At 33.8% G+C, this 72,089-nt stretch overlaps 2 non-coding genes across 2 annotated transcripts; both read left to right on the top strand.

Annotated features, from left to right (window-relative positions):
- Nucleotides 1-24,177: 24,177 nt before the first annotated feature.
- LOC139865376 (small nucleolar RNA R71) lies at nucleotides 24,178-24,283 on the top strand. The gene has a single exon (XR_011764900.1). It is a non-coding gene; the product is annotated as a small nucleolar RNA R71 (small nucleolar RNA).
- A 33,023-nt stretch (nucleotides 24,284-57,306) lies between these two features.
- LOC139865292 (small nucleolar RNA R71) lies at nucleotides 57,307-57,413 on the top strand. Its single transcript, XR_011764817.1, has one exon. It is a non-coding gene; the product is annotated as a small nucleolar RNA R71 (small nucleolar RNA).
- The last annotated feature ends 14,676 nt before the right edge of the window (nucleotides 57,414-72,089 follow it).

Below are 72,089 nucleotides of genomic sequence, written 5' to 3'. Positions count from 1 at the left end.
GAATCAGTAGTTGGGGTGAGAAACAAGGTTTTTAGATTATTACGGGGCTGTTGGACATTACGAAACCCTCGTCCTTTTGATGACATTACAACATGCTGCCTAGCCAATGGTCATAACGGTTATTTTCCACAAGATCAAGGATGGGAAGTCGTCTTAGTAAAACCAGAATGCATGACTTGTTTCTGGACTTATGAATTACGTGTCTTTATTTCCTTTGCTGAACAACTTACGTATTAACTAGATTTATCTTCAACAACTTCCGTATTAACTAGATTTATCTTCAAAACTGTCCTGTATCATAAAGTACTATATTTCATGTTATATGTAATATAGCGAAGTTGTAAGTTTGAAGAATATTTGTATGTGATATATTATTATAATCAGTTTTTCATATGGAATTGTAGTAGTTGAATTGTATATTAGCTACTAAGTATGAACTTAACGGGTAGGTAGTACCCGAATTTAAACTTATAAAACGCTAATATGAAGAAAAAGCTTTTATAAATGAGTTCATATTATGCTACGAGATACTATTGACTACTCTTAATATTCTGTATGATTAACTTGTTTCATTTGACTATTTTGAAGGAAATGGCACCGACTACTCGACACACCTTGAATATGAGCGAAGAGGAATTTCGTGCCTTTCTTGCTTCAAACATAGCCGCAGTACAGGCCGCGCTACATACCAACAATAACTCTGAATCTAGCAATACAGCTAACGGCGCAAGAAATCGTGTAGGATGCTCCTACAAGGAATTCACTGCCTGCAAACCTTTAGAATTTGATGGGACCGAAGGACTAATCGGATTGAAACGGTGGACCAAGAAAGTTGAATCGGTGTTTGCCATAAGTAAGTGTGCTGAAGGAGACAAAGTGAAGTACGCTACGCATACCTTCACAGGTATTGCGTTAACATGGTGGAATACCTATCTAGAGCAAGTGGGACAAGATGCTGCTTACGCACTACCGTGGTCAGCATTCAAGCACTTGATGAACGAGAAGTACCGTCCCAGAACCGAGGTCAATAAGCTCAAGTCAGAACTTAGAGGGTTATAAACACAGGGATTCGATATTACTTCGTATGACAGACGATTCACAGAATTGTGCCTATTGTGTCCGAGAGTGTTCGAAGATGAGGAAGAGAAGATCGACGCGTTTGTGAAAGGGTTACCGGAGAGAATCCAAGAAGATATAAGTTCACACGAGCCTGCCTCCATACAAAAGGCATGTAGAATGGCTCACAAACTAGTGAACCAGATTGAGGGAAGAATTAAAGAACAGGCGGCCAAAGAGGCCAATGTGAAGCTAGTCAAAAGAAAGTGGGAGGAAAAAGGTGATAAGAGTCACCAAAATAACAACAACTATCCCAACAATCGCAACATCAATTGCAACTACAACAAACGGTACAACAACAACAACAACAACTACAACAATCATCCCAACAACAAAAACAACCGCAACAATAACAACAATCAGAAGCAGCTATGCCAATGGTGTGAAAAGTATCACTCGGGGTTCTGCACCAAATTTTGCAACAAGTGTAAAAGAAATGGTCATAGCGCGGTGAAGTGTGAGGTCTATGGACCAGGGGTTAACAGAACAAAAGAAACAAATGGTGTCGGAACGAGTAATGGCAGAGCAAGTAGTGTCGGAGCAAGTTTTGCCAATGTAGTTTGTTATAAATGTGGAAAACCGGGCCACATTATTAGAAATTACCCGAACCAGGAGAACACGAATGGACAAGGCCGCGGAAGAGTTTTCAATATTAATGCGGCAGAGGCACAGGAAGACCCAGAGCTTGTTACAGGTACGTTTCTTATTGACAATAAATCTGCTTACGTTTTATTTGATTCGGGTGTAGATAGAAGCTATATGAGTAGAGATTTTTGTGCTAAATTAAGTTATCCATTAACGCCGTTGGATAGTAAATTTTTACTTGAATTAGCAAACGGTAAATTAATTTCAGCAGATTATATATGCCAGAATCGGGAATTAAACTGGGTAGCAAAATATTTAAGATTGATTTGATACCAGTAGAGTTAGGGAGTTTTGATGTAATAGTTGGCATGGACTAGCTGAAGGAGATGAAAGCAGAGATCGTATGTTACAAAAATGCAATTCGCATTGTACGAGAAGAAGGAGAACCCTTAATGGTGTACGGAGAAAAGGGCAACACGAAGCTACATCTTATTAGTAATTTGAAGGCACAAAAACTAATAAGAAAAGGTTGCTATGCTGTTCTAGCACACGTCGAGAAAGTACAAACTGAAGAAAAGAGCATCAATGATGTTCCCGTCGCAAAAAAATTTCCCGATGTATTTCCGAAAGAATTATCGGGACTACCTCCACATCGATCTATTGAATTTCAAATAGATCTTGTACCAGGAGCTGCACCAATAGTTCGTGCTCCTTACAGACTCGCACACAGCGAGATGAAAGAACTGCAAAGCCAACTACAAAAACTATTAGAATGTGGTTTCATTCGACCAAGCACATCACCATGCGGAGCTCCTGTTTTGTTTATCAAGAAGAAGGATGGTACATTTAGGTTGTGCATTGACTACGGAGAGTTGAATAAACTTACCATCAAAAACCGTTATCCACTGCCGATAATTGACGACTTATTTGATCAACTACAAGGCTCGTCGGTTTATTCGAAAATTGACTTACGTTCTAGATATCATCAAATGCGAGTAAAGGAGGATGATATTCCAAAAACTGCTTTTAGGACGCGTTATGGTCATTACGAGTTTATGGTTAAGCCGTTTGGATTGACTAACGCACCAGCTGTGTTCATGGACCTTATGAACCAAGTATGTGGGCCATATCTTGACAAGTTTGTCATTGTTTTCATCGATGACATACTTATTTACTCAAAGAATGATCAAGAGCACGAAGAACATTTGAGAAAAGTGCTAGAAGTATTGAGGAAAGAAAAACTGTACGCTATGTTTTCAAAGTGTGCATTTTGGTTGGAAGAAGTTCAATTCCTCGATCACATAGTGAACAAAGAAGGTATCTAGGTGGACCCGGCAAAGATCGAAACTGTTAAAAAGTGGGAAACCCCAAAAACTCCGAAGCATATACGTCAATTTTTAGGATTGGCTGGTTACTACAGAAGATTCATCCAAGATTTCTCCAAAATAGCAAAACCCTTGACTGCATTAACGCATAAAGGGAAGAAATTTGAATGGAAGGATGAACAAGAGAAGGCGTTTCAGTTATTGAAGAAAAAACTAACTACGGCACCTATATTGTCATTGCCTGAAGGGAATGATGATTTTTTGATTTATTGTGATGCATCAAAGCAAGGTCTTGGTTGTGTATTAATGCAACGAACGAAGGTGATTGCTTATGCGTCTAGACAATTGAAAATTCACGAGCAAAATTATACAACTCACGATTTGGAATTGGGTGCTGTTGTTTTTGCATTAAAGACTTGGAGGCATTATTTATATGGAGTCAAAAGTATTATATATACCGACCACAAAAGTCTTCAACATATATTTAATCAGAAGCAACTGAATATGAGACAACGCAGGTGGATTGAACTGTTGAATGATTATGATTTTGAGATTCGATACCACCCGGGGAAGGCAAATGTGGTAGCCGATGCTTTGAGTAGAAAGGACAGAGAACCTAGTAAAAGCTATGAATATAATTATTCGTACTAACATTACTACTCAAATAAAGGAGGCGCAACAGGGGGTTGTAAAAGAAGGAAAGTTGAAGAATGAGATACCCAAAGGATCAGAGAAACATCTTAATATTCGGGAAGACGGAACCCGATATAGGGCTGATAGAATTTGGGTACCAAGGTTTGGAGATGTGAGAGAAATGGTACTTAAAGAAGCACATAAAACCAGATATTCAATACATCCCGGAGCGGGAAAGATGTATAAAGATCTCAAGAAACACTTTTGGTGGCCGGGTATGAAAGCCGATATTGCTAAATATGTAGGAGAATGTTTGATATGTTCTAAGGTCAAAGCTGAACATCAGAAACCATCAGGTCTACTACAAAAACCTGAAATCCCGGAATGAAAATGGGAAAACATTACCATGGATTTCATTACTAAATTGCCAAGGACTGCAAGTGGTTATGATACTATTTGGGTAATAGTTGATCGTCTCACCAAGTCAGCACACTTCCTGCCAATGAGAGAAGATGACAAAATGGAGAAGTTGGCGTGATTGTATTTGAAGGAGGTTGTCTCCAGACATGAAATACCCGTCTCTATTATCTCTGATAGGGATGGTAGAGTTGTTTCAAGGTTCTGGCAGACGTTGCAACAAGCATTGGGGACTCGTCTAGACATGAGTACTGCCTATCACCCACAAACTGATGGGCAGAGCGAAAGGACGATACCAACGCTTGAAGTCATGCTACGAGCATGTGTTATTGATTTCAAAAATAGTTGGGATCGACACCTACCGTTAGCAAAATTTTCCTACAACAACAGTTATCATTCTAGTATTGAGATGGCGCCATTTGAGGCACTTTATGGTAGAAAGTGCAGGTCTCCGATTTGTTGGAATGAAGTGGGGGATAGACAGATTACGGGTTCAGAGATAATACAAGAAACTACCGAGAAAATCATCCAAATTCAACAACGATTGAAAACCGCCCAGATTCGACAAAAGAGCTACGCGGACAGTAAAAGAAAAGATATAGAGTTTGAAATTGGAGAAATGGTCATGCTTAAGGTTTCACCTTGGAAAGGCGTTGTTCGATTTGGTAAACGGGGGAAACTAAATCCAAGGTACATTGGACCATTCAAGATTATAGATTGTGTCGGACCAGTAGTTTACCAACTGGAGCTACCTCAACAACTCGCAGCTGTACATAACACTTTCCACGTCTCGAATTTGAAGAAATGTTTTGCTAAAGAAGATCTCACTATTCCATTGGACGAAATCCAAATCAATGAAAAACTTCAATTCATTGAAGAACCCGTTGAAATAATGGATCGTGAGGTTAAGAGACTTAAGCAAAACAAGATACCGATTGTTAAGGTTCGATGGAATGCTCGTAGAGGACCCGAGTTCACCTGGGAGCGTGAAGATCATATGAAGAAGAAATACCCGCATCTATTTCCAGAATATTCGTCAATACCTTCAACAGCTTAAAATTTCGGGACGAAATTTATTTAACGGGTAGGTACTGTAGTGACCCGAACTTTTCCATGTTTATATATATTAATTGAGATTGATATTTACATGACTAAATGTTTCCAACGTGTTAAGCAATCAAACTTGTTAAGACTTTATTAAATGAAATAAGTTTCATATAGATAATTGATCACCTAAGTTGACCGGCGATTCACGAACGTTACAAAATTGTAAAAACTACATGTTGTGGTAAATATAGACATATATATATGGTTAACATGAGATTATGATGAGTAAGTATCTCACTATGTATATTAACAATGTGTGATATACATAAGAAATGAGATTACTAAGTTAAGAAACTCGAAATGATATATATAACGATTAACGTTATGATAACGTCTACTAAATATATATGTATCATATTAAGATATTGATACACTATATTTAACATGATAAAATGATATTTAAATATATCATTAAGTGTATTAACAATGAACTGCATATGTAAAAACAAGACTACTAACTCAAGAATTACGAAACGAGACTTATATGTAACGATTATCGTTGTAACGATATTTTAATGTATATATCATATTAAGAGATATTCATACATCATAATATCATGATAATATAATAATTTAACATCTCATTTGATATAATAAACATTGGGTTAACAACATTAATTGAGATCGTTAACTTAAAGGTTTCAAAACAACACTTACATGTAACGACTAACGAAGACTTAACGACTCCATTAGAATGTATATACATGTTGTGTTTTGATATGTATTTTTACACTTTTGAAAGACTTCAAGACACATATCAAAGTACTTCTACTTAACAAAAATTCTTACAATTACATCCTCGTTCAGTTTCATCAATAATTCTACTCGTATGCACCCGTATTCGTACTCGTACAATACACAGCTTTTAGATGTATGTACTATTGGTATAAACACTCCAATGATCAGCTCTTAGCAGCCTATGTGAGTCACCTAACACATGTGGGAACCATCATTTGGCAACTAGCATGAAATATCTCATAAAATTACAAAAATATTAGTAATCATTCATGACTTATTTACATGAAAACAAAATTACATATCCTTTATATCTAATCCATATAACAATGACCAAAAACACCTACAAACACTTTCATTCTTCAATTTTCTTCATCTAATTGATCTCTCTCAAGTTCCATCTTCAAGTTCTAAGTGTTTTTCATAAATTCCATAAGTACAGTTTCATAAAAATCAAGAATACTTCCAAGTTTGCAAGTCTACTTCCAAGCTTTCTAATCCATTCCAAGTAATCATCTAAGATCAAGGAACCTTTGTTATTTATAGTAGGTTATCTTTCTAATTCAAGTTAATATTCATATTCAAACTTTGATTCAATTTCTAAAACTATAACAATCTTATTTCGAGTAAAAATCTTACTTGAACTATTTTCGTGTCATGATTCTGCTTCAAGAACTTTCAAGCCATCCAAGGATCCTTTGAAGCTAGATCCATTTTTCTCATTTCCAGTAGTTTTATCCAGAAAACTTGAGGTAGTAATGATGTTCATAACATCATTCGATTCATACATATAAAGCTATCTTATTCGAAGGTTTAAACTTGTAATCACTAGAACATAGTTTAGTTAATTCTAAACTTGTTCGCAAACAAAAGTTAATCCTTCTAACTTGACTTTTAAAATCAACTAAACACATGTTCTATATCTATATGATATGCTAACTTAATGATTTAAAACCTGGAAACACGATGAACACCATAAAATCGGATATACGCCGTCGTAGTGAAACCGGGGGCTGTTTTGGTTTGGATAATTAAAAACTATGATAAACTTTGATTTAAAAGTTGTTCTTCTGGGAAAATTATTTTTCATATGAACATGAAACTATATCAAAAAAATCTTGGTTAAACTCAAAGTGAAAGTATGTTTTTCAAAATGGTCATCAAGATGTCGTTCTTTCGACGGAAATGACTACCTCTTTAGAAATTGACATGTAACTTAAATTTCTGACTATAAACCTATAACTTTTCTGTTTGGATTCTTAAATTAGATTTCAATATAAAACCATAGCAATTTGATTCACTCAAAATGGATTTAAAATGAAGAAGTTATGGGTAAAACAAGATTGGATATTTTTGATCTTTTTAGCTACGGGAAAAGTTTAACAAATCTATACAAATCATATCCTACCTAACTTATATTGTTTTATACATGTATTCTAATATATTATGTAATCTTGGGATACCATAGACACGTATGCAAATGTTTTGACATATCATATCGACCCGTGTATATATATATATTATTTGGAACAACCATAGACACTCTATATGCAGTAATGTTGGAGTTAGCTATACAGGGTTAAGGTTGATTCCAAAAATATATATACTTTGAGTTGTGATTTAGCCTGAGACATGTATACACTGGGTCGTGGATTGATTCAAGATAATATATATCGATTTATTTCTGTACATCTAACTGTGGACAACTAGTTGTAGGTTACTAACGAGGACAGCTTACTTAATACACTCAAATCTTTAAAACATAATAAAAATGGTTGTAATTATATTTTGATCATACTTTGATATATATGTACATATTTGTATATGTTCGTGAATCGATCCGTGGCCAAGTCTTATTTCCGAGGAAGGAAATATCTGTGAAAGTGAGTTATATTCCCACTTTTAAAATCTAATATTTTTGGGATGAGAATACATGCAGGTTTTATAAATGATTTACAAAATAGACACAAGTATGTGAATCTACATTCTATGGTTGAATTATCAAAATCGAATATGCCCTTTTTTATTAAGTCTGGTAATCTAAGAATTAGAGAACAGACACCCTAATTGACGTGAATCCTAAAGATAGATCTATTGGGCCTAACAAACCCCATCCAAAGTACCAGATGCTTTAGTACTTTGAAATTTATATCATATCCGAAGGGTGTCCCGGAATGATGGGGATATTCTTATATATGCATCTTTTTAATGTCGGTTACCAGGTGTGTTCACCATATGAATGATTTTTATCTCTATGTATGGGATGTGTATTTAAATATGAAATCTTGTGGTCTATTGTTACGATTTGATATATATAGGTTAAACCTATAACTCGCCAACATTTTTGTTGACGTTTAAAGCATGTTTATTCTCAGGTGAATACTAAGAGCTTCCGCTGTTGCATACTAAAATAAGGACAAGATTTGGAGTCCATGTTTGTATGATATTGTGTAAAAACTGCATTCAAGAAACACATGTCGATGTAATATATTTCTATTGTAAACCATTATGTAATGGTCGTGTGTAAACAGTATATTTTGAATTATCATTATTTGATAATCTACGTAATGTTTTTAAAACCTTTATTGATAAAATAAAGATTATGGTTGTTTTAAAAATGAATGCAGTCTTTGAAAAATGTCTCATATAGAGGTCAAAACCTCGCAACGAAATCAATTAATATGGAACGTTTATAATCAATATGAACGGGACATTTCAGTTGGTATCTGAGCCTTGGTATTAGAGAACCAGAAAATTTGCATTAGTGTGTCTTATCGAGTTTGTTAGGATGCATTAGTGAGTCTGGACTTCGACCGTGTTTTCTTTAAAAATGATTGCTTAACATTTTTGTTGGAAACTATATATTATTAACATGTAAATATTATGTGATATACTAATCTCTTAACATGTTTGATATTGTGTGATAGATGTCTACCTCTAGCACAAATCCCATTGACTACCTCTAGCACGAAGAGTCGAATATATATTGGCAAGATTCACAAGTTCCCGAAGAACCGGAAGAAGAGGAAACAGAACTGGAAGAAGAGGAACCGGAAGAAGAAGAGGAACTGGAAAATGACGACTCATATTAGAGGAACATCATATATCCCTAGAAGATTAGGAAAAAGAACCAAGTCCAAAGAAGAAGAAACCAGTGATTCAGATTAGAGGGGTGTTAGCATGTTGTGTAATAAATGTATTGTAGTGTGCTTGTACTTTTATGTTCTATGTAAAAATTGCTTGTATTGTTTGTTATTACGAATCTAATCCTTGTCTATTTTACAGTATAAAAACAAAATGGATGTTAAGGGTAGACAACCGAATATTTTAGAAGACCTACCAGAGGATATGATTGAGGAAATCTTGTCTAGAGTCGGTCAGAATTCATCAGCACATTTAGTTATGGCCAAATTAACTTGTCAATCATTTGAAAGACTTTCCTGAAATGCCTTAGTTTATAAAAGGCTTTCCTTTGATAGGTGTGGTATATCACATTGGGGAGACTTTAAGTTACGTCGTGTTTTCTTTAAAGCGTTAAATGCGGGGAACCCAAATGCAATTTTACGCTACGGGTTAAGAACCTATTTTAACTCAACATATCCCAACATAGGATTTCATGAATTAGAAAGAGCTTCTAACATGCAACATAAAGAAGCATGTTATGCTTACGGGTTAGTGATGTTCGCTTCTTACCAAAGTGAGAAAAAGAACATCAGATTGCAGCTTTTAAATAAAACTTTCCCACAAGTGACGGATTCAGTAGTTGGGGTGAGAAACAAGGTTTTTAGATTATTACGGGGCTGTTGGACATTACGAAACCCTCGTCCTTTTGACGACATTACAACATGCTGCCTAGCCAATGGTCATAACAGTTATTTTCCACAAGACCAAGGATGGGTAGTCGTCTTAGTAAAACCAGAATGCATGACTTGTTTCTGGACTTATGAATTACGTGTCTTTATTTCCTTTGCTGAACAACTTGCGTATTAACTAGATTTATCTTCAAAACTGTCCTGTATCATAATGTACTATATTTCATGTTATATGTAATATAGCAAAGTTGTAAGTTTGAAGAATATTTGTATGTGATATATTATTATAATCGGTTTTTCATATGGAATTGTAGTAGTTGAATTGTATATTAGCTACTAAGTATGAACTTAACGGGTAGGTAGTACCCGAATTTAAACTTATAAAACGCTAATATGAAGAAAAAGCTTTTATAAATGAGTTCATATTATGCTACGAGATACTATTGACTACTCTTAATATTCTGTATGATTAACTTGTTTCATTTGACTATTTTGAAGGAAATGGCACCGACTACTCGACACACCTTGAATATGAGCGAAGAGGAATTTCGTGCCTTTCTTGCTACAAACATAGCAGCAGTACAGGCCGCGCTACATACCAACAATAACTCTGAATCTAGCAATACAGCTAACGGTGCAAGAAATCGTGTAGGATGCTCCTACAAGAAATTCACTGCCAGCAAACCTTCAGAATTTGATGGGACCGAAGGACCAATCGGATTGAAACGGTGGACCGAGAAAGTTGAATCGGTGTTTACCATAAGTAAGTGTGCTGAAGGAGACAAAGTGAAGTACGCTACGCATACCTTCACAGGTATTGCGTTAACATGGTGGAATACCTATCTAGAGCAAGTGGGACAAGATGCTGCTTACGTGCTACCGTGGTCAGCATTCAAGCACTTGATGAACGAGAAGTACCGTCCCAGAACCGAGGTCAATAAGCTCAAGTCAGAACTTAGAGGGTTACAAACACAGGGATTCGATATTACTTCGTACGAAATACGATTCATAGAATTGTGCCTATTGTGTCCGAGAGCGTTCGAAGATGAGGAAGAGAAGATCGACGCGTTTGTGAAAGGGTTACCAGAGATAATCCAAGAAGATATAAGTTCACACGAGCCTGCCTCCATACAAAAGGCATGTAGAATGGCTCACAAACTAGTGAACCAAATTGAGGGAAGAATTAAAGAACAGGAGGCCGAAGAGGCCAACGTGAAGCTAGTCAAAAGAAAGTGGAAGGAAAACGGTGATAAGAGTCACCAAAACAACAACAACTATCCCAACAATCGCAACATCAATCGCAACTACAACAAATGGTACAACAACAACAACAACAACTACAACAATCATCCCAACAACAATGACAACCGCAACAACAACAACTATCAGAAGCAGCTATGCCAAAGGTGTGAAAAGTATCACTCGGGGTTCTGCACCAAATTTTGCAACAAGTGTAAAAGAAATGGTCATAGCGCGGCAAAGTGTGAGGTCTACAGACCAGGGGTTAACAGAACGAAAGGAACAAATGGTGTCGGAACGAGTAATGGAGGAGCAAGTAGTGTCGGAGCAAGTTATGCTAATGTAGTTTGTTATAAATGTGGAAAACCGGGCCACATTATTAGAAATTGCCCGAACCAGGAGAACACGAATGGACAAAGCCGCGGAAGAGTTTTCAATATTAATGCGGCAGAGGCACAGGAAGACCCGGAGCTTATTACGGGTACGTTTCTTATTAACAATAAATCTGCTTACTTTTTATTTGATTCGGGTGCGGATAGAAGCAATATGAGTAGAGATTTTTTTGCTAAATTAAGTTGTCCATTGACGCCGTAGGATAGTAAATTTTTACTCGAATTAGCAAACGGTAAATTAATTTCAGCAGATTATATATGCCGGAATCGAGAAATTAAACTGGGTAGCAAAATATTTAAGATTGATTTGATACCAGTAGAGTTAGGGAGTTTTGATGTAATAGTTGGCATGGACTGGCTGAAGGAGATGAAAGCAGAGATTGTATGTTACAAAAATGCAATTCGCATTGTACGAGAAGAATTAGAACCCTTAATGGTGTACAGAGAAAAGGGCAACACGAAGCTACATCTTATTAGTAATTTGAAGGCACAAAAACTAATAAGAAAAGGTTTCTATGCTGTTCTAGCACACGTCGAGAAAGTACAAACTGAAGAAAAGAGCATCAATGATGTTCCCGTCGCAAAAGAATTTCCTGATGTATTTTTGAAAGAATTATCGGGACTACCTCCACATCGATCTGTTGAATTCTAAATAGATCTTGTACCAGGATCCGCACCAAAAACTCGTGCCCCTTACAGACTCGCACCCAGCGAGATGAAAGAACTGTAAAGCCAACTGCAAGAACTATTAGAACGTGGTTTCGTTCGACCAAGCACATCACCATGGGGATCTCCTATTTTGTTTGTCAAGAAGAAGAATGGTACATTTAGGTTGTGTATTGACTACAGAGAGTTGAATAAACTTACCATCAAAAACCGTTATCCACTGCCGAGAATTGACGACTTATTTGATCAACTACAAGGCTTGTCGGTTTATTCGAAAATCAATTTACGTTCTGGATATCATCAAATGCGAGTAAAGGAGGATGATATTCCAAAAACTGCCGCGTTATGGTCATTACGAGTTTATGGTTATGCCGTTTGGATTGACTAACGCACCAGCTGTGTTCATGGACCTTATGAACCGAGTGTGTGGGCCATATCTTGACAAGTTTGTCATTGTTTTCATCGATGACATACTTATTTACTCAAATAATGATCAAGAGCACGAAGAACATTTGAGAAAAGTGCTAGAAGTATTGAGGAAAGAAAAACTGTACGCTAAGTTTTCAAAGTGTGCATTTTGGTTGGAAGAAGTTCAATTCCTCGGTCACATAGTGAACAAAGAAGGTATCCAGGTGGACCCGGCAAAGATCGAAACCGTTGAAAAGTGGGAAACCCCAAAAACTCTGAAGCATATACGTCAATTTTTAGGATTGGCTGGTTACTACAAAAGATTCATCCAAGATTTCTCCAAAATAGCAAAACCCTTGACTGCATTAACGTATAAAGGGAAGAAATTTGAATGGAAGGATGAACAAGAGAAGGCGTTTTAGTTATTGAAGAAAAAGCTAACTACGGTACCTATATTGTCATTGCCTGAAGGGAATGATGATTTTGGGATTTATTGTGACGCACCAAAGCAAGGTCTCGGTTGTGTATTAATGCAATGAACGAAGGTGATTGCTTATGCGTCTAGACAATTGAAGATTCATGAGCAAAATTATACAACTCACGATTTGGAATTGGGTGCTGTTGTTTTTGCATTAAAGACTTGGAGTCATTATTTATATGGAGTCAACGGTATTATATATACCGACCACAAAAGTCTCCAACATATATTTAATCAGAAGCAACTGAATATGAGACAACGCAGGTGGATTGAACTGTTGAATGATTATGATTTTGAGATTCGATACCACCCGGGGAAGGCGAATGTGGTAGCCGACACTTTGAGTAGAAAGGATAGAGAACCTATACGGGTAAAAGCTATGAATATAATTATTCGTACTAACTTTACTACTCAAATAAAGGAGGCGCAATAGGGGGTTGTAAAAGAAGGAAAGTTGAAGAATGAGATACCCAAAGGATCAGAGAAACATCTTAATATTCGTGAAGACGGAACCCGATATAGGGCTGATAGAATTTGGGTACCAAGGTTTGGAGATGTGAGAGAAATGGTACTTAAAGAAGCACATAAAACCAGATATTCAATACATCCCTGAGCGGGGAAGATGTATAAAGATCTCAAGAAACACTTTTGGTGGCCGGGTATGAAAGCCGATATTGCTAAATATGTAGGAGAATGTTTGACTTGTTCTAAGGTCAAAGCTGAACATCAGAAACCATCAGGTCTACTACAACAACCTGAAATCCCGGAATGGAAATGGGAAAACATTACCATGGATTTCATTACTAAATTTCCAAGGACTGCAAGTGGTTATGATACTATTTGGGTAATAGTTGATCGCCTCACCAAGTTAGCACACTTCCTGCCAATGAGAGAAGATGACAAAATGGAGAAGTTCGCGCGATTTTATTTGAAGGAGGTTGTCTCCAAACATGGAATACCCGTCTCTATTATCTCTGATAGGGATGGTAGATTTGTTTCAAGGTTTTGGCAGACGTTGCAACAAGCATTGGGGACTCGTCTAGACATGAGTACTTCCTATCATCCACAAACTGATGGGCAGAGCGAAAGAACGATACAAACGCTTGAAGACATGCTACGAGCATGTGTTATTGATTTCGGAAACAGTTGGGATCGACACCTACCGTTAGCAGAATTTTCCTACAACAACAGTTATCATTCTAGTATTGAGATGGCGCCGTTTGAGGCACTTTATGGTAGAAAGTGCAGGTCTCCGATTTGTTAGAATGAAGTGGGGGATAGACAGATTACGGGTCCGGAGATAATACAAGAAACTACCGAGAAAATCATTCAAATTCAACAACGATTGAAAACCGCCCAGAGTCGAAAAAAGAGCTACGCGGACAGTAAAAGAAAAGATATAGAGTTTGAAATTGGAGAAATGGTCATGCTTAAGGTTTCACCTTGGAAAGGCGTTGTTCGATTTGGTAAATGGGGGAAACTAAATTCAAGGTACATTGGACCATTCAAGATTATAGATCATGTCGGACCAGTAGCTTACCAACTGGAGCTACCTCAACAACTCGCGGTTGTACATAACACTTTCCACGTCTCGAATTTGAAGAAATGTTTTGCTAAAGAAGATCTCACTATTCCAATGGACGAAATCCAAATCAATGAAAAACTTCAATTCATTGAAGAACCCGTTGAAATAATGGATCGTGAGGTTACGAGACTTAAGCAAAACAAGATACCGATTGTTAAGGTTCGATGGAATGCTCGTAGAGGACCTGAGTTCACCTGGGAGAGTGAAGATCAGATGAAGAAGAAATACCCGCATCTATTTCCAGAAGATTCGTCAACACCTTCAACAGCTTAAAATTTCGGGAGGAAATTTATTTAACGGGAAGGTACTGTAGTGACCCGAACTTTTCCATATTTATATATATTAATTGAGACTGATATTTACATGACTAAATGTTTCCAACATGTTAAGCAATCAAACTTGTTAAGACTTGATTAAATGAAATAAGTTTCATATAGACAATTGATCACCCAAGTTGACCGGCGATTCACGAACGTTACAAAATTGTAAAAACTATATGTTGTGGTATATATAGACATATATATATGGTTGACATGAGATTATGATGAGTAAGTATCTCACTAAGTATATTAACAATGTGTGATATACATAAGAAATGAGATTACTAAGTTAAGAAACTCGAAATGATATATATAACGATTATCGTTATGATAACGTCTACTAAATATATATGTATCATATTAAGATATTGATACACTATATTTAACATGATAAAATGATATTTAAATATATCATTAAGTGTGTTAACAATGAACTACATATGTAAAAACAAGACTACTAACTCAAGAATTACGAAACGAGACTTATATGTAACGATTATCGTTATAACGATATTTTAATGTATATATCATATTAAGAGATATTCATACATCATAATATCATGATAATATAATAATTTAACATCTCATTTGATATAATAAACATTGGGTTAACAACATTAATTAAGATCGTTAACTTAAAGGTTTCAAAACAACACTTACATGTAACGACTAACGAAGACTTAACGACTCCATTAGAATGTATATACATGTTGTGTTTTGATATGTATTCTTACACTTTTGAAAGACTTCAAGGCACATATCAAAGTACTTCTACTTAACAAAAATGCTTACAATTACATCCTCGTTCAGTTTCATCAGCAATTCTACTCGTATGCACCCGTATTCGTACTCGTACAATACACAGCTTTTAGATGTATGTACTATTGGTATAAACACTCCAATGATCAGCTCTTAGCAGCCCATGTGAGTCACCTAACACATGTGGGGAACCATCATTTGGCAACTAGCATGAAATATCTCATTAAATTACAAAAATATTAGTAATCATTCATGACTTATTTACATGAAAACAAAATTACATATCCTTTATATCTAATCAATACACCAATGACCAAAAACACCTACAAACACTTTCATTCTTCAATTTTCTTCATCTAATTGATCTCTCTCAAGTTCCATCTTAAAGTTCTAAGTGTTCATCATAAATTCCATAAGTATAGTTTCATAAAAATCAAGAATACTTCCAAGTTTGCAAGTCTACTTCCAAGCTTTCTAATCCATTCCAAGTAATCATCTAAGATCAAGGAACCTTTGTTATTTATAGTAGGTTATCTTTCTAATTCAAGGTAATATTCATATTCAAACATTGATTCAATTTCTACAACTATAACAATCTTATTTCGAGTGAAAATCTTACTTGAACTGTTTTCGGGTCATGATTCTGTTTCAAGAACGTTCAAGCCATCCAAGGATCCTTTGAAGCTAGATCCATTTTTCTCATTTCCAGTAGTTTTATCCAGAAAACTTGAGGTAGTAATGATGTTCATAACATCATTCGATTCATACATATAAAGCTATCTTATTCGAAGGTTTAAACTTGTAATCACTAGAACATAGTTTAGTTAATTCTAAACTTGTTCGCAAACAAAAGTTAATCCTTATAACTTGACTTTTAAAATCAACTAAACACATGTTCTATATCTATATGATATGCTAACTTAATGATTTAAAACCTGAAAACACGATGAACACCATAAAATCGGATATACGCCGTCGTAGTGAAATCGGGGGCTGTTTTGGTTTGGATAATTAAAAAATATGATAAACTTTGATTTAAAAGTTGTTCTTCTGGGAAAATGATTTTTCATATGAACATGAAACTATATCAAAAAAATCTTGGTTAAACTCAAAGTGAAAGTATGTTTTTCAAAATGGTCATCAAGATGTCGTTCTTTCGACGGAAATGACTACCTCTTTAGTAATTTACATGTAACTTAAATTTCTGACTATAAACCTATCCTTTTTCTGTTTGGATTCTTAAATTAAAGTCCAATATGAAGCCATAGCAATTTGATTCACTCAAAACGGATTTAAAATGAAGAAGTTATGGGTAAAACAAGATTGGATATTTTTGATCTTTTTAGCTACGGGAAATGTTTAACAAATCTATACAAATCATATCCTACCTAACTTATATTGTATTATACATGTATTCTAATATATTATGTAATCTTAGAATACCATAGACACGTATGCAAATGTTTTGACATATCATATCGACCCATGTATATATATTATTTGGAACAACCATAGACACTCTATATGCAGTAATGTTGGAGTTAGCTATACAGGGTTGAGGTTGATTCCAAAAATATATATACTTTGAGTTGTGATTTAGCCTGAGACGTGTATACACTGGGTCGTGGATTGATTCAAGATAATATATATCAATTTATTTCTGTACATATAACTGTGGACAACTAGTTGTAGGTTTCTAACGAGGACATCTGACTTAATACACTCTAATCTTTAAAACATAATAAAAATGGTTGTAATTATATTTTGATCATACTTTGATATATATGTACATATTTGTATAGGTTCGTGAATCGATCCGTGGCCAAGTCTTATTTCCGAGGAAGGAAATATCTGTGAAAGTGAGTTATAGTCCCACTTTTAAAATCTAATATTTTTGGGATGAGAATACATGCAGGTTTTATAAATGATTTACAAAATAGACATAAGTAAGTGAAACTACATTCTATGGTTGAATTATCGAAATCGAATATGCCCCTTTTTATTAAGTCTGGTAATCTAAGAATTAGGAAACAGACACCCTAATTGACGCGAATCCTAAAGATAGATCTATTGGGCTTAATAAACCCCATCCAAAGTACCGGATGCTTTAGTACTTCGAAATTTATATCATATCCGAAGGGTGTCCCGGAATGATGGGGATATTCTTATATATGCATCTTGTTAATGTCGGTTACCAGGTGTTCACCATATGAATGATTTTTATCTCTATGTATGGGATGTGTACTGAAATATGAAATCTTGTGGTCTATTGTTACGATTTGATATATAGGTTAAACCTATAACTCACAAACATTTTTGTTGACATTTAAAGCATGTTTATTCTTAGGTGAATACTAAGAGCTTTCGCTGTTGAATACTAAAATAAGGACAAGATTTGGAGTCCATGTTTGTATGATATTGTGTAAAAACTGCATTCAAGAAACATATGTCGATGTAATATATTTCTATTGTAAACCATTATGTAATGGTCGTGTGTAAACAGTATATTTTAGATTATCATTATTTGATAATCTACATAATGTTTTTAAAACCTTTATTGATAAAATAAAGGTTATGGTTGTTTTAAAAATGAATGCAGTCTTTGAAAAACGTCTCATATAGAGGTCAAAACCTCGTAATGAAATCAATTAATATGGAATGTTTATAATCAATATGAACGGAACATTTCACAAGCGGGGTGCAATGCTCGAGACCGCGATATAATGCAGTGTACTAATCAACACTAATCGGGTTCCATGGCCTTACTTAGCAGAGGTACAGCTTATAACAATCGTTGTGCTTCAGCGTGCACGTACGAAGTTTATATGCTTGGTGTCGACACTAGCATGGTCTAAGAATGATAATGTACTAGGGGTCAAGTTAAATGTTTCACTACGAAAGAGTCCTCAGTCGGAATCCAAGGCTCGGTGGACTTACTACAACTGGTGTGCCTCAGTCAAACTTACGTTGTATCTGACAGACTTCTCTTACCAAGGGGTAACACAGATAGTGTACTCTGAATCGGGGTTCGCGACTTCCCAATAACAGAGCCGATAACTACGTTCTATTAGTTAAAAAAGCGATTGAGTCTAAAGCATAATCAGAAAGCATCTCGACAACATACACAAACTATAACATTATTTCGGCATTATAACTGACTACATCATAGCATACACTAAAGATAACTACTCGCTAATCATGGCGACAATATCACAAGGCATAATAATGGAAAACATTATGTAAAGACAAAGGATAGAAGTACCAGTAGATTAAACGAGTTCTGAATACAAAAGTGACAACTTCAAACTCCAGACTGCTCCTAATACAATCTTCGACGTTCTTCTCCGGTAACTAGGGTTCCTGCACGGAGTCGAAGGCCTTGAAAGTATGACTAATATTGTAGAAAGAGAGAGATAAAAGTGAATTAAAGTGTGTGTAAAAATGGATGACAAAGACCCTTTAAATAGAAGTGAAATTGGCCTGCAAACGGCTGGCAGGCCGTTTGAAGAGGCCATTTGCCTGATGGCCCATTTCTTGTGCATGTTTGCCTTGGCCGTGTGACAAGCCATTTTCCATAGTGGCAGGCCGTTTGGCAAGCCATTTGGTCTGCCCTGGTTTGCTGAATTCACTGGGTCGTAACTTGATTTCCTTGATCATAGTTTGGTTTCTTGTCTTTCACCGTTTTCGCTCTAGAATCTTCGTTTAGCTTCGATTCTCTTGATTCTTTTTGCAACATCTTCGTAATCACTTGATCTTCAACTTTAACCGACAAAGCGAGGATTTTGGTGATAAAGCTCGGCACTTTATTTTTTTTTGCCTCAATACCGGGGTGAAAACGTGACTTTTTAGCCGATATCAAATATCCCACACTTAGACTTTGCTTGTTCTTAAGCAAACTTCTTGTTTTTACCTCGAGAAATCTTTTCGAAGTTTCTTTTCTAATAGCCTAAGCGTTTTGCTTTTTATTATAAGAGCGGAAAATAAGGTGAGTTATCTATGTTAGGGTTTGAACTATCTCTGCAAGCATGCGAGGAGGTTACATGACTTAGGCTGGCTTTCACGGGTCACTCAAATCACGCAAGTGTTTAGGGTTCCCTATAGATCTAAGAAATGAATTCACTCATAGCCAGTCATGTTGCACATATCGTCATAGGCTTGATAAAGACTCAAATCCTTGCTACTAATGTGAAAACGGTAATAACCATAGCTTCTAGGTCATTTGTCAATTTTGGAATGATGGAAAGGAATTTTGGAGTGGTGGTGAAGTTGTTTTAAGGGGGTGAGAAAAGGGTAATCTAGTCTTTTTAAAGACTATTATTCGGAATTTCGGAAAGCATAAGATAGATAGGAGTGCTAATAATTTTTGAGAAGCACTTTGACTTTTTCTCCTTTGGAGTGATAGGCCGTTTGTAGTCAAGTTCTTCTTCAGCGTTTCTCTTTTTATAAGTTCTGCTCATTTTTTCAGAACTTTGAAAAAACACGTTTTTTTTTGGAGATTTCATCTCGGGAAACTTTTTGCCGGTAAACTTTTTCAAGACCTTTGCCTTGATACTTGAGAGGTTTATAACATTGGATTTTCAGAAGGAATCTCATTTTCTGGATTTTTCGAGTGATAGTAAAGATGATCTGGATGAGTTGGTGTGGTGGAGGTGTGAAAGGCTTATTTTGACAAATGGCTAGCTCTTCTGATTATACACGAATCACATTTCGTTACTTGGAAATGCAGATCTAGAGCAAGTTCTGATTCTGAGTACAGACATCGGCACTCTCAACGAAAAATAGCGAAGCATTAAAGATGAATGTTGGTCTTATTTGAGTGCCTCACCATAATCAATTTAGGTCGATAATGCCGAGTCATGCAATGCTCTGTTAGAGATTCAGTTCGTCCCAACAAGATTTCTACGTTACTTAAGCCTTAGTTTTATTTACAAACGTTTTAGGTTTTCGAAAACACTTTTTCGGAAAGGCTTTCTCTTGTTAAAAATTTGAATTTTGGCTTAAGAGCTTGGAATCTTTGTAATGGGTTATTTTAATACAACATAAAAAGATTATACCAACATCCCACACTTAGACGAACATTGTCCCCAATGTTCCTAGTGTATCCCACACTTAGGAGTTTTAGTTGAAGATTTGGGAATATTTGTCTTAGTGTATCCCACACATAGTGATAAGCTAGGATGTGGCGTAATTTAAATTTGAGCTAGTGACGGGAAGAAAGGAGTACCCCTAGCGGATGAAGATAGGTTATGTCAGTCAATCTTGGAAGTTACGTCCTTTATTGATCGGTTCGTTTGTCATCCTTTATTCTTCTACTCTACTTTGTTGCACGGGTTGCCTTCCGAGAAGCGCTTTTGTTTAAGGTCGTTGGCTCGACCCTAATGATGCCTAAAAAGTGGACATTCCCCTCTGGTAGTTGTAATCGTGGTCTTCTCGAGGGAATGTGAGTCTTGGTGGATAAATCCTGAGAAAGTGTCGAACCAAAAGTGGTAGCAGATCTGGTACTTCTTTTGAAGATCTTCTGAAAGATAGGTAACGTGCGGTTTCGGCTCGTGACAAATCTTGCAGTCCGATGAGAATATGATCCACGGCTCTGCTGATTAATCCATGAATGTCAATCATCGAGGCAGTGCTGGTGGTGATTATCTCTCTGATAAGATGCTCATTTTGGAGGTCTTCAAATAGTGTCAGAAATTGTATCTTCAATATCTCAAAATCTTCAGAACGGTGATCTCCACAGTAGGAGTCTGTAGCCTTGCACAAATTAGTCAAGAGGTGAAGCTGAAAAGAAGTGAAGAGCAGCCCTGACCCAAGAAATAATGTCACCATCTTTGAGTATATCTCCCGACATCCAGCTTTGAATGTGAAACTATGATCCGTGGATTCATGGAAGATACTTGTTATCTGCTTTGTAACATAGGTGGCAATGTTGACTCGGTCTGGTTCAAGGTGTGAGAATGGATTGTTGCGTCTCCCTTCTTGTGCTACTAGGTCTTGCAACTCTTTGATAATCAGATCAGCGTGGTGATCAATTGTTACGTAAATCACTAGCCTCTCTGGTGTGCTTTCGAAATTATCTCTTTCCAAGAGAGCGAAGAAGCTGTGAATATCTTCGATCATTTGCAAATCAGATTGATAAGTCGGGCGTCCGGTGGAAAGATCCATATGCTTTCGGATGAGAGTCAGTAGTGCTCGTTGATTTGCTGAGAACAGAAGTGCAGATCCGGCTGAGACGTTGTAAACCTTAGAGTAAATGATCTTCTGATCTCGACAAAATCTTGTCTCTAGAATAGTGCGAACCACTGAGTTGTGCTCTTGTTGCCTTTCTTCGTGGTAGATATGATCGTGAAGAGTATTGATAAAGTCTTGAATGTGCTCTTCTAAGATTCAACATTATCGTCTTCTCTCTGCAGATAGAGGTTGTATTCATCTTTGATAGCCGTGATCCATTCTGTTAAGCATAGTGTGAAATCGATTGTTGATTTATGGATGGCTTCAAGAATTTCTTCAAATTCATCGGTGTCATTGATGAATGTTATCATGTCGGCGTGAGTGGATATGACCGGAATCCGATCTGAAGAAGAGTCCGGCTCCTCCTGATCTGGTTCAGGTGGAGAATATGAGTCATCCAGAATGTCTTCATATTGCTCTTCCTCGTCATCATCGGTATAGTATTCTTTTGTGGATTTGTCTAATGAACGGGCTTCTTCAGTATTCTGGTTCTTCATTCAAACACTTGCAGGGTCAATCTCTATATCTTTAATCTTAGCCTTATTAATTTTCTTCTTGAAATGAATAATTAAACTGTGATCCTCCGTCTCTAGCCTCATTAATTCTTCGTGACGTTCCACGCTTAGAGAGGGTATCATTGCAGTTTCTTTTACGTCTCCCATTTCCTCTTCCTCCTCAGATTGTTCTTCTTCCTCTATTTCTTCGATAGGATCCTCTTCTTTCATTTCTGGGTCGTCAGCAGACTGAGATTCGACACCCATTTCGATATCATCGGCTGGTGGTGGAGACTCATCATCGGAAGTGATCCGTCTGGTGGAAATAGAAAACATCTCTGCCTGTCCAGAAAGATCGGTAGGTCGGTCGATTTTGAAGGTAACGCTCTCCCTATGTGATCGCAAGATCAAGGTTTGATTATACACATCAATGACAGTCCTAACCGTATTCATGAAAGGTCATCCTAACACTATAGGTGTGTGTAGGTCTTCCTTAATGTCCATTACAACGAAATTCGTAGGATACAAGAATTTGTCGACTTTCACAATGATGTTCTCAACTATGCCCTTAGGATATCGAATGGTGTGATCGGAAAGCTGGATTGTCATTTTGGTTGGTGACAAGTCTCCTAGCTCTAATCTCTGGTAGAAAGAATAGGGGATTAGGTTGATACTTGCTCCTAAATCTGCTAGCGCATGAATGGTTCCAGACTAGTAGATTGAACATGGAAAAATGAATGGACCTGTGTCTCCTAGCTTTTGCGGTAGAGAGTTTCTGAGTAATGCCGAGCATTCTTCACTCAGTGGAATTTTGTTAGAATCTGGTATCCTCTCCTTTGTAGATAGAAGCCTTCGGATGTATCTCTTCTGATTGGGAACTTTGGACATGGTGTCCAGGAATCTTCCATCAAGCTTATAGGAATCAAGCTTAGATGGTTCCTCATGTAGCCTGCCAGGGTAGGGCACACGAATTGGAGTTGAAGTAGACAGCTTCTGAGTATATGTCGATTTGTTTTTGAGCCTAGCTGACCTTCTCCGTGGTTCCTTCTCTGGGAGTACAGAATCCATTTGCTTAGCTTCCTCTATGTGGGGATTTTGGATAGTATTACTAGGTAATCTTCATTGTGGTCGGGTTTTAAGGCGTTGTGATAACTGTCCGAGCTACGTTTCTAGTCTTTTGAGCAGAGCCAATTGATTTCTCATTAGTATCTCTGTCTGATCTTGCCTAGATGCAGTTCTCTGATTTAGGTGTTGTTGTCCTTGAATGAAATGAGTCAACTGATCATCAGTCCCTAGGGTAGGGTTAGTTACTGTTGTAATTTGGGTGGTTGGGGAATTCTCCTCAGCTGGCGGACCAGTGAGTGGAAGTGGTTGATCGTAGGTCAATTGAAATTATTGGGGTGGATAAGGTGGGTAACGATAGCGAAAAGGTTGGTTGTTTCTTTGAAGTTGTTGATTGAATTCGGGATTTGATTGACGAGCTGGGTATTAAATGTAACAGACTGAACCGTCAGGGTTTTTGTACTCAACTTGATATTCTTCAGTGGGTTGCGGGTTGGTATAATTAACACAGACCTGAACCTGATTAACCTGCTGCGGCTGCGTCTTCAATTCTCCGAGTTATTTGGCAAGAGATTCCATCTTATCCGTGAGGGATTTGATGGCCTCTGTTTGATTATTAAGTGCGGAGAGTGGTGCAGATGATGAAGTTGCTTCACCACTGTTCCATTCATAAGATGCATCGTCATGTTCTCGAACAACTCCCATGCTTCGTCTGCGGTTTGGTTCATCAGATTTCCTTGAGCTGCTACATTGATCGTCATCCTATTAATTACCATAAGACCATTGTAGAAGGTACAGATTTGGGCTGACCGTTCTAACTGGTGATTAGGGCATTTCTTCAGCAGGGTTTTGAATCGCTCCCATGCAGTATAAAGAGATTTATCATAACTTTGTTTAAAGTTAATGATGTCATTCTTAAGCTTGGTTTGTTTAGATGGAGGGAAATATTTGGTTAAGAATTTAGTAGCCATCTCCGTCCATGACGTGATGAGATCTTTTTCCAATCCTTCAAACCATGTTTGTGCATGATGAGTGAGAGAGTAGGGAAACAAGTATATCCGGACTATATCTTGTCCGATCCTCGGTTGTTTGTAGGAGTTCAAAAGAGATATGAATTTATCAAGGTGAGAATTAGGATCATCATTTAGTAATCCATGAAATTGACAGCCATTTTGGATGAGCTGTATAATGTGATGTTTTAACTCGAATGAGTGTCCTTGAATCTCTGGGAATCTGATCGGTCCTCCTCGACCTTCAATCGAGGGTTTGGTGTTTTCTACTAAAGTAACGCGTAACGCCATTCAATTTCTGATTCGTTCTTCCTTGCGTGCTTTAGAGATTATTGCGTCTGGATCAGGTACGAATAACAACGGCCCTGGTCTAGATCGGGTTTGGGTAATACACTGGGTGTGCCTTTTTTGTTTTTAAATTTTAAGCAGATAAGCTAAATTCCTAATTCAATCTAAGGCAATCTAATTTATTCCAAGGAAATCTAAAGTAATCTAAAGTAGTCTAAGTTAATCTTAGTTCTAAGGTAATCCAATCTAATTATCCTAAGTTTTAAGTATGTTTTTGGTTCTTGCTACTGATTCCCTGGTATTTCGATAACAGAGCTTCACACAGACTATTCAACAAAGCAAGTGGCCAGGCCGACTACGGAGAGGCAGGATCCTTTTGGTTCTAATATAATTGGAGAATGTTCGGAAAAATCCAACAACCAATTCCGTGTATAATTGTCTTTCTTAGACACCACTGAATGCTTGTGAATGAGTTTGATAAAACTAGTATTGTCTGATACCAGTTCCTCGGTAGCGGTGCCAAAAACTTCACCTCCTAATGATATGGCCGAAACGGACGGTTTTATTTATGTGGTGTCGTTAGGTCGCAAGGCGTCAGACCCGGCTTATCAAGAGAGAGATTGTTTTAAATTTATATTTAGCTAGGCCTTTATCGTACTACTCGTTATTATGAGTAAGGGAAGTATGACCTAGAGTCGTATTTTTGAGATATCAGTAGAATCGAACCTATAAGTAAAGCTTAAGATAATCCTAAAGTAAATGAGTAGTGGTTGTTACCTAATTTTGGGTTTTCTAATTTATAAGATAGAGTAAAGTAAATGCGATAAAATTTGTAATTCAGATAAGGTTAAAACAAGCACATACTATGATTTCATCAATTACTTTGCCGAGATTATGGAATACTGGCTCATGAATAGGTAGTGACCTTGTATTCATTACACTGGTCCTAAACGTCCCTGTCATAAGACATGTCACTGGGTAATGCATTAAGCTTGAAGATTCTAAATAGACAGCAACGTCCCTTACCCCCGACGCCCGTGTAGTCTGACTACAGCCATACACGTTCAGACGGCTCATCCAATTGAGCGACTCGGTTGGGTGACGTATTAACATTCCACAAAGGTCTAAACTTTCTTAAGTATAATAGAATACAGGGTTTGTCATATCAGAGAGACGTGATGTGTTTCAATGCTTTCGTTAACGATTGGATTTAAAAGATAGTTAGGCCCTTAAAAGAGTTCAACCATAAAGAACACCATGGCTAAGTCTGGTTTGACTTCCATGAACACGTTCGGTTATCCTAACTGTCCAATCCTTTATGTGTTTAAATAAACAGTTCCTTAATTAACTAAGAATCCCTCAAGTGGGGTGCAATGCTCGAGACCACGTTATGGTGCAGTGTACTAATCAACACTAACCGGGTTCCATGGCCTTACTTAGCAGAGGTACCGCTTACAACAACCGTTATGCTTCAGCGTACACTTACAAAGTTTATATGCTTGGTGACCACACTAGCATGGTCTAGGATCGACAATGTCCTAGGGGTCAAGTCAGATGTTTCCCTATGAAAGAGTCCTCAGTCGGAATCCAAGGCTCGGTGGAATTACTACAACCGGTGTGCCTCAGTCAAAGTTACATTGTATTTGACAGACTTCTCTTACCAAGGGGTGACACAGATAGTGTACTAACTACGTTCTATTAGTTGGAAAAGCAATTGAGTCTAAAGCGTAATCGAAAAGCATCTCGACAACATACACAAACCATAACATTATTTCAACATTATAACTGACTACATCATAGCATACACTAAAGATAACTACTCGCTAATCATGGCGACAATATCACAAGGCATAATAATGGAAAACATTATGTAAAGACAAAGGATAGAAGTACCAGTAGGTTAAACGAGTTCTGAATACAAAAGTGACAACTTCAAACTCCAGAACGCTCCTAATACAATCTTCGGCGTTCTTCTCCGTGTACTAGGTTTTCCGTACGGAGTCGAAGACCTTGAAAGTATGACTAATATTGTAGAAAGAGAGAGAAATAAATGAATTGAAGTGTGTGTAAAAATGGATGACAAAGACCCTTTAAATAGAAGTGAAATTGGCCTGCAAACGGCTGGCAGGCCGTTTGGCAGGCTGTTTGCAGAGGCCGTTTGCCTGGTGGCCCGTTTTTTGTGCCCGTTTGCCTTGGCCGTGTGGCAAGCCGTTTTCCATAGTGGCAGGCCGTTTGGCAAGTCCTTTGGCCTGTCCTGGTTTGCTGAATTCACTGGGTCGTAACTTGAATATATATATATATATATATATATATATATATATATATATATATATATATATATATATATATATATATATATATATATATATATATATATATATATATATATATATATATATATATATATATATATATATATATAGTAGCTTGGTTTCTTGTCTTTCACCGTTTTCGCTCTATAATCTTCGTTTTAGCTCTGATTCTCTTGATTCTTTTTGCACCGTCTTCGTAATCACTTGATCTTCAACTTTAACCGACAAAGCTGGCATTTTGGCGATAAAACTCGGAACTTTATTGTTTTTTTGCCTCAATACCAGGTGAAAACGTGACTTTTTAGCCGATATCATCGACCACTAAACTGGTCGACCACCTCTTTAATAGGTTGTATTGAAACGTCCGCGACTAATCCTCCCGGACGAAATCTTCAACAGTTGGTCCCATCGCGATGATCGAATCCAATTAATGTCCTTAACATGAGCTTATGCACAGCGGAAGACTTAATTCGTACCTGAGAATAACATGCTTTAAAATGTCAACATAAAGTTGGTGAGATATATAGGTTTGATGCTAACAGCGTAATAACTATGGACCACAAGATTTCATATGTAAACATTTTAATAAAAATATTCTAAGTGGTTGAGCACTTGGTAACCATACTTAACATCTAATCACGTCGCATATTCCCTTTATTATGAAATCTTACTACACCGTACCAAGTGTAGTCATGAAACGAAGTACTGTGCAACCGTTGAATACTGGTCGTCCAGTCCGGTTGGGGTTGTCAGGCCCGATAGATCTATCAACAGGATTCGCGTTTACAATACCGCTGTAAATAATAGTTACCAAGCTATAGGGAAGTATGCCAGTGGTACAACTCAACGTAGAATATATATTTTTGATCACTTGTGTCCATAACGTAAATTATTTATAAAAACAGCGCATGTATTCTCAGCCCAAAATATTTAAAGTTTAAAAGGGACTATATACTCACCTAATGTATTTTGTAGTAAAAATACATATATAACATCATTGATCAAGTATAAGGTTGGCCTCAGATTCACGAACCTATATCAGGTATATATATTAATACATATAATCGTAATCGAATAAATATGTATGTGAGTTATTAGTGATATGATTTTTATATTAATAACTTGTATATATTTTATTATTAAATTAAAGGTATTCCTTTTATATAAATATTAAACAAATAAAAATAAAATTAAGTTATGTGTATTAAATATATTTTTATATAAAGATCATTTATTAATAATTATAAATATACTAGATTAAGGATAATAATAATGATAATAATAATACTAATAATATTATTAAATTTTATAATAATAGCTTTAATAAAAGTATCAATTTTGATAATAATGTTAAATTTTAAAAAAATAAAATGTTTTGCTAGTTTATAAATGGTGAAAATAATAATGATAATACTAATAATAATGAGAGTGATAATAATAATAATAATAATAATAATAATAATAATAATAATAATAATAATAATAATAATAATAATAATAATAATAATAAGGAATAAATGAGTATACCCTTAGAAATCTTCCTAAAAAAATAATATTGCCCATGATGGGACTCGAACCCAAGACCTCTTGAACACCCGACACCCTCCTAAGCCATACCGCTGTGCTTGTTTTTCTGTTTAGTATTGCTAGCCGTATATATATATATCCAGTTTCTGTATCCCTCTTCTTCTCATGACTCGACATTTTATTTATTTAACAATGAGAAATATTCAGCATTATAAGTTGGCCCATGGTTGCTTCGGCCCAACTATATTTTTACAAGCCCAAAATGATCAATCCAACTCAACAAGCCTGATTACTCCCTAATTAAAGGATCTGTCCGATTAACATAACTAAAAAGAATGCAGTTGCTATCATCCTTGTGCCACGTATTTGTTAAACCCTATTTCAATCACCACGTATTTTCTTTTTGTGTTCTTTTTGTCGGCCATAGGAAGGCAATATCCAATTAGTTGTTTTTAAAAAAATATACTCGATAATATATAAATCAGATAGCAGCAAGCTTGGGAAAATAATAGTTGTGTTGGTATTCGGTTTATAACTGAAACAATGGCTACAACGAGAAAACAAGATGAAAAATTGCATATCGTTAGAGTGGTGGTTCGGTTAGACAATAGAAAACATTACAGGGTATTAGCTGCATGGTTTTATATGGGTGTTGTGGTGCTATATGAAAGATGGTGGCGAGTTTATGGTTGAAACAGAAGTAAACGATTCAGAGATAGAACAACTGTATTTGGTGGTTTAACGAGGTGTTGTCGAAGGTGAAGGTAGTTTTAGAGGTGGTGGAGTGATGGCCGGTGGTTGAGGGTGATGGATTCGCGAAGAAGGAAGAACAAGAAAGGTGATAAATGGTGTTATTTTAAATGGGTTTGGTAAGTGGCGACGGTTGTTATGGTAATCATGGTGGTAGAATCGGATTGCAATAGTAGATAGCCTTATGAATGACAATGGTGATGTAAAGGAACCGAACAGAAGGTAGGAGGATTATCATCGGTATCTCTTATCAACTTCCTTGTGTCACACTCTTTGTAACCGGAGTCAGATCGAGCAGCAGCACATAACAGAAGTAGGTCTTGACGATAGTAGGTGGTTGTGTTTGAGTGATTTGATAATGGAAAGTTGAATGTGTTTAAATGGGTTTTGAAGGTGACAGTTTAATCACCAAAAGAAAACGGGTTTGTGGTGGGTTCTTGGATCTTGTTCGAGTATCATCAAGAAATAAAAGTAGTAGTGTGTTTTCAGTTATTTAATGATGGTCTCCTCGAGGTAGTTTGAGGTTCGATCATAGAAGTAGACGGAAAACATTTTAATAGAGGAATGGTAGGTTACACGAGAGTTTCATGGTTGTCATAAATATAAATATAAAGATGATAGAAAAGTTACAAACACAGTAACTTACCCACTCACAAACTATATATATTAATTAAGGAAAGAAGTTAAAACGTGCATCATCACATACAGCTCAGCAGTCTATTGAATTAGTAATATGTGCCGACAGTGTTGTGGGAATCTATTAGAAACAGATGACAAATAAAATACGACAGAAGCAGATGAATTCGTACCAAATGATTGATAATGAAAGATAACCAATACAGATAATAACAAAAATTTATAACAGTTTGATTGCAACTTTGGATCAGATAAATCCTATACGTGTATATATATACAGTATCCTATATCTGTGTACTGTATTTATTTATATGTATATACTGAAATTCGTATGTGTATATGCATCTGTTTTTAATTTGTATCAACAAATATATATTCTTGTATTATTACAAATAATAAGTATATAAGGAATATTAATAGTTAATAATAATAATAATAATAATATTACCAACTATAATAGTAAAGATAATTATTTTAATATTAACACTAATATTATCATTTAACAATAACATATCTATTTACAAATAATGTTCGTGAATCGTCGAGAATAGTCAAAAGGGTAATTTGATTTCATAAATATAGATTTCAAAGTTTCTAGACTCCACATTACAGATTTTGCTTATCGTGTCGGATACATATAAAGTTTAAGGTTTAAATTTGTTCGGAAATTTCCGGGTCGTTACAGTACCCACCCGTTAAATAAATTTTGTCCCCGAAATTTGATAGAGGTTGTCATAGATAACAATAAGAATGTTTTTATGACGAATATGAGGTGATAATGGAGTTTTATCATCATTGGGTAATGTAGATAAAACGATTCGATTATGTGAAGCGCACGAGTGAAACTATCACGAAAGAGTGAAATGGATAAATAATCTATTCGTTTCAATCGATGACGTAATTACTATTGACTTTCGGGATTTAAGGAATTTAAAGAAAATCTTACGGAATAAGATTTGGTTTTTCGGCGATCGGGATCTTCTTGGATTTAATACAGCCATCTGTTTCGATTCCTCTGTCGGATATTCCATTATAAATCCACCTCCTTCGTTTCCCTATTTCCATACCTCTCATCTTCTATTCTTTCCTCCTCAATTCATACCTTGAAGCATTCGTCAATATGCTCCATCCCATTCTAATCCTTGATATACTCTTAATTTTCACATCTGTCATCCTTCTCTTTTATCTACCACCGGAAGAATCTATTTTCTTCTACTATACTCTTGGGTGTATAGTGTTTCTAGTTCTACCGTGTATTTATATTGCTATATGCATTGATATACACAGTTTGTAAATTTCGAGGTGATTATTGGGTTTTATATCTTTCATTATTTTTCAGAGCTTCATGCTTTCGTTTTCTCTTCCCGACTTCGAGTCAAGTGAGTAATGGTCCGGAATTCATATGTATGAAATTCGGAATGAGCATAGCTAATGTTATTAGAAAGAAATGGTGATGGCACGATTTTGATTTGTCAAATTACCAGAATATTTGAAAAGATAGAACTATCAAGACGGCATGTTCTTAATATGTTTGGAGATTAGATAGAATGTAAGAGCCGTGTAACATGGCACATGATAACGGTACTGAGAATCATCATGCTTCATTAGAAACTCAACATGACTTAATGTAATATAATGAAGTTGATCAAGTTTCATTATATTATAATAATTCATGCATCAGTTCCCAACACTGCTTCAGAACATTTCTATTTTAAACTCGGAGGTTTCAGAATTTAGAAACTAACACAGTTTCTTTTATGTTGTAACGCAAATATCACGGAGAGTTAAATGATCGCAGATAGGAATAGTTGTGGCAATATCTCTAGAAATATGGAAGATATGAAGATATCTTATAATATCTAAGATAAGATGATGATGAAGAATATCATCTGGAAAGGTTTAGAATAAAGAGTAGGGTTCTTACTAACGGCTTCAGCAGGCACTGAATCATTTGGATCTGTTGAAGACGGGTTTAGTTTTTTTTTCACGATTTGTTCACGGTTCAGGTGTTTTTCAGAAACTTCACATTCGGAGTATAAATTTCTTAGGGATAAACGTTATGGGTATAACTGGAGAAGTGCTACGAGATTTTCAAAATACTGATTGCTGATTTCGCCAAAGGGATGAAGATCTGCTGGTACATCTGCTGATAATGTCGTGGAATATAAAAGGTTCTCCGGTAACGATGGTGAAAGAACAACGTGCATATATCAAAGTTGCAATAAGAGTAGTCTTACTGAGATGTCGAAGTGATGCTGTAACAAAATTGGCTATTTGAAAAGGGATTACAAAGTTATTTTGAGTAATAATAACACTAAAGAAATTAACACTGCTGCGTGTTAAATGTTGACTCAGTCTCCGAGAGTTTTCGAGTGCATAACTATATGCAAGAATCTTTTCTTCAAGAGATGAGGTGCGGTTGGTTCATTATCTCGATCGAAATGTTTTCAAGAATTATGAAAGGTTTGAACGCGATTTGTAATTGTCGAGATACAAATGAGGTTTAGAATGAAATCAAGTGGCAAACTTGAAGAATTGTTTAGTTTCATATGTTATAATCAATATTTTAATTCATTTTAATTGTCCAAAGTTAGCAGTCCAATAGTCCGATGGTTCAATGATTCATATATAATTTAATATATAATATTCGAATTAAATAATACGTATCGTGACCCGTGTACCGGTCTCGGTGTCGATCACAACTCAAAGTATATATATATTTTGGAATCAACTCCGACCCTGTATAGCCAACTCCCACCTTCACATATAGAGTGTCTATGGTTGTTCCGAAATATATATATAGATGGGTCGATATGATAAGTCGAAACCTTGCATACGTGTCCCGTTATTTAAAGTGCGTAAAAGTAAATAACAGAATTTAAATGACGATAAATAAAATTGCGAGAATGTAAATTGCGATAAATTAAATGTTAATCAGTTAGCTGGGAACAGTTAGCCGGAACAGTTAGCGTGAAATCCTATCACAATTCCAATTAATTAATTCATTTGTTTCTAACACTTTTTATTTTTGTCCAATGTTTTCTTCGTTATGCCACTTGTTGGATACTGATAGGTCAAAATCCAAATATGAAATTTGAATAGAAATGGTTATTCTGTGGTGAACGGATACGTATATCGATAGTTGTAAGTAGGATAGTAAATGATCGTTGAATCAGATTCGAAGAATGTACAGTGTAACTTATTAATGTGAATTCTAAATATTTCTCGGGTACTACCCACCCGTTAAAATATTTTTATCATTAACAGTTTGTACAAAAGAATTTTTAATTACAATCTTTATGAAAATATACTTGCGTATATATTTTCATCGGATGTAATCATGGATTTAATGAGTCAAAAACTCATCTGATTTACCGTTAATACTAGATTACATAATCTCTAAAACTTTAGAAATTACATATTCACCATGTCGAACGAGGAAAAATGAGGTAGAATGATACGTAAAGCGAATATAGCCGATGTAGATCGATGTGTAGAACGAAGTTCATACTCGAAGTACAGATGGTGATATTGAGGCGTGTAATGTTGATATTCGAGGTACAGATTGTGATATTGAGAGTTACGGCGCGGTTATGGTTTAGAGATGATAAGGGTACTGTCGACGTCGATGATGGTGGTACTGATTATGCTGCTGGTGCTGCTGCTGGTGTTCGTAACCTTCGCACCAGGTTCTCCAAAGTCGTCACACGAGCGCGTAGTTCGTTAACTTCCTCTAGTACTACGGAATGATTGACGGTTGAAGCGAGTGAATGAATAAGATTCGAACTATGGGATAGTATGTAATCGTGATGGGATACTCGGAAAAAGGGGAGAGAAAATGGTTTCTCGAACAGGTTCGCCAGTAAGCGCTTCAGGTTGAAAAGGGCAATTTGGTGGATGGAAGAGATCTTCGACGTGAAATGATTTTCGGATATCGGATGATATTATAACTATATAGAATATCTATATGTAATCCTGTAGATTTCGTAGACTACAGAGGAATTTACGGCATGTGTTAGGCAATTCTACGATAACAGATACGCTAAGATATGAATTTTATCTATACACTATCGATGCACTAAATGCAGTAAGACGTGTCTAGACTAAAGATTGATAAACAGACAATTCCCTAAAGATGATAAGCAGATGGTTTCCGACTAGAAATGATAAGCAAAACCTTTTGACAGGTAGACACGGTCAAAGTCCAGACTTACTAATGTATCCTAACAACTACCAGTTAGACACATTAATGCAAGGCCTGGTTCACTAAGACCAACGCTCTGATACCAACTGAAACGTCCGCGACTAATCCTCCCGGACGAAATCTTCAACAGTTGGTCCCATCGCGATGATCGAATCCAATTAATGTCCTTAACATGAGCTTATGCACAGCGGAAGACTTAATTCGTACCTGAGAATAACATGCTTTAAAATGTCAACATAAAGTTGGTGAGATATATAGGTTTGATGCTAACAGCGTAATAACTATGGACCACAAGATTTCATATGTAAACATTTTAATAAAAATATTCTAAGTGGTTGAGCACTTGGTAACCATACTTAACATCTAATCACGTCGCATATTCCCTTTATTATGAAATCTTACTACACCGTACCAAGTGTAGTCATGAAACGAAGTACTGTGCAACCGTTGAATACTGGTCGTCCAGTCCGGTTGGGGTTGTCAGGCCCGATAGATCTATCAACAGGATTCGCGTTTACAATACCGCTGTAAATAATAGTTACCAAGCTATAGGGAAGTATGCCAGTGGTACAACTCAACGTAGAATATATATTTTTGATCACTTGTGTCCATAACGTAAATCATTTATAAAAACAGCGCATGTATTCTCAGCCCAAAATATTTAAAGTTTAAAAGGGACTATATACTCACCTAATGTATTTTGTAGTAAAAATACATATATAACATCATTGATCAAGTATAAGGTTGGCCTCGGATTCACGAACCTATATCAGGTATATATATTAATACATATAATCGTAATCGAATAAATATGTATGTGAGTTATTAGTGATATGATTTTTATATTAATAACTTGTATATATTTTATTATTAAATTAAAGGTATTCCTTTTATATAAATATTAAACAAATAAAAATAAAATTAAGTTATGTGTATTAAATATATTTTTATATAAAGATCATTTATTAACAATTATAAATATACTAGATTAAGGATAATAATAATGATAATAATAATACTAATAATATTATTAAATTTTATAATAATAGCTTTAATAAAAGTATCAATTTTGATAATAATGTTAAATTTTAAAAAAATAAAATGTTTTGCTAGTTTATAAATGGTGAAAATAATAATGATAATACTAATAATAATGAGAGTGATAATAATAATAATAATAATAATAATAATAATAATAATAATAATAATAATAATAATAATAATAATAATAATAATAATAATAATAATAATAATAATAATAATAATAATAATAATAATAAGGAATAAATGAGTATACCCTTAGAAATCTTCCTAAAAAAATAATATTGCCCATGATGGGACTCGAACCCAAGACCTCTTGAACACCCGACACCCTCCTAAGCCATACCGCTGTGCTTGTTTTTCTGTTTAGTATTGCTAGCCGTATATATATATATCCAGTTTCTGTATCCCTCTTCTTCTCATGACTCGACATTTTATTTATTTAACAATGAGTAATATTCAGCATTATAAGTTGGCCCATGGTTGCTTCGGCCCAACTATATTTTTACAAGCCCAAAATGATCAATCCAACTCAACAAGCCCGATTACTCCCTAATTAAAGGATCTGTCCGATTAACATAACTAAAAAGAATGCAGTTGCTATCATCCTTGTGCCACGTATTTGTTAAACCCTATTTCAATCACCACGTATTTTCTTTTTGTGTTCTTTTTGTCGGCCATAGGAAGGCAATATCCAATTAGTTGTTTTTAAAAAAATATACTCGATAATATATAAATCAGATAGCAGCAAGCTTGGGAAAATAATAGTTGTGTTGGTATTCGGTTTATAACTGAAACAATGGCTACAACGAGAAAACAAGATGAAAAATTGCATATCGTTAGAGTGGTGGTTCGGTTAGACAATAGAAAACATTACAGGGTATTAGCTGCATGGTTTTATATGGGTGTTGTGGTGCTATATGAAAGATGGTGGCGAGTTTATGGTTGAAACAGAAGTAAACGATTCAGAGATAGAACAACTGTATTTGGTGGTTTAACGAGGTGTTGTCGAAGGTGAAGGTAGTTTTAGAGGTGGTGGAGTGATGGCCGGTGGTTGAGGGTGATGGATTCGCGAAGAAGGAAGAACAAGAAAGGTGATAAATGGTGTTATTTTAAATGGGTTTGGTAAGTGGCGACGGTTGTTATGGTAATCATGGTGGTAGAATCGGATTGCAATAGTAGATAGCCTTATGAATGACAATGGTGATGTAAAGGAACCGAACAGAAGGTAGGAGGATTATCATCGGTATCTCTTATCAACTTCCTTGTGTCATACTCTTTGTAACCGGAGTCAGATCGAGCAGCAGCACATAACAGAAGTAGGTCTTGACGATAGTAGGTGGTTGTGTTTGAGTGATTTGATAATGGAAAGTTGAATGTGTTTAAATGGGTTTTGAAGGTGACAGTTTAATCACCAAAAGAAAACGGGTTTGTGGTGGGTTCTTGGATCTTGTTCGAGTATCATCAAGAAATAAAAGTAGTAGTGTGTTTTCAGTTATTTAATGATGGTCTCCTCGAGGTAGTTTGAGGTTCGATCATAGAAGTAGACGGAAAACATTTTAATAGAGGAATGGTAGGTTACACGAGAGTTTCATGGTTGTCATAAATATAAATATAAAGATGATAGAAAAGTTACAAACACAGTAACTTACCCACTCACAAACTATATATATTAATTAAGGAAAGAAGTTAAAACGTGCATCATCACATACAGCTCAGCAGTCTATTGAATTAGTAATATGTGCCGACAGTGTTGTGGGAATCTATTAGAAACAGATGACAAATAAAATACGACAGAAGCAGATGAATTCGTACCAAATGATTGATAATGAAAGATAACCAATACAGATAATAACAAAAATTTATAACAGTTTGATTGCAACTTTGGATCAGATAAATCCTATACGTGTATATATATACAGTATCCTATATCTGTGTACTGTATTTATTTATATGTATATACTGAAATTCGTATGTGTATATGCATCTGTTTTTAATTTGTATCAACAAATATATATTCTTGTATTATTACAAATAATAAGTATATAAGGAATATTAATAGTTAATAATAATAATAATAATAATAATATTACCAACTATAATAGTAAAGATAATTATTTTAATATTAACACTAATATTATCATTTAACAATAACATATCTATTTACAAATAATGTTCGTGAATCGTCGAGAATAGTCAAAAGGGTAATTTGATTTCATAAATATAGATTTCAAAGTTTCTAGACTCCACATTACAGATTTTGCTTATCGTGTCGGATACATATAAAGTTTAAGGTTTAAATTTGTTCGGAAATTTCCGGGTCGTTACATGTATTCATATACCATAAGGATTTTCACAACTTTCGGTCCCATATTTAGATAAGATTTCTCATCCTTATTCCATACGGATAGAAAATCCAACTTTACAGATTTCTTAGGATAGAATACTGGATTCTTTTTGTACTATATATAGTGGTTGATTTTCATTACAATTCACACCACACATACTACTATCAATAAGAAAATAAATGGTGATGATGTTCAAAGCTTCAAGGTTTCCTTCTTGTAAGTCATAATCTTTGTCTATCTATTTATAAATTATATTAATGGATAAGTTTAAGGTTTACATATGTTTCGGAGGTCAATTTGAATATGTAAACAATAATTTCATTTATATGCCACTTAACTGTCCTCGTGTACCCATGAAACTTCCAATCTCACCTAACAAACCCATGAATCGTAGGAGTTTGTTAAAAAAAATCTTTTAAAAATGATAAATTTCGAACAACATTCACACTTTTGCATGAAATACATAGTAGATAACTGCGTGTTGGATATAACTGATGATAAAGATGATTTTAGTGATTTTTTGACCTACGCTATTTCAAATCAACCCATTCAAATATATCTTGAAGATATTACAAACTCAATGCATGTTTTTGGTCAAAAGCTTACTAATCCCACAAACTAGTTTAACCAACAACAACAATTCCCCACTCAGTTCAACCAAAAACAACAATAATTCCCCAATCAGTTCAACGAATGACAACAGCAATTCCCTAAAAACCAACAACAACAACAATTCCCCAATCAGTTCAACCAACCACAACAACAATTCACCAATCAGTTCAACCAACAACAATAACAATTCACCAATCAGTTTAACCAACAATAACAACAATTCACCAATCAGTTCAACCAACAACAACAATTCACCAATTAGTTCAACCAAGCAGAAAAGTTAACCGATAATTACCACCAAGAAAACCATTGTAGCAGAAAAGATCCTTACATCATTGGAATGCCTAATTCTGATCAAAGTGAGTCCGAACACGATGATATGAATGATGTCAATCCCCCAAAAGAAAAAAAAAACCCTTTTAAAATTTTTATAGTGGAGAAAGATGAAGATGATGATGATACTGATTACGAGGATGAAACATTAGATACCAAATCAACTTACGACAAACCAATTTTGAGTAATCCTGAACTCGTTGGTATATTTTGGAATATGCCGCCGTTACTTTCTAACACTGAACCATAAATCAAACCTGGAGATATGACAATATATGAACTCTCAGACATAGCTAGAGTTGGTCAAACATTTGAAAACAAGGAAGAATTTCTTATGCAACTAAGAACAAAGTGCGTTATTGAAGGCTTCCAAACCAAACCAAAGTACTCAGACAAGACAAGGTATACATCTAACTGTATATCACCAAATTGTGCATGGCACATAAGTTCTGCTGTTAGAAAAGACAGTAACAACTTTCAAGTACGAAAGATGAATGATGTACACACGTGCTCGAGTACACAAATTCTACCAAACAATAAGCATGCCAAGAGGAAGGTACTTGGAAACATGTTGAAAGAGATGATGAAACAGGAAGGTCAGTTCTATCGACCAATGGATATCAGGAATGATATATCAACTAGGTTTAAGATAAGTCTGTCGTACCACTAAGCGTGGAAAGCTAAATGTTATGCAATTGAGTTGTTGAGGGGTATTATTGAAGAATCATTTAGAATACTACCTTTGTATCTACATAATCTTAAATTGTGTAACCCATAGAGCGTAAACATTCGAACTGACAACAAAGGCAGATTTGTTATGAGTTACATGTCCATTGGTGCAGCGGTGTGTTAAACACTCTCTTTCTATACTTATTAATTAATCTTATCTTTCTTGTCTAATATGCATTACTTTTTTATGTAGATATGTTCGTTTGGTAGGTATATACGTCGATAATCATAATCGATGGAGCTCATTTAAGGGGGGTTACTTGGGGACTAACCTAATTGCAGTGGCTATGGATGCTAATAATGGAATTTTTCCATTAGCCTACGATATTGGGGCAGGAGAGACAACATATCGTTGGACATGGTTTCTTGGGAATCTCAGAGACACGATATAGTCTTCCAGTTATTGTATTAAGAATCTTACCATTGTATCCGATAGGTCACCCGCAATAGCCGCAGGCATATCAATTATTTTTCCATAAGTATTTCATGCACTATGTTGTCATCACTTGCTAATGAACCTCAAAAGCGCATATAAAAGGGTTAAAAGTTACGAATGGCACTACTGGAAGATGTGCAAGGCGTATAGAAAATCTGATTTTCAATACCACTATAATATTCTCTGTAGACGTCTTCCAAATTCGGCACAAAAACTCACTGAAGTAGGGTTTAATAGATGGTCGTGACATAGATGGTCGCGACATCATGCAGATCGTGTTCGCTATGCTTACTTTACTAGTAATACTGTAATAGTGTTGAGTCCATGAACGCATTGTCAGTTCATGCGAGGAAACTACCAGTTACAATGTTACTCGAGTTCTTTAGAGCTTCAGTTCAACAATGGTTCTGGGAGCCTCGTAACACGGCTGCTGGTATAACACCTGTAACACCATATGCAGAACATAAATTTGGTAAACGAAATCGTAAGTCTTTGAATTGGACGGTTAAACTGATCTCTAAAACAATTTTAGAGGTGTTTGATAGTAGAAAGGGAGGGAAAGTGAATCTAGCAGAACAAACATGCACATGCAAATAGTGGCAGTTGTCCGGTCTGCCTTGTGGACACGTAATGGCAGTAGCAAGGTATTTCAACCAACGAGACGTGACTTGTCACGTTCAGGGATTTTTCACCACTGTCACTTACAAGTCCGCGTACGAGGACGAAATTCACCCGCTAGATCATATCTCTGAATGGGAGGATCCAGGAAATCTCCCAAATGTCCAACCTTCGGTTCTTAAAAAAAGGAAATCTGGTCGACCAAAGGGTACTAAACGTATACCATCCAAAGGAGAAGAGAAACAAAAATCTACAAGAAAATGCAGTCGTTGCTTAGAATATGGACATTGTCGGTCAGTTTGCACCTCACAATATGATCTATCAAATCAAACACATAGGTCAAAGTCAAAGTCAAAAACAAAGGCAAAGCCGAAGGCGAATGTGAAAGGGAAGGGGAAAGAAGAAGAGTCATGCTCAACCCAATATGACGCAACTTGAAATTTGAGGGTGATTAGCTTATTATGTTTTGTTTATGGAATCTTGTCAATCGTTTATGTTAGTTATGTTGTCGGTGTGTGTCTTGTGTTATTTGTTGTGTAATAATTGGTGTGTGAGATAATAAACTATCTAATGTTTGTCACTTTTATTAAACAGAGGTTGATGGTGGACTACAATGGAAATACAATACACACGTCAAACATACAAAACAGAAAGTTAAAACATGAAAACACCTACTCAAAAGTAGTCTGCATCTCAAACGTAGTATACTGCTTAACATAATCCCAAACATAAAAATAATCAAACATTTCGCCATATTCAAGTTCGTACTGTTTTTCAACTCGGCCCCTAAATTCGTGAGAACCTTTCGTTTCTTACTCCTACGACTTAATCTTCGCGATATTGCATGCCACTTACGACAATGTTACATCAATTCAGACCATTTGGACATTAATTGTGTTAGAAATCGGGTATGAATTGACTGCCAGATTCGTTCTTGAATCGTGTAATCACTTTCTCTATAAAGTATTTAACCCTACGATTTCCTTGGTTGCACGAACTCTTTACAAGGATAAGACAAGAACGCAATCAGTGTTTTTGGCAATGAAATCCCTGATCAAATTGTTAGAGAGTCTATGTGTGTTTACTGTTGGTTTTATGAATGCAGAATGAACAATAATTCGTTCATAAAACTGTTATAGAAATAGTTAGGAAATGAAAGGGTGTAGCCCTTCATTTATGGCGGGAAAAACGGTTGAATGACACCCTTTCAATAAAACGTATAGTAACAGATAGTGTCATTTCGGTTGAGGTTTCGGGAAAAACGGTTGAATGCCCCTTGGACCCCGCCAGGGGCGCTGCCCCTTGGACCCCGTAAGGGGGCGCAGCCCCTTGACCCCTACATTTACGTGACAGTTAGCAGCCAACTCTTACAGGCATGTACTCCACACTCTCCGAACCCGTTGTTAAGTATAGCTAGCTAACACCTGCATTCAAGTAAATCGCAACTAACTAAAATCCACGTTGGATGACACTAAAATTACCAAAAAGTTGGTCCCTTGTTTGAGTGACGCTTGGACTCCTTTGGTTAAAACTATTCGTAACCAAAGACCAAAATAATACTCAATACAAGTGTTTCCAATGCAACCTCGTCTTCTAGATAAGAAGCTTTATTATTCAACTTCAAGGATTCAAGGAATCTAGCTCAATAGACTTTTGTATTCGTAAAATTGAAATTATGGTAGCACGTAAATACCTAGATGATGCACAGATATCAAAGTTTAACTTGATCGACGAAGAGCTGAAATTGACAGCGTCACGCTTTTGGAAATGAAACCCTTCATCAATTTAGGCGATCTTTGTGATCTGGCGCCCTAAATTTATGAATAAAAACTTTATAGGCTTCAATTTTATCGCGAGTGTATACGTAATGATTTTAATTCGGGATTCATACAGAGGGATTTTGTCGCAAATTTGGTCAAAAATTTTAACCATCCGGTCAACTAAAACTATCTACAAATTACAGAAGTAGAAAAAATTACTCCGTTAATCCTCAAGTTTGTAAAATATTGCGTTGTAGTCATTTATTTTTTTACTCATATTTACACGAATTACATATTTGGTCCCTCAGCCTAATGATCATCAAAAATTTCGTTAAATCTTATCATATACAAGTAGGGATGGCAATGGTCACCCGATCTAGTGGATATCCTCCCGATCCATCCGATTTTGATGGATATGGATGAACCTAAATGGATATGAATACGGATATAGATGAATCTAAATGGATATGGGTGAAAATTTTCGTCCATAGATATATACATTAATACCCGAAATACATATACAAATATATAAATATAGATATATACATACACACTTACTATTAAAAATGTATTTATCATTATACATACATTTTGCGTTGCAACTATATAATGAATTAACTCATTAAGTAGGGTATATTATAATACAACACGTATATCTAACAAAATAAACATACAAATTACACATATAATTTGTCATAATATATGTCTGATAGTGTATCCAACGAAGTCTATTCTATTTTTAACAAATATTACACATTTTTTGTATAGATTTCAATTATGTCATGTATATCAATTTTTGTTATATTACGTTTTTGTTTTAATCGCATATTTAGAAATATTATAATTTTTTTAAAATATCTAATGGATATCCATTAACCTGCTTAATCCATTGGATATAGATATGGATGGATGAAATAAAATTAAATGGATATGGATATGAATATGCTGAACAAAAATAAATGGATATGGATATGGATACCGCGTCACTCGATCCATATCCGATCCATTGCCATCCCTACATATGAAGCGACCCGTCCTAATCCATGAGGACGAATACAATAACATATGGTTACATTGCGAGGTATTTGACCTCTATATGATACATTTTACAAACATTGCATTCGTTTTTAAAAGACAAACTTTCATTACATTGAAAGTTAACAGGTATGCATACCAATTTATATTATATCCAAACTATAATGACTTAATCTGTCATTTATTTAATAATAATCTTTATGACTTCAACGGCTCGAATGCAACGTCTTTTGAAATATGCCATGAATGACTTCAAGTAATATCTTTAAAATGAGCAAATGCACAGCGAAAGATTTCTTTAATATCTGAGAATAAACATGCTTTAAAGTGTCAACCAAAAGGTTGGTGAGTTCATTAGTTTATCATCAATAATCATTTCCATCATTTTTAATAGACCACAAGATTCTCATTTTCCATAAATATCAATACACTCACAAGTGCATAAAAATCATTCATATGATGGACACCTGGTAACCGAACTAACAAGGATGCATATAGAATATCCCCCGCATACTCGCAAGTATGCTATATAACGGCAATCGCAATCACCTTTTTAAAATCGAAGTACTAAAGCATTCCAAATTCCAGAATGGGGTTTGTTAGGCCCATAGATCTATCTTTAGGATTCGCGTCAATTAGTGGCCATTTTCCTAATTCTTAGGTTACTAGACTTGAAGGGGCGATATTCGATTTCGATAATCCAACCATATAATGTAGTTTCAAGTACTTCTGTCTATTTCGTCAAACATTTATAAAAACATCGCATGTATTCTCAGTCCTAAAAATATATATTGCAAAACCATTTAAAAAGGGAGCAAATGAAACTCACTCTACAATATTTTGTAGTAAAAATATTCATACAACGATACTGAACAATGAGGGTTGGCTTCGGATTCACGAACCTATATCATTTTTATATTTATTAATATACATAATTGTAATCGAACACATATATATATAAATTTATTAGTTATATCCTTTTTATATTAATAGTATATATATGTTTCATATATTCATTTTGTATATAAAAAATATTAATTTTTGTTATGTTATATGTATTAAATATATCATTTTTATATTTTTAATAATAGTTATAATAATACTAAAATAATATTAATAATGTTAAAAATAATTATAATACTTAATGTTATTAATAAGATAATAATGTTAGTAATTCTATTAATAATAATAATAATAATGATATTAATGATAATAAATGTAAAAATATTAATTTTATTGTTAATGATAATTATGATAGTGATTTTAGTAACTACATAATAATACTGATAACAATAATAATGATGGTTTTAGTGATATCAAAATAATAATTTTTGTAAAAATGATAATAGTAATAATAGTAATTTTTTAATAATAACAATACTAATAATTGTAATCATATTAATAATAATGATAATATTTATAATAGTACATATGTTAATAATAATAATAATAACTCTAATATTTATATAATGATACTAATACTAATGTTTATGAAAATAATAATAAATTTTTATTATATTCATAATAATAATAATAATAATAATAATAATAATAATAATAATAATAATAATAATAATAATAATAATAATAATAATAATAATAATAATAATAATAATAATAATGATGATGATGATGATAATAACAATAATCGTAGTAATGATAATAATACTAAAATGATAAATTAATAATGATAATAACCTTAATAATACTTATGATAATAATAATAATTATTATTATTATAATACTTATAATAACAATAATAATAATAATAATAACAATAATAATAATTATAGTAATAACACTAATAACAATAATAATAATAATAATAATAATAATAATAATAATAATAATAATAATAATAATAATAGTAATAATAATAATAATAATAATAATAATAATAATAATAATAATAATAATAATAATAATAATAATAATAATAATAATAATAAATACAAATGAGAAAACTACCTCACAATGAAAAAGTCCCAAAAAAAACTGCCCACGCCCGGGCTCGAACCCGAGACCTCTCGCTAACCCGTAAACACTCCTAACCATTACTCTGTTTCTGCTTTTCTGTTTTAATCCCAACCGAAATGTTTATAACCCATAACCTATTTCTATCTTCTTCTCCCTATTAAACTGTAATCGATCAGATCATTCCCTAAATCAAATGAAGAGTTAAGGTTTGAATTATATTGCTAAATTGAAACAGAAACGTGTAAAGTTTGATTAACTTAATTAAAACAGTTTAAAAAAAATTAAAATAAAAACTGTGTCAGTAACAAAATATGTTTTTGAACTTTAAACATGATTTTGAATTTAAGAATGTTTTAGACTTCGATTGCAACATGAAATATGTTCTAAATCTATCATAGAAACTATCTTGATAATTAATTTGACTTAAAACCTTGATACGATTACGAATTTTACGATGAACACCAGTTTGACTTTTTTAAAAAATTCAGTTTGACTTAAGAATTAGAACTCGATACTAAAAATTGGTGATTGAAAACTTCTAGATAGTTTAAATGATGGAGTTTTAACAATTCTGCATTATTAGAATTTTAAATTTCATTTGAATTTGAAAATTGAATAAAAAGTTTCAAGAACAGAGGTAGTCGACATGTTCTTGAATTTTTCTGATTAAATTCGATTAAATTAAAAGCTATAAAAGTTGTTTATGATTTAGTTGTTAATATAAGGTCGTCTGATATCAATTACCAATGAATGTGATCGATTATATATTGTATTGATGGTCGACAGGATATTCGTTTGATCCAGAAAAAGATAAAATAATTAAAAGTTGATTAACAAATCTGTACGAATGAAAATGATATGTAACAAATCTGCGACCAAAACAAAACTGGATTACAGTTGATTGCTACGTGAAACGGATTCCTGATTCCAAATCTATATGTACGATTTTATCTAAAAGATATTATTAATAATTATTAATAATAAATAATAATAAATAATAATAATAATAATAATAATAATAATAATAATAATATTAATATTAATAATAATAATAATATTAATAATAATAATGATAATAATAATAACATTAACAATTATGATGATAATAATAATCATCATTAACAATATAAATGATAAATTGTCTTATTTATATGATAATATTAATAATGACTTTAATAATAATGGTAATTATAATTATGAAAGTAATAATAACATTAATACTTCTAATAATATAACAATAATATTACTAACAAATATATAATAATTTTAGTAATGATATTAATAATATTAATGATACGAATATTAATTTTAATAATAAAAATGATAATTTTTTTTATTAATGATGTTATTTTTTAATAAAATTTATATTTTTAATAATGATAATTTTACTAATAATAATTATAACAATAATACTGATTATAATAATACTAATATTACTAATAATAACCATAATATTAATAATAATAATAATACTATATCCACTTATATATATCAAATTCGTATCTATAGATTATTTATTTAAATAACACTAGTCTTTATATTAATAGTGAAAGTAATAATAATATTATTAATATAATATTTCTATTTTAATTTGTAATTACATTTAATATTATAATTTATTAGTTATGTAATAACATACAATTAATATTTAATATTTATACATTACAATACATATACTATTACTAATAATAACAATCTATTTAATGATATTATTGATAATATTGCTTAATAATAATAATACTAGTAATGATAATAGTTTTAATATAATAATTATATCTAACTTGTAATTAAGTTTAATATATTACCATTTATTATATACCATCTATCAATTATATAATTTATTGAATCTTTACTATTTATTAATTATATATATATATATATATATATATATATATATATATATATATATATATATATATATATATATATATATATATATATATATATATTACATATCTATTTATACACCGATGTTCGTGAATTATCGGGAATAGTCACAAGGTAATTGCATATATGAAAACAGTTCAAAATTTTCAAGACTCAACAATACAGGCATTGCTCATCGTGTCGAAATCATATAGAGATTAGGTTTAAATTTGGTCGAAAATTTCCGGGTCATCACAACATACTACGCATTGATAATCTTATAATTTTTTTGAACGGTGATTTTTTGGCATCAGTAGATCTTTTATTTCAATGACCCTCATCATTTGTACGTAACACACACGTTCAGGCGGAAATTCAACTCGATCGACGGTACCCGGGAACACATCCATTCGAGCAGTGTTCAGGGTAGAACGAATCCGGTAAAACTTCCCTATAAGGTCATTATATAACACCATTATTGGTGTTCAATTGGTTTAAAGAAAATTATGTCATCCATAAGGATCGAACCCATGACCTCTCCTTATCTCATGACTCAAAGGACATGGGGGAACCGTTGGGCGATGCCCGCAAGTTCTCATATCTATTACATTATATAAAAGCGTGATAATAATCCTACGTGTCAAATTCTGGTTAATTCTTGCCATGTGTTAACTCCTCAATTATTCATACCCCGTGTCACTCTATAAATTATTTCCATATATTAATCAAATTATTAGAGTTCTTAATTTAATTTAATATACAGATTTCATCACATAAAATATTATATTATATTATATTATCATATAATATTATATTATATAATACTACATATTATATTATTCTTATAAAATTGTTTTAAATAGTCATAAATAATATTGATCTAAATGTTACATTGATTTAGTATAAATATTTATAATATTTATATATATAAATGGTCATATATTTAAAACTGTTTACAGTATATTTTCTTTTAATAAAAATTATAAAATTAATAGTTTTTTTAACATTATAATATTATAAAATAGTTATTTGATAATTTATATATATATATATATATATATATATATATATATATATATATATATATATATATATATATATATATATATATATATATAGATTTATGTCTACTATGCTTCGTTTGAAATTGTGATATAATAGAATTAGTTTATATTAAAAACATATACAACTAGAGATGTACATAAAATATTATTCTTAACGATCAATATTAAAACAACAATTAAGGGCTCATGTTTGGTGTTTTATCGATTATTTGTCAATTGAAGTTAAATGATTTCAACGGACGTGCTCATACTTTATGAGATAGTATTTAATTCTAATGTTTTTTATACAAATGTTATTAGTTATAAAGTATTTTTTCTATTGTAATTGTATTATACATTTGATACGTATCAATATTAACGTTATCGACTACTTATTTATACAAATGTCATGCAATGCACGGGCTCATAAAACTAGTATATTATAAATCTTATCACTTAATCTCTATATATAATATATATTCTATTATAAAAGTGTCGGTTGATGAAATCGTATAAAGCCAGTTACTTGTAAATAGGTTTACAAATTATGAATATATGGAAAAATAAATGTATCATCTTGTAAACGAGTAAAGGTATATATTCAATTCCCTTTTTGAAAGTAACATAAACACATTGTTACGCTTCATATAAACGTGCTAATATATGATGATTGATGCGTTGAAACAGTACCTTTATTTATGAACGGATTTGAATTGTTTTGTTACACGAATTGATTTATTGTATATGTGGTGTTTTAATGAATTCAGGTTGGTTTCACACATATAGGCAACTAGTCCTATTCACATAGTTTAGTTTTATAGGTAAATCCAGTGCGTTCCACAGGGAGACAGTGTTTAAATTATTTTTAATAGTCTTTGAAGTTAAACTTATTTAAAGGGGGTTTTAGATTAGGAGTTTATATTACTACATAATAATAATAAAATATAACTTAATCTTAACGTAATTATATTATTTATTAATTTATACGAATACATTATTTATAATTATTAACTTAAAAATGAATTAATTGAAACTATACTAATTGTGATCTAAATAAGTTTATTACTAAATGATAATTAATAAAATAATAACTTTTAATAAAACTAATTGATTAGAATTTTATTTTGAGCAATAAATTATAATATATAAATTTATTTAAATTAACTAAATAATAAGTTTTAATTAAATTAAAATAAATTAATAGAAATTATAATAATTAACTAATTATAAACCAATTACTTAAAATTAATAATAAAGCTTTTAATTAAAACTTTGAGATTTAAATAAATTCTAGTAAGATTAAAACATGTATTAAAGAAAATTATAATAGTTAATACTAATTATAAATTAATTACTTAAACATAATAATAAAGATTTTAATTTAAAAACTAAGATTTTAACATAATTTGCTACAGTGCTAGTATTTATACTTACGCGTTTCGCGTAATGATGTACGCGTTTCGCGTATGTTTTAAAACGTACGTGTATCGTGTGATATATACACGATCTGCGTATGATATAATCGATGTTACAAACAGTGCTGGTACAGATTTGAGTATTTTGATAAATATTTTTAATTTTAGTATATAATAATAATACGTAAATAATAATAATTATTATTATTTTACAATATGTATAAATGGGGGTGTTTACTTAAATGTATCACCTCTAGATCCAAGGATTGTTTTTGAGTTTAAGCCCTATTTAAAATGTTTTAGTAATAAACTTTATATTTTTCTTTCGAATAAATATAAAGTTATGACTAACTAAATTAAATCTAATTTTCATCGGATTCTATTTAGATGTTACTAGTCTTTAAGTATTTAAATTGAGACCCAACCCAGTTTTGACTTTCGCCAAAACCCAAATCATAACAGTTTCCCTTTTTACAATTTCACTATTATATGACTAATGATATTACCCAAACCACCGAACCTTACTTCTAATTTAGTGTTAGTAAATTAGTCATAAGTTCGTCTAGATCACTTTTAATGTTGAAGCTTAATTTATATAAATAAAAATAACTTTCGTTATTTTAATCTAACAAATTAATTGACAGGGGTTAAATATCCAAATACATAATAATGGTTCTTTTAATTAGGCTCAATGTTAAAAATACTAAAGTTACATTTTAATTCTTATAAATGATAACAATCCATTTCACTAGGGGTTCTACATCTAAGCAAATACTAGGGAAATTAACTACTCATTATACTAGGGTAAACATGAAAATATAAATATACAAACATAATAATAATGATAAAAATTGATAACGATAATTTTAATAGGATACACTTACGAAAATCTTCACTCTCATTTACTTTAAACGGTAGAAAATTACAATAACAACACCCCTTGTACTAGTACAATAATACCCTTAATCACGAACAATACACCCTTAAAACTGAAACTATCCTAAAAATTGAATCTTGAAACTGAAATAAATACAGAGTACAAAAGATACTAGAAAATAATATTGATGTGTACTGACTTAAATTTGTGTACTGTGTTAAATTGTATGTGTGAATTGTGTCTCTCTCGTACTCCTACTGTGTCTCCCTGTATGTGTTCTAGTCCTCCGTATTATAAGAGTTGAGATTCAAGTAGTAGGTCAAAAGGACTACCATTCATCTGTAAAGCCTGAAAAAGTAATAGTAATATACTCAAAAGCAACTGTCCCATGTTCATTTCAGATCTGAATCTGGACAGGAGATTACGCGTTTCGCGTAGACATCCACACGTTTCGCGTAGGAACAAATTACTACGCGTTTCGCGTGGAAAACCACACGATCCGCGTAAGTGTACCCGACAGTTTTCTTATTTTTATTTTTTCATTTGTTCTTTGTTGATCCCGTGTTAACGTATATCGACTTGGAACTTTTCATTTGAACTCTTCTCTTCGATCATCTTGAACTTGCATTCGGGTAAACATTATCTTGATATATATTTGGTTTAAATCCATCGTTTTATCGTTGTTTTATCAAACTTCAAGCTCGTGTTTACTTTTGTCGTTTTTCTCGTGAATTATGCATTTGAATGTCTTCGTTTCGGTAAAAGATGATGAAATATAAATGATATTACGTCGAAATATATGTATGTTTAAAGCAATATCAAAATACCCCACACTTGAACGTTGCTTGTCCTCAAGCAATTACATCTTCTAAATAGAATCGGAACATCACATATTTTTCCATATCGAACATTAAATCACACAACACACGCTACACGAAATGAAACACACGCTATATGGAATAAGTTGGAAACACTACACAATATTTATTGGATCACATGCACACCACACGAAATGAAATTCTGGCAACAGAAACAAAATAGAAACTCGTGATTAAGGTTTAAAAATTTGGATCCTTAGGGAAAATTGGACCTTGTGAAAATGTTTTATGATTTTATAAAATGGCATGCTAGTTTTTACACTTGATGTGTTGCACGGTGGTATACGAAATACTATTATAGTTTACTACAAAGTACTACGAAATATGATACAAATTACACAAGTTTTATTATTTATTTACGGATGGGATATACCTAAACCTTGCTACAACACTATAGGCAGTGTACCTAATCGTTGAGTAGTGTAGTTTTTAGTAAGTCCGGTTCGTTCCACAGGGAGCTAGTGATTACGTACTATATTTTTAACAACTATATTTATATAAAATATATATTATATATAGTAATATTATTATAAAAGGGGGTTTTACCGTTTAATGACCGGTTTATCGATTTTATATTTTTAAGCGTAAAGATAAATGACGATAATTAAAGTGCGTAAAATAAATAACAATATTAAAATGACAATAAATAAAATTGCGAGTAAATAAAATTACGATGAGAAATACAATAAAACAATTATGCTTATTTAAACTTCCGTAATCATGATGTTTGACTTTTTGATTTTAATTAATTGTCCTGGGTTAATTGTCTTTTGTCCTGGAGTTATTTGATACCTATATGGTTTTTGTCCATAATAGTTCATCTGTCATAATTATAAAATGCTCGGAAAATTTAACCTTATACACGAAGTCAAATATTCCAACTAATTAGGGACTCGAACTGTAACAAGGTTTTAATACTTTGTTTAATAATTACACCAGGTTATCGACTGTATGTAATCCAAGGTCTTAATACTTTGTTAACAATTACACCAATTATCCTTGTATGTAATCCACCCTTATTTTAATTAGTCCATGATTATTAATTTACCCACTTGATCAGAATGAATAATCAATTACCCAACCCAATTGATTAATTAAATGATTGTTAAAGATGTCGTATAAACGTCACTAAATAGGACATGCATAATCATTTAATAATTATTAGATTAACTAATTTGAAGATAGGTTCGACAGGCTCCAAAGAATTGTCATTCGATTAGACAATACCCCCCATCTATTAATGGTCCATGGTCCAATGTCCACAAGTGTCGGTCTTTTGTCCATACCCTAATTATGGTACAAAATTTAATAACCCAATCTTAATTTTTAGTCTAACATCACGATTACTTCGGCTCAAATAAGCATAATAATAACTTCGTTACGAGACATTAATTTAAATAATTTAAACATAGCTTACAGTGATTATTTATCGCGTAGCGTTACACGGGCAGAGCTTCGACTTAAAACGCGTAAAACATTTCTTACATTAACCCAACTAAACCATAACTTTATTAAAATTAACTTAAATTATAATATAAATATATATATATTTCTTACAGAGGAAAGAAAGAATGAAAGAGGTGTCTTTTGAAAGCCTCCGAATGCGTTGCTTTTATAGGCAAATATTGATTTGAAATTTTCACTTATGACCCCTTAACTATGCTCAATTAACAAATTTTTATTATTTATTATTATTCTTATTATGAATTATTTAAATATTATATTATATTCTTGTGCATAGTTGACTTGTACTTTCAGCTCCGTTGCGTCGAGCGTTGAAAGTTGGTTCATGTCTCGGTTCCGGATTTTCGAACGCCTTTTCGTATAATTTAATATCTTGTACTTTGCATTTTTCAACTTGTACTCTTATCATTTTAGACGTTTCTTATCAATAAATTGAACCACTTGGATTGTATCTTGTACATTTGAGCTTTTTGGACGTTTGCGTCTTCAAATCTTCATTTTCGCCTTTTGTCTTCGCACTTATTTAATATAAACGGATATTACTTGAAAATGGAACAATTGCAACTGAAAACTTGTCTTTCTTGAGGGATAATGCTATGAAATATGTGTTCGTTTTTAGCATTATCAATATCCCCATACTTGAACGTTGCTTGTCCTCAAGCAATACATAACTTGAAATAATATAATACACCACACGAATCACTTCTTTATTCTTCACACTTTATACATCAGTGATTTTGATAGAGCGGTATAAACAATGATAGTAACATTGTGGTTTACAGTCCCACATGACTATAAAAATTTAGATCCTTTGGGAAATTGGATCTTTATGAAAACATTTGATCTTTTGAAAATTCAATCTAGCTTTTACCTTAGATAAGTTTTCTGATTTGACCCACCATCGGTGTTGAAAAATATTTTTGTGGATCAATATTTTGGCTAAAAACTTTTAGGTTCGTGTAATCCACTGTTATCCCTGTATCGGAAAGCACACATCCAGTTTACTTGTTCCGTATATTACCTTTCGGCAAACTACCGTCCGGATGTAAAGGAAAGCGATGAACAAGAAATTGTTAAGGCAATGTCTAATGACATGCATTTGTTCATGGTCTAAAACGTGTCGGATGCTAGTACTATCCTTTGTAGGAGCAATAGTAAAGATCATCCTATAATTTTTCGGTCTGGCACAAGGTCCTATCTCCGACCATGCTATGCAACCACCGTTCTTAAGGTTGACACCCGATTTGGTTCAGGTAACCTAATGAATTCCGATGAATTCCCAGGATTTTACGTTCAATGGTAATGAACGCATTGAAAATAGGTTTTCAGAAAACAAATCGATTTTATTTTTGATCAAAATATTTTCTCATTCAAGCTCGAGTTTAGATATCATTGAATTCCATGAGTTTGTAATTCTCAATCTTTAAGGTCAATCTCATGGATTGAGTAATATCAGTCTTAAAAGCTGATTTTTAATCTTTAAAGAGATTATCCTTTCTGGGGGTCTGATTCATTAGTCTTATCAAGCTAATTTGCACCGCGCCCTCCCCATTTTATGAGACAGATCCTCTCATGGTTAAGATAAGTCTGACCACATGGCGACCCTGTTTGATGCTGAGGTCCGTGGATTTCCTGCTGATTTTAGAGATGACTTTTCTATATTTTTCGTCAACCTACAGCTGGTCTGGATGACAACTTCCTGACCTAAATCAAGAAGCGCGTGTCTTTTTCGGAAGACTTTACTTCCTTTTAATGATGGAATTGATTCATCGTGTAGATCCATCTTTCTTTAAAATATATTACAGTAAACCGGGTAAAACTGATTAGTATCGTCCAAAACAAAAGTACCTGCAATAATCTTGTACAAAAATATGTGATATATGTTTTAAAGAACTTGGTGAATTCTTCACTCACTTGGCTTTTATTTATGTTTTTCTTTGCCTTTTTATTCTCCTCTATTCCATTTTAAATGAATTCAAGCGTTTTGGGTTGTTTCTCAATTTATGTCCTCTTTTTATGGTAACAATAATTTCGGTATTATCAAATAGTTTTATCGTTCATAAATATGTATAAACATGATTTTGAATTCATTTAGTTGAAAATTTTTCAAATTTTCACAAAATTTGGCAATTAAAACCAAGTGTAAACCTGAGGGAATTTATAACCCTTCCCCACACTTAAGATCTTGCAATGCCCTCATTTGCAAGAAATCAGTAAAAATTTAAATTCATGAGGGTGATTAGCGTAGAAAAATGATTAAAAATACCGAGTTTGCAAACATATTGTTTGTTCGAATGATATTTTGCGTCTTGTCGTCAAAATTAGTACCTTTTGCTGAACTTAATGACAGTCTTTGAAAGTGCGCTATTTTACCCTATTTTGTATATGATAAAATACAAACATATATACATACATATTTTTGAAGTTTGGTATATAACCCCACGTTTAAAAAATTATAAAATCTAATATTTTTTTGGCATACTTTATATCAATAAAATTAAAAATAATGATAACAAAATTTGTCGCCCCGCCCTCGGGTAAAGCAATTTCGGTTCAATGACCTAGTCTTCAACTCACGATGAATTTTAGAAATCATTTTTTTCAACTTAATGAAATAAAGTAAATTTTTGTTTTTAAATTCACACAAAACTTAAATTAAAAAAAAATGCATATTAATTTTATACAAAATCTACAAAAACAAAAAAAATCAGAATGGAGGAGAAAACTAGTTCTTTAGTGTCTGCTAGTGGAAAAGACCAATCGGATTCCATTCTCGGAACTATACGAGAACAGAACAAATAACTCTAGATAATATTTTATTTTTAGAACATCTGAATCTCCCCACACTTAGGTAGCTATGGTGTCAAAATTGTGATTAACTTCATCGTCAATTTCTCTTGGACCATAATCAACTTGCATATCCGTGACTTTTGCTTTAAGCCAGTACCTAGCTTCTTCCGTAATATCCACAAATTCAACTAGTTTCGCCTTTTCTTTAGGCGACAGATTGGATACTAAACGGTTACATAACTTAAAGTTTCCCTTACTTCTAGCATCACAAACCCGTTTAAAAAGTTTCTTCATTGAACTGTTAATAACGGGGTCATTTAATTTCGTATCAATAACGGGGTTCTTTGTTATCAAGTCATCATTAGGTGTTACTTCATTTTCCCCACACTTAGGCGTTTTATTATTGCAAAGCACTACCGTTGGAGTTGGTAAAACAACATGGTTCTTACCAATCATTTTTGTTGGTTCAACGATTTTGGTTGGTGGAGATTTAGACTTTCGAATCATAAAGGTGATCGATTTTTCATCATTACTAAGTGTCATTCTACCTTTTCTTACATCAAATAATGCCCCGGTGAACGCTAAGAATGGTCAACCTAAAATTAGAGGAATGTTTGAGTCCTCTTCTATGTCAATGACAATGAATTCGACTAGAAAGGTTAAATTACCTACTTGAACAGGTAGGTTGTCAGCAATTCCAACTGAGTGCTTAATGGTTTGATCAAGGAGTCGAACACTCATATCCGTTGGACTTAACTCACCTACTCCTAATCTCTTATATAATGAAAGAGGCATAACACTTACACTCGCACCTAAATCTGCTAGTGCATCATACATGACACAATCACTAAGTAGACAAGGAACAATAAATTCACCCGGATCACCTACCCTAGGTGGAGGTTTTGGTGGAACTGTCTTCACCGGGTTTACTTCTACGGATTTTGTTTCTTGTACTTTCTTATTCTTTTTCTTCTTCTTCTTTCCAGAAGTATCACAAACTTTATTACTTATCACTTGCTCATACTCAGCTCCTTTTCTTGGAAACGGGATGGGTGGTCTGTATGGTGCCACCACTGGCTTTACATACTCGGGTGGTGGTGTTGTAACTTCTTCATTGTTACTCACATCTAAAACTTTCTCATCTTCTGGTGTTGGTTTTTCAGAATTTGTTGACACCATATTAACATTTTCATTCCGAGGAATTACTTCAGTATTACTCGGTAGCTTTCCTTGTTCCCTTTCATTCAACAATCTAGCAAGAGTACCTACTTGTTTTTCTAGATTCAAAATGGAAGCTTGTTGAGTTCTAAATGACTGATCAAACCTCTCGTTCGTTTGGGTTTAAGTTTCAATAAATTGTGTTTGAGATTCAACTAGCTTAAATACCACTTCTTCCAGATTTGACTTTTTTTCTTCGGTTTATTGTGGTGGTTTATACAAGCTGGGTCTTTGTTGATTGAAAGTGTTGTTTTGAGTTGGTTGGTTATTCGGACCTTGTTGGTTATACGAATTATTGTCGGGTCCTTTTGGATTGTAAAGAATATTTTGATTTCGATTGAAGTTTAGCCTTGGAGGTTGATAATTATTTTGATAATTATTTCCCAGCCTTTGGTTCATGTAGGAAACATTCTCACGTTGTTCCATCGTTTGCTCAATGTGACATTCTTTTGTTAAGTGCGGTCCACCGCATTGCTCACAACTGATTTGTATTGCGTGAATATCTTTAGTCATTTTTTCCATTCGTCTTTCGAAAGCATCTATTTTTGCGGAAACAGAATCAAAGTTATGGCTAGAATCGGCTCTAGCCGCTTTAGATGAATGAAAAATATCTTTTTTCTGGTGCCACTTATGAGAGTGGGAGGCTGTGTTATCAATGATCTTGTGAGCTTCGGTTGCGGTTTTCTTCATAATGGAACCACCAGCTGCTGTGTCGATGTCTTTTCGTGTGGCGATGTCTACGCCTTTATAGAAGATTTGTACTATATGAAAAGTATCTAAACCGTGTTGAGGACATCCTCTCAACATCCTTCCGAATCTTGTCCATGCCTCATATAACGTTTCATTTGGCTTTTGTACGAACGTGGCAATTTCTCCTTGAAGTCTCACGGCTTTAGATGCTGGAAAGAATCTTTGAAGAAATTTCTCAACTAAAACATCACATGAGTCAATCGTTCCTTCAGGTAACGATTCTAACCAATCTTTGGCTTCTTCCTTTAAAGTCCAGGGGAACAACATATGATAAATAGTTTCATCCTCAACTTCTCGGATTTTAAATAGATTACAAATCCTATTAAAAGTTCAAAGATGTTCGTTTGGATCTTCTTCTGCTGTACCACCGAATTGGCACTGATTGGTGATCATGTGTAGGATTTGTCCTTTGATTTCAAAATCTGACGCTCTAACATCTGGCTTAATAATGGCGTGACCTTGGCCCGTGCGTGTAGCTCTCATTCGATCTTCCATACTTAGAGGTCCCGTTATTTCTATTTTTGAATTTGTTGAATCCGAATCACTAGAAGATTCTGATTTAACGGTTTGTGGTTCAGGAGGAATGATTAGTGGTTCAGGATCTTGGAATTGTCCTTGAATATCCTCCGGGTTCTTGGGTTAAAAAAAATGGATTATCGAAAATTTGAGTTGGAGTACTTGGATTACTAGATGATGATTCTAAAGATAAATTAACGACGTCAGTATTGGCTAGATGTCTTGATCTAGTTACAGGTTTGCTCGGTGCATTCACTGAATATCCTATTAGTTATAAAAATAGAAAAACTTATATAAGTTGTCCAATTAATAGACTTTTCTGATTTTGCCCACGTTTCGAATAGCCAAAAGATGCCGCACGAAGCCAGGACCCTTTAAATCGGAAGCCCACAACTTGCCACTAACAAATCCAACTATTACTACGAACCAGAAAATTTGGATACCTATTAACTTAACCGCTTAAAATAATTTTTCTTTTCCGTTTGAGATATTAGAGAAGAAGTAGAGAAAATTTCTAATTACTAAAAACTAAAGCGTCGAGAAATAAGAAAGAAAAAGAGCGCGTCGAAAAATGTCGAAAAAAATAAAAGGTCAAAAAATAATAATAAGAAAGTAGCGCGTCGAAACTTAAAAGGTACTAAAATTTATTATTTATTGTATAAAAATATTTTAATTCTTGTAGATGGCCATCAGTTTTAGGTGCTTTTGCAAGTAAATGATGTGCAATTGTAAATATTTATGCTTATAGGTTGATGGCCACATAAATTTATGAACATCAATATATTAGCGTTTCTTATAGTAAATGATGAGCCTATTTTTTCGAAATCACCTAAATTGTGATAGCCTATTTGATGTGCATGGTCCTTTTGGCATGCGTATGAAATATATTGCCTCAGAACAAGTTTTTTTTTTAATTAAAACTTTAATACTATCTACTAACTAGTTATTATTATTAACGACAAATCACTTTTAGATAATAATTAAGCAATGTTTACTTACAGATACATATAGAAAGTGAATGATATTGCCACATAGGACAACAATAAGCAAACAATCGGTGTTAGGTATTAGATTCAATCTATCATCACATATTTATCTTTTATGTACCTATCACAATTCAATCACATCAACTCTTTTTTTTATCTGTTTCTATACGTAAAAAAAAAACGTTAGGTACCTATCACACATCAACTTTCTATAATTTGCTACGTTCCTGTCCCAATTATTAAACCAAAAAAAAAAAAACGTTTACTTTAAGATAGTGGCTTATTAGTGGATCAATTTAAATCATGTTGCTGCACTGTATTTTTTTTTTTGGTAAATTGCTACGTGTCCTTCCTATTTTTTTTTTTTTTTTAAGTTTACAAACTTAAATTTATAAAACTTAAATTAATTGCGTGAACTTGTTTAAATCTAAAATTCCTAAAACTAAAATTACAGGTCAACAAGCACAATGTGTAAGTTTATAAGGCATATGAAATTAACGTCGGCAGAGACCAAATCAGTGGAACATACACGTTCAGCACTTGCAACACTATGAATTTTATATAGTTAAAAATCTTAATAGATATCTAGCATGATACTATGTATGTATTTAATTAACAAAATTTAAAGAAAGTTGGGACACACACTTTCACAAAGGACAAGTGTGTCAGTAAATATATTAAGACACCAAATTTGAAACTAGAAAATGTGGAGAGATTTTTTTGGTCCACAAGAAACGATTTTTTTTTACAAGTAGTGACAAGTGGGGATATTTTGGCTCACGAGAAATGATTCTTCGACAAGAATTCACTAACACACATTTCTAGTTTATTCTGTAGCTATATTTCACATCTGTTATATTTCGAGTTAAATTTCAATTACTAGTTAGTAGATTATACTACCATAATAAATATTTAATTTTATCAACTTAAAAATTATAAAAATAAAAACTACTAAAAAAATCTAAAATTCTTAATACAAAAAAAAAAAAAAAAATTTCCTAAATCAGAGTCCCCGAAATTACTTTTTTTTATAACTATATTTTTATAAATATAAATTAAAAATATAGCGTTTTAGCGCTCCCCGGCAGCGGCGCCAAAAACTTGATGTGTTGCACGGTGGTATGCGAAATACTATTATAGTTTACTACAAAGTACTACGAAATATGATACAAATTACACAAGTTTTATTATTTATTTACGGATAGGATATACCTAAACCTTGCTACAACACTATAGGCAGTGTACCTAATCGTTGAGTAGTGTAGTTTTTAGTAAGTCCGGTTCGTTCCACAGGGAGCTAGTGATTACGTACTATATTTTTAACAACTATATTTATATAAAATATATATTATATATAGTAATATTATTATAAAAGGGGGTTTTACCGTTTAATGACCGGTTTATCGATTTCATATTTTTAAGCGTAAAGATAAATGACGATAATTAAAGTGCGTAAAATAAATAACAATATTAAAATGATAATAAATAAAATTGTGAGTAAATAAAATTACGATAAGAAATACAATAAAACAATTATGCTTATTTAAACTTCCGTAATCATGATGTTTGACTTTTTGATTTTAATTAATTGTCCTGGGTTAATTGTCCTTTGTCCTGGAGTTATTTGATACCTATATGGTTTTTGTCCATAATAGTTCATCGGTCATAATTATAAAATGCTCGGCAAATTTAACCTTATACCCGAAGTCAAATATTCCAACTAATTAGGGACTCGAACTGTAACAAGGTTTTAATACTTTGTTTAATAATTACATCAGGTTATCGACTGTATGTAATCCAAGGTCTTAATACTTTGTTAACAATTACACCAATTACCCTTGTATGTAATCCACCCTTATTTTAATTAGTCCATGATTATTAATTTACCCACTTGATCAGAATGAATAATCAATTACCCAACCCAATTGATTAATTAAATGATTGTTAAAGATGTCGTATAAACGTCACTAAATAGGACATGCATAATCATTTAATAATTATTAGATTAACTAATTTGAAGATAGGTTCGACAGGCTCTAAAGAATTGTCATTCGATTAGACAATACCCCTCATCTATTAATGGTCCATGGTCCAATGTTCATAAGTGTCGGTCTTTTGTCCATACCCTAATTATGGTACAAAATTTAATAACCCAATCTTAATTTTTAGTCTAACATCACGATTACTTCGGCTCAAATAAGCATAATAATAACTTAGTTACGAGACATTAATTTAAATAATTTAAATATAGCTTACAGTGATTATTTATCACGTAGCGTTACACGGGCAGAGCTTCGACTAAAAACCCGTAAAACATTTCTTACATTAACCCAACTAAATCATAAATTTATTAAAATTAACTTAAATTATAATATAAATATATATATATATTTCTTACAGAGGAAAGAAAGAATGAAAGAGGTGTCTTTTGAAAGCCTCCGAATGCGTTGTTTTTATAGGCAAATATTGATTTGAAATTTTCACTTATGACCCCTTAACTATGCTCAATTAAAAACTTTTTATTATTTATTATTATTCTTATTATGAATTATTTAAATATTATATTATATTCTTGTGCATAGTTGACTTGTACTTTCAGCTCCGTTGCGTCGAGCGTTGAAAGTTGGTTCATGTCTCGATTCCGGATTTTTGAACGCCTTTTCGTATAATTTAATATCTTGTACTTTGCGTTTTGCAACTTGTACTCTTGTCAGTTTTAGACGTTTCTTATCAATAAATTGAACCACTTGGATTGTATCTTGTAAATTTGAGCTTTTTGGACGTTTGCGTCTTCAAATATTCATTTTCGCCTTTTGTCTTCGCACTTATTTAATATAAACGGATATTACTTGAAAATGGAACAATTGCAACTGAAAACTTGTCTTTCTTGAGGGATAATGCTATGAAATATGTGTTCGTTTTTAGCATTATCAACACTAGACACGTTTTCCGGTTTTAACCTCAAATTCCGGTCGAGGGTAACTGAAAACCGTAGTCTCAGTCGGCGATTAGCAAGCTATCCGCCCCCATAATTAAAGTATCATGGAACTTGAAACCGAATGTCCTAAAAATGGTTTTACACAATATAATTCATAAAATAGCATAAGTTTTAGAATAAAATTATATCGTGTCCAAATATCATCGGTGAACCATGAGTTTGCACACCTCAATTTGTTATGGCATATGTATGTTGACCGTGGTCAAACATAGATGCGGTTGATCTTTACGAAGATCATCCAACTGGGGATTAGATTCATTAGTCTTAAAAGCTAATTTGCAATGTGCCCCCCCCCCATTGTTCGAGACATATCCATCTCATGGTTAGGATAAGTCTGACCACCAAAAACCCTGTTTGATACTGAGGTGAGGTGGATTTCCAGCCGATGATAGAGATGACTTTTCAAGATTTTTCGTCAACCTACAGCTGTTCTTGACTACATCTTCTAACATAAATTAGCAAGTGTGTCATTTTGGAAGACTTTACTTCCTTAATGAGATTTTTAGGTTTATACATTCCAAAGCAATGATATCTGCAATAAACTTCATAGGAACATGTGATAAATGGTTCTAAACATATGGGGTTTTATAAATTTTGTTATACTGGGTTTTCTTTTATATATTTTAATCAAATAAACTTATGTATTTTTAATGTATGGAGACAATAATTTCAGTTTTTGACACCTAATCTTTAATTGCTCGTAATTACCTTAAAAATTGATTAGTTATATTTGTTTAAAATTTGTAAAAATTTTCATAAAAACCACTAAATTATAAGTTCTCGAGAATTTATATACTCCCACCCCACACATAAGATTATGTAATGCCCTCATTACATAAAATCAGATTAAAATGTATAAATTTGAGGGGACAAAAAGTGTAAAGTATTTAGAACTTCATTTGTTAAGCAATTGGAGATTGTAAAATGCTTATTGTATGAACATAGCCAATCCTTTTTATCACAATAATGCTTTCGTGTTTTGCTATGTCGAATCTCATCATCGTAAGTACCTGTCAACAAATATGTCAAACACAAACGAGATGGGGTTGTACTTTAGTAGTACAAAAATTTTACCCCACATTAAAAGTTTTTGTAAATATAAAATATATAAAAGTAAATTAACACACCATAAAAAAATCATTTTATACAAACAAATACAAATAAAGTGTTCTAAACTAAAAAAGAAAACTAGAAAAATGACCACGCAGGGCCTCCCTGATCTTCCTGTTCCTGCTGCTATTGCTGCCGTTGTTCATTTAGGCGTTGTTCCTCGTAAAAACGCCTATAGGCTTCCTGACTTGCGGCTAAGGCAGCGTTGGGGTCATAAGGTGGAGGTAGAGGGTCACCGTGTGCTTGCCATTGGGGGTATGAAGGAAAGGCTGAAGGTGTGTAAGCCTGTGGGTTAGCTGTGTATAAATATGCCTGATGATGCGCCCACTCTAACTGTGCTCCCTGGCCCCTCTGATCGTAGCGGATGTTTTCTAGAATATTACCATGATCTAATTGGGTTGCCCTTACATCCCCTAACTGTCAAGACAAACTAGTGTATTGGTCTTCTGATCTCCGTCCCCATGTTTCATATGAGTTTCTTATGTCTAAACTCAATGAATTAAACGAATTTTATAGCATATCGAAATCAGACATATCTATATTAGACGAACTAGCCTGATCTGGCTGTCTGCGTCTCCTCCTAGTTTCCCTCGCGGGTTCCTCATCCTCCTCCATAGGAGCGGGAACAACAACTTCTTGTCGTCTTAAACTAATTACCCCGCCCCTCACGTGTATAGCTTTTGCCGTCCTATATACATCCAATCCTAAAGTTTTAATAGCCTGATCTACCGGTTGGATTGGAGGTTCTGATTCACTCGGGTCGAGTTCGAACCAGTTTCCTAGACACGTGATGTAGTGACCCCCGACATGTCACTTGTTCCTCTAGCCCCTTTTCCAACATGGGCCAAAAAGTAAGCAACTCCATAGGGTATACTAACAAATGTATCCCTATCTCTGATCACATCTAAATACCAAAGGTCGATATAATTAATTTTATCTGTATTAACAAATGACCTTTGGTTTATTGTGTTCGCTATAAATTTATGAATTATTCTAAAGCGAACATCAGTGATCTTTAGGTATGATTCTTGGCCTGGCTTATATGTATTCCTTCGAGTAAAAGATTGCCAGACTCTCGAAGAATCATAATTTCCTGTATATCTAGCTCCTGTAAAAATATACTCCCTAAAACCGGGAGCCAACATCTCCTCAACGGTGTAAATCCCTAATGCGTCAGTCACGTTACTTAGGGACATACTTCTATCTACCCCACCCAGTCGAAATTGTAGAAAATTAGGTCATTGATAGTATCTGGGTGTAAACTCATTCTATCGGTAGAATAGAACTCTAAACACCATTCTCTATATACAGGGCTATTTAAATTAAACAACCTCTCAAAATCATTAAAAACCAAAGTCATTCCAAATTCGTTTGTGAAACTTTGGTTTAAAATTCCCCTTATTTGTTCATCTAAGTTGACTGGGTGTCCTAAGGGAGCCCAATCCACAACGTATACTGGAGAGATGTTTCTATTGACCAGAGAAAGTAAGTCCTTAACTTTTTGTAATCGGTTAGGTAAATCATAAGGAAATCTCAGATTCGGGTGCAGATTTTGAAGTTGTTGTTCCATTTCCAGTGTCACTTGTTCTTCCCCTTGCTGTTGGTTAACAGCTCTCATTCTAAATAATCCCTGCATAACATTTTAAAACAAGAGAATATTCCCAATTGGGTATGTTAATGTTAGCAAAGAATTCATCCTTGACATACAAGCTTGTTTCAACACCACAGGAACTAATATTTCAACAACAGTTTACTTCTAAAAAATAAAACAAACAAAAAATAAATCACAAAAAAAATCATAATCATAAATCAAGTTTCAAAAACAAAGTTTAATTCACAAGTGAAAACACGCAATGAGCTAAGCATATATAATCTAATTCAATCACATTGCGTATAATCCAGCTCCTAATCATCATTATACTTGATTCATGACAATTACAAAAAATTATGAAATTTAGACGAAAATTAAAATCACAAAATCAATCGATCAAACTTATATTCAAAGCTTCTACTACTATCAAAACATCTAAAAACATCTAAAAATACCCAAAATAACACAATTCAATAGTAATTCCTCAATTTCCCCAATTTACATAAACCCTAACTTTTCAATAATCAATTAAACATCAAATTTTCATGATAATCGGGTTTAATAACAGACTACCAACATAGCCATAGCAATAATCAAGCAAAATTTATCAATAACAAGCTCTAAATTCAGATTAAAGTTAAACAAATAAATAATGAAAAATTAGAAAAACAAGGGGTAAATTGGTTTTAGGACCCTTACCAATCTCGGCATGTTGATAGATGGAAGAATTGGGGAAGATTTGGAGTGATTATTTAATTTTTGGTATGATTTTTGTGGGTTTTATGGGTACTCCTCTCGTCCACAGCAAAGAAAGAAAAAAAAATAAGAGAGTGTGGAGGAGAAGCTGGTCGACTGATATGTATCTGATTTTGACTCTACGCGTTTCGCGTAGTACTACGCGTTTCGCGTAGCTTTTAATTCTACGCATTACGTGTGGATATTCACACGTTTCGCGTAAGCTTTATTACCCTTTTTTTCAACTTTATAAGTACTTATATTTCAAAATATCAATTTTAAATTTATATTTGATGTAACGGAAATTTCGGTTGGTATACCTAGTCTTTATCCGTTTATAAATTTTTAATTTCAATTTATAATTTAATACTTTAAAAGTTAAAGTTTTAATATTTTTCAAAAACAACTTAAAAACAAAACAATCTATATTTTTCTTTTTAAATTTTTAAATTAAAAGAAAATTAATATTTTAAAATTAAAAACAAGTACATAAAAAATAAAAAATTAAATGAATTAAAATACACTCTATTTTTTTCTTTTTAAATTTTTAAATATATACTTTTAAACCAACTAATTTTCAAACTTAAAACCTTGTTTCCTATCAACTAGGTAGAGACAATCTCGGTTGTTACACCTATCATTACCCACGACAAAAGTTTACAAGTTATATATCTTTACGGTTATTGATAAAAAGGTATATTTTTTTGTAGTTTTAATTTTTCTTTTGTTTTTGTGGTTTACTATTTAAAAGATATATTATGAATCCAACAATTAATTTCGTGCAATTTGAAGAACGACAATTCAGTTGTTACACTTAACATTATCGTTTTCAATGAAAACAGGTTAAACTCAAGGTTTATCAATTTTAAATGGTAGACCCTTTTTAATAAAAACACAACAAACAAATACAAACTAAACACACCAAAACAAAAACACACAAAAATGCACAAAAACACAATTGGCGAGAAAAAGAATTAGATTGTGAAACCACGTCGACTTGCCTCATAGTGGAGTCGTACCATTTCGCCCCCCATGTGAAACACCCTGTTTTTTTTTTAAATCACAGCGGAAGTCTTAATTCACATAAATACCCTTAGTTAATTACGAACATGATTATCACAAACCATTAGCTAGTTACTTATTACAAACAACTGGTGTTACGTTAAACAACTAGTTACATATTTATAAAAGTTAAGACATCAGAGTTCGTCTTGTCAAACATATCGTCAACCCAACTCCCGTCCCTACCAGCACTAAGATCGAAAACCTGCAAGGGAGGAGGTGAGGGGGGTTAGCACGAGGCTAAGTGAATGGAATCATCTAACAGATCTAGCATACAGTACCAACTTGTACAACTACAGCAACTACAACAATCCATAACAGGCAACTGACAACTAATAACTAGCAACTATCAACTGGCAATAATCAACTAGCAACTATGCTCCAACTAGAGACTCGGCGGCTTGTACGAGCACACGAACACTAGCTAATCAGTCTAGCATCTACCGAAAGTCCTTACTACTGAATCCCCAGTATAGTAAATCCACACGCAGGTGATGCGTCATTCAGCACTATACTCAACAAACAGTAGCCAACTGGACCCAACCACAACAAGGTTGACCTCCCTGAGCTGAACCTAACAACAATAGGTTCCAACAGGCAACTACAATTTGTGCACACAACTGTTAAGCAACTACCATTATGAACAACTGTTCCTACGACTAGTATGGCAACTCTACGATGATCATTATTACAACATATCTACTAAGCATAGCAACTATAACAGTATAACATAGTAGCACAACTTGCTACTCTATACTACACCCGGAGATAATCCCACTCACCGATTACCAGCTACAGCTCAGTTATCTTACTTCTGAGCTTCTTCCTTGTTCTTATCACCTGAGAACAACACAACGAAGTCAATATACATATCTCAATCAATAGTATAATCAAATCATACTATAAACTAGGTCATAACACCATATATTCATAATTTTATGAGTCTACATCATGACTCCATTCAATAATGGCATACAGGTGCGTGCAAAACACGACATACACACTAAAACTCCTTTTCCGACCCAAAAACAGTTTGATCTAGTTTCTTAAAAGTTCACCATTGAAAAGTATTCTTTATTACGATTCTAACGATAGTTTATTCATCAAAAACGGAGTTACGTTTTGAAAGTTACGCCCGTTTCAATTTCATAAAAGGTACTGTAGCAAATAGTGACACTGTAGCAACTCGGTACTGTAGCAACTCGGGTACTGTAGCAACTCGGGGGTACTGTAGCAACTCGGCACTGTAGCAAATAGTGGTACTGTAGCAAATAGTGACACTGTAGCAAATAGTGATACTGTAGCAAATAGTGATACTGTAGCAAATAGTGATACTGTAGCAACTCGGTACTGTAGCAACTCGGGGGTACTGTAGCAACTCGGGTACTGTAGCAAACTGGGTTTCGAACCAATTTCGCTGATTTTGTGATTTCTTCCCCAAAAACTTGATTTCTAAGTGTTTTTGACCAAATTTTAAGCACAAGAAAGTTACTAAACATATATACAACCTATTTCTAACATCAATTAAGCATAACTAACACAATTCATGAAGATTCAAGCTAAAAATCATACTTTTGCTCAAGAACACAAAAACCCAATTTACACAAGATTCAAGCAATGATTCAAGCATGCTAACCTGGTTTGATGATTACAAAGATGATATAAATCAGTTCCTAAAGCTCCACAAACCAATTTCAGGCTTGGATCAAGTTAGGGTTTCAAGGTGAAAGAGTATAGGTACGGTGTGTATATTTTTTCAATTAGGAAAATGATCAAGAAGTGTCCAGAACATACATATAAATGGGTTATAAACCCATACCTCATAACACACGGGTATTTACCAGTTATCTAATATCTTTCGTACATCGTTAGGAGGCCCTAACGGAGTCCAAATTCAACAAACGAACCTGTTCTGTGACCCTTGTCACAAACTGGTCTCAACTAAATAACCAAATAATTATAAACATATAATTATTAAAATCACTAATTACACCATACCCTAAGGGTACAATGGTCATTTCATCTAGGCCCAAAACGCGGGTGTTACAAATCTACCCTCCTTAAAAGAGATTCCGTCCTCGGAATCGGGTCAACTATGGTCAACAAACCCAAAAATTGTTACTCGAACCGCCAAAACACACGGTTAACTTTATCAATCTTATCCCCAATACCGACAATATCCACCACAATTGCATAGGGAAATGAGATTCTTGACGTCAATACACTCCCGGTACAAAATAAGTTGTCATAATCTTCATCGATCAACGTCCGTTAATCCAATTAAGCCCAAAAATTACACGATCAAGTCAAATAATCAGAGTCAAATTCGTGTTTCTTCGCCATTCCGCATCATAAATTTCACGATCTGTCATCCAATTCAACTCTTTATACTGTCCACTTTTCCCAATTATCCAAAGCTTAGGCAATAGAATTAGTCATCATGCTAAAATCTATACCTATGTCTACGAAATTGTCTCGTAAGTCAACAGAACTTCATAGGTTATTCATCTCATATCCAGTCACATCACAATCCAATATAGCACAGGCCGCCTAATTTTCCTTCAGCTTCCCAGAAATTCCGTATGATTTATCACAATATACTTCTGTTGGCCAGACACAAGCATATTATCCTAAATCATACCTTCATTCTGAGTTGCTCGTAACGAAAAAATTCTACTTGTCTCATTCACTAACTTATGTCCAATCAATCACCTCAATAAGCATCGGTAATTAATTTAACTACTTTATGACTAATCAATCACAACATCTGTTCAATCATAGTTACTCAAAACATTGTCCATCAAATACTCAAATATAATCTACCAACATTACTACACATTCAACAAGCATAGGAAATCGCAACATATGTTCATCAATGTCAAAAATACGCTCAACTAGCAGTATCATACATCTGTTTAAGCAAAGGAATTATCCAATCAGCACCGTCCTCTTTCTATCATATCTGTTACAACAGTGTTACTATCATATAATCTCATGTCGACAAAAAGTCCACTACATCAGGGTACCCAACACATCTCTATCAAAGTCACAGTTTTCAATCTCAAAATTAACCTAAAGGTCTCCCTTACCCAACCAGGCACACAAGGGTCGCAACTAAGCATACAACAACATAGCACAACAAAATAAATTTTACACTATCAACAAGATTTTTCAATCTAAAACACACATATATGTACATATACACAATCATACATATATACAACTAAACAGTACGAGGATTTTGAATCATACCTGCATTCACATCATAATCAACATCTGCATCTGCAACCATTTGATAAGCTCTTGCTGTTGCCGTAGGTGGATTCTTTCTTTTCTGCCCAACTGGAGAACCAGAAGATCCACCTACTGATCCCGACTGCGCTCCTGGCCCCGCCCCAGAACCTGATCCTCTTACATACGGACACTGAGCTGACCTATGCCCCACTTGATGACATTTCCAACATACATCCTCTTGGAATGAACACATTCGAATCTCGTGCCCCACAATACCACATCTCAAACATCTTTTGGTTGAATCTGAACAAGGACCACTATGAGATGATCTGCAACTATAGCACCAAGAATTCTGACTTGATGCTGACCCACTATGTTCTGACCCACTCTTCTGTTTCAACTTAACAGACTTCTTTGACCTAGAGTCTGAATGACTCATCACCTGATCTTGTTGTGGCATCTCATAACCTACTATTCTATTCCTTGCTGCTCTGACGTCATCCTCTACCATCTTTGCCATAACAAACGCTTGCGATAACGTCGTCGCCATCCTAACCATTGTTCTGTACTCCGGTAAAATTATATTAACAAAGTGCTGAATTCTGGACTGCTCATCTGGAACCCACTGTTGCACAAACCTTAATTTATCCATATACTGCTCAATCACCTCATCTATCGTCATCTGAGGTGTCATTTTCATTGCCAGAAATTCCGTCTTAATTCGATTGAGGTCATAAGACGAACAATACTGCTCACAAACTTTACTATAAAATTGTTCCCAAGTAATCATGTTCACTTGCTCTTTTGGTATACTAGAAATAACCGTATCCCACCAAACCATTGCCCTATTTTTCAACATACGACTAGCATAAATAACCTGTAATTCTGGTTCGCACTGACAGGCCTCAAAAACCTTTTCTATCTCTCTTAACCAGTTAAGTGTTACCGTTGGGTTAAAACTTCCTGAGTACTCTGGTGGATTACAATTCAGAAACTGTTTGAAGGTACATTTCTTTGGTTGTTGAAACATCGGCGTCTGATACGGACCCCACATCTGATTTGGGAACTGTTGATTAAACTGAGGTGGGATCTGAAACTGTTGAGGAAACTGATATTGAGGTGGTAACCATTGCTGTTGTTGGAAAGCACTTCCAATTTGCTGATAATTATTTGACTGCACCGGATACCCACTAATCGTCTGATTCGGTACACTACCACTTGGATTCACGGTTACCTGGCATTGTTCTAATTCCCTTATTCGATCACGTGCTTCCTTTAACTTACTTTGCAAATCTAAAATTTGTTCCTGCGGATCCTCTTCTGACACATATCCGTCTTCATCTGGGGCTCTGAATGTTCCGGGGGCTGACGGACCAGTTGCGTTTCCTGTATTATCTGCCATATCTGCACTACCACAACATCTCACACAAACTCTTAGTGGAAAACAGGTTAGTACCTATCAACTAACACATGTAATCCCTACATTCACTTAACCCGTTCCCTCATATATGTTTGACACAACACAAGGTTTGGGAACATGACATTCAACACAATGTACATGCGGCCAAACCTATGCTCTGATACCAAGTTGAAACACCCTGTTTTTTTTTTAAATCACAGCGGAAGTCTTAATTCACATAAATACCCTTAGTTAATTACGAACATGATTATCACAAACCATTAGCTAGTTACTTATTACAAACAACTGGTGTTACGTTAAACAACTAGTTACATATTTATAAAAGTTAAGACATCAGAGTTCGTCTTGTCAAACATATCGTCAACCCAACTCCCGTCCCTACCAGCACTAAGATCGAAAACCTGCAAGGGAGGAGGTGAGGGGGGTTAGCACGAGGCTAAGTGAATGGAATCATCTAACAGATCTAGCATACAGTACCAACTTGTACAACTACAGCAACTACAACAATCCATAACAGGCAACTGACAACTAATAACTAGCAACTATCAACTGGCAATAATCAACTAGCAACTATGCTCCAACTAGAGACTCGGCGGCTTGTACGAGCACACGAACACTAGCTGATCAGTCTAGCATCTACCGAAAGTCCTTACTACTGAATCCCCAGTATAGTAAATCCACACGCAGGTGATGCGTCATTCAGCACTATACTCAACAAACAGTAGCCAACTGGACCCAACCACAACAAGGTTGACCTCCCTGAGCTGAACCTAACAACAATAGGTTCCAACAGGCAACTACAATTTGTGCACACAACTGTTAAGCAACTACCATTATGAACAACTGTTCCTACGACTAGTATGGCAACTCTACGATGATCATTATTACAACATATCTACTAAGCATAGCAACTATAACAGTATAACATAGTAGCACAACTTGCTACTCTATACTACACCCGGAGATAATCCCACTCACCGATTACCAGCTACAGCTCAGTTATCTTACTTCTGAGCTTCTTCCTTGTTCTTATCACCTGAGAACAACACAACGAAGTCAATATACATATCTCAATCAATAGTATAATCAAATCATACTATAAACTAGGTCATAACACCATATATTCATAATTTTATGAGTCTACATCATGACTCCATTC

This window comes from Rutidosis leptorrhynchoides, chromosome 8 (genome assembly GCF_046630445.1).
Source record: "Rutidosis leptorrhynchoides isolate AG116_Rl617_1_P2 chromosome 8, CSIRO_AGI_Rlap_v1, whole genome shotgun sequence".
Taxonomy (NCBI): Eukaryota; Viridiplantae; Streptophyta; class Magnoliopsida; order Asterales; family Asteraceae; genus Rutidosis; species Rutidosis leptorrhynchoides.
Note: the sequence above shows the minus strand (reverse complement) of the source record. Positions and strands in the feature narration are given on the sequence as shown.